Genomic DNA, 72,089 nt, shown 5'->3' on the forward strand with positions numbered 1-72,089 from the left:
GGAAAAAAAGTGATGAAAGGCAGGAAGTTGTTTGAGGAAATAAAAACTATTTTGTGAGACTAAAATAAATATTTATTAACATAAGAATATACTAATAAAATGGTAATAAAACAATAATTATTTAAAAAATAAATATTTTAACAGAATTTAGAAATAGGAAGATAAAATTAGGTATAAGAAAAAAGTTGAAAATGCTGAAAAGATATGATAAATGTCAATATTGTATTTTAACTAGTCTCTTCCAAAGTAAAAGGACAAATTAAGTGAAATAAAACAACCAAGATAAAATGGGAGGAGGGGGAAACAACAGCTAAAGCAGAGAAGGGACTTCAGAAATATGAGAGGAAGCATATGACTATTTTTAAAAACTGGATAAGCAGCAGAAAAACTAAATAATCTTTCATTAAACAAATGTATATTGATTGCTTACTTTGTATCAGAAGCTGCAATGGGTCCTAGGGTTCTGTCAGTGAACCAGACTGACAGGTCTCAGTCATCAGGGAGCTTTGTTCTAGTGGCTGGATACGCAGTAAAAACATAAATCAATAAATTAAATTACCAAATGAGATTATTTTCAAAGGGGAATGAATTAACTGTGTTAGGATACATGGATACCTAGCACAAGAAAACCTTTCTGAGAAGGTGACGTTTATTCTGAGGCATGAAGGAAGAGAAGGATCCAGTCATAAAATGTGAGTTAAAGAGTGTCCAGGCAGGGCTTCCCTGGTGGTGCAGTGGTTGAGAGTCCGCCTGCCGATGCAGGGGACACGGGTTCGTGTCCCGGTCCGGGAGGATCCCACGTGCCGCGGAGCGGCTGGGCCCGTGAGCCATGGCCGCTGAGCCTGCGCGTCCGGAGCCTGTGTTCCGCAACAGGAGAGGTCACAACAGTGAGAGGCCTGCAAAAAAAAAGAATGTCCACGCAGAGGGAGTAGTAAGGGCAAAGGTGTGAGGAGGGAGAGTGCCGTGACTGGAGTGTGACTAGGGTAGAAGGGTGAACAGTAGAGTGGCAAGGACCAGGTTGAAAAGATCGTGCAATGGGAATGGTTTAAGCATGGTATTTTACTGTCTGATTTACACTTTTAAAAGACAACTCCAATTAATATTGGGAGAATGGATTGCAGCAGGGAAGGAATAGAACAAAGAAATGGTTAGGAGACTATGCAGTAATCTGGGTAAGAATGATAATGGTTTGAACAATCTTGTAATAAGATTGGCAGTGGAAGAGGGCAGATTCATTGTTTAATTTGAAAATGAAACCAACAAAAGCTACAGCTAGATTGGATATGAGAGGGGAAGGAAAGGACAAATGAAAGAAGAGCTCCTAGGTTTCTGGCTTTAGCAATAAGGCAGGTAAAAATTCATACCAAAGAATTTTTTTTAAAGGAAAGGAATGAGTTTCAAAAGTTTAAACAGATAAATATTAGCCAAATTATAGACTAGAGAAATAAAATAGCAAAACCAAAAGATGAGGGTTTCAAAAAGGAATATTGGAACTCATCAGACCCAATATTTAACACCCTCACACAAAGTGAAGCAAAGATCTTTGGCTAAAGCAGCTACCAGCACCCAATGGATATTCCACTTCCTACCTCCTCAAAGATAGGGCTCCCTATATTAAGACGCATGGGAGCCTAAGGTGCTTGGGTCATTTCAGAACCAAAAAGAAAAAACTGACTGGAGGGGACCCTTTTAAAAAATAATTATAAAGCCAAATACTGTTAGGTTGTTCTAGCTGCTTTTCCCTTCTACCCTCAAATGCATCAAAGCCCACTTACTCTGAAGAGTCCCACAGAGGAAAGCAAACTGGGAAAAAAGTCATGTTTTACTGGGAGCATTGAGCAAGACTCTCAGAGAGTAATGAAAGAATAAATTTAAAGAGTTGCTCACACTAGGGACTGGCACAAGGAGAAATGGACATGAAAACCAGAGTGATGACAAAAGAGAAAGAAAATCATCATTAAATCTCATTAAAACGATAGAAATTATTATAAAGGTATCACAGTGGAGTTTTAAAAATATCTTTTAGTTTATAAATTTCAAACCTCCTTTTAATATTCTTTTAGGGTCCTGAATATGAATCCATATGCTTTAAAACTTTTTGGAAACTTTTATCTAAATTTCATGGTCAACATAGCTTTAATTCCCAAGAGCTCCTTTATTTCCCATATATAATATTATATAACATATATATACTGTAGTAAAAAATAGTCTCAGGGAGATTATACACTCAGGCAACTTGGCCTTTCTCCATTACAGCTGAATCCTGTAATATAGAGATATAAAGTATCCAAAATTACCTTTGTTCCCCATAGAAAGCCAGTTAAGTTGACTTCATAAGCCATGTAGTAAGTTCGCCAGGAGGTGGTGATAAAGAGACAGGTGTTAATGGCAATCTTGGTAACCTTATACCATTGACGGGATGAAGAACTTTATTTCTTTTAGATGCTCTGGCAAATTCATTTGCTAAGAAACCTAATAAGCAGTACAGCATAAAGGACTTTGGTCTAAAAAGTCTCATATACATGTAGACAGCAGGAAAAAAAAATCCAGTCCAGGAATGGCTAGGACCCAAAAGAATTAACCTGTCATTTTAAAAGTCATTACTAACAACAGTAAATAGCAGGATAAGGCGGCCTTGATTGTGTGGGCTTCTATGACATTCAAATGTTATTGCATGCATTTTTAATAGTTGGAGGATGTATGAGATTGACTTCAGGGGCAGTAAAAGAAGGAAGGAGGTGGGGAGTCAGTATGGCACTGTCAGCGCCTGGAGGAAGGAAGGCAGTAGGGAAAAGGAACAGGCTGAAGAAAGGTGAGCACAGGTATTAAAAATCCAGCCGTAAGAAGTGGAACCTGCATACCCAGCTTAAGGCCAATCAACAAGGTGGAAAAGGGAAGCTAAATGGAATTCAAATAATATCCTACAAGCACGGTATAGCCGTGATGGTTGTAGGGGACATGGTGGTGAGACTCTTTTTTTAAAATATTTATTTATATATTTATGTATTTATTTATTTGGCTGCATCGGGTCTTAGTTGCGGCACGTGGGATCTTCAATGCCAACCTTCATTGTGGCATTCGGAATCTTTAGTTGGGAGCTCGGAGTCAGCCGCTGGACCACCAGGGAAGTCCCAGGTGGTGAGACTCTTGAAGAAACTGAGAGGCAAGCATATTAAATATAATTGATTTCTCTGGTAAATTACAAGAAAGAGGGTGCAGAAGAGAACTAGAGTGTGATGGAAATGCCTTACTATGGATAACTGAGACAATTAGAAATTAGAAGTAAGTAATGATTGCTGTTATTACATTTTTGTCTAAGAAAAAGTGTGTTATGATGGGGTATGATTAAATTCTTGTCAACAATACTGAAAGTTTACAACTATTGCCATAGTCCTTTTTCTTCAGCCCACCCTTCCCAGACTGCCCCTTCCACAGAGGCCTGCACGGGTTGCTGCCGGTACAATACTCATGTCAGCAGTCACGTGATGCCTTCTTGATCGGCCTTTATTTTGGGGATACTCTAAGCGTGGGCAAGGAAAAATTTCAGTGTCCTCGTTTACTCCAATAGGTATGTCTGCTCACCTTTACCTGTAGGCTTCAACCAACCCACCTTTACAGATTACGGTCTGAGCAGATTGGCCCAAAAAGAGTCCAGTTAACCAGCTGTTAGTTCTGCAAGGGACACAATACAATAGAGATACCAAGCAATTTCTCCCTAGCTATCTTAATTTTGCAGAATCAAGTAGGCTATATATCTTACTTCTTCAGCCCTGCCCGTTCCCCATTCCCACTGAAATTTATATATTCCTTCTTCTAACACATATACCCCACCCATACGGGCTGTAACTCAAAGTAATTATGAACTGAAAAGAACTCTAAGCAGGAATATTAGCTTCACCGTTTATTAGCTCTATGGCTTGGGGAGGTCCTTTAACTTCTTTGGATCCTGACGAATATCTCCATCTGTAAAACTCATGATGGTTGGACAAGGTCATTATTTTCTGGAAGGTAGTTCAAGAACCCCTAGCTGTTCCAAATTGTGTTCCAGGGCATTCCGGTCAATATAAATTGCAATGCTATTTGTTTCAATTTATACTTTCAAGTGATAAAAATTATTTTAAATTTCCCATTAAAATGGAAATATTTGAGAGCCTCCAATAGCACAGCAGGTGACTATGTGCTGTGGTTAGTGAAGGTCAGATGATTTGGGAACAGTTCATTACACATATACAGAGAAAGCCTCAACCATTTTGACTGTTATTCAGTATAGTTTTTTAATTTTGGAAGGGATATTAACATTTATACAGCATATTGACATTTATACAGTTAAGATACAGAACACTTCCATTACCGTAAGGATCTCTCATATTGCCTTTTTATAGCTACTTCCAATTCCCTCTCATTCACTCCCCCTTTAACTGTTGGCAACCATTAATCTGTTCTCCATTTCATTTCTATAAATGAAATCATACAGTATGTGATCATTTGGAATTCACTTTTTTCACCCAGCATAATCCTCTGAAGATTCATCCAGATCATTCGTGTATCAGTAGTTCATTCCTTTTTATTGCTGAGTAATATTCCATGCTATGGATATAATACAGTTTGTTTAACCATTTACCTGTCAAAGAACATCCAGGTTGTCTCCACTTTTTGGCCATTACAAACAAAGCTTCTATGAACATTCATATTCAGATTTTTTTAGTCAGTGTAAGTTTTCATCGCTCTGGCATAAATGTTCAGAAGTGCAATTGCTGGGCCGTATGGTAGCTTTATATTTAAGTTTTTAAGAAACTGTCAATCTGTTTTCCAGAGTGACTATATCATTCTACATTTCTACCAGCCATGCATGAATGATCCAGTTTTCCACATTTTTGCCAGTATTTGGTGTTGTCACTGGTTCTTTTTTTTTTTTAATTTTAGTCATTCTGACAGATGTGTAGTTATGTCTCATTGTGGTTGTAATTTGCATTTCCCTAATGGCTTATTGATGTTGAACATCTTTTCATGTATTTATTTATCATTTATATAGGCTCTTCTCACCAAAAAATGTGGTAACTATGTGAGGTGATGGGTGATGGATGTGTTAACTTGATTATGACAGTCATTTTACAATATATACATACATCAAATCATCACATTGTACACTTTAAATATATACCATTTTGTCAATTATACCTCAATAAAGCAAACAAAAAACATTACCAGCACACCACTAACTTTAGCTCATCCATTTCTCTGATTTCCTATGTACTCTAAGTTAGTACTACATGGCTTAGAAACAGTTTGGTTTCTGTTTCCTCTTTGCTAATTTTGAGAGCAGAAAACATGATTTTTACTTCTTGTACTTTCCCATGGCACTTTCTACAGAGCTAGTCAGAAAGTAGGTGTACCTAACAAATATACCGAAGTCAACTGATAGATTGTTAAAGCTTTGAGGGAATCATCAGTGCTTATAAGTGGTGGAAGAAACTTGGATTTGAGAACCATAAAACTTTTTCTTCTTTTACCACCAGTATTTTGTTTTTACTTTCAGCATTTCAGACTTAAAAATCGCTGAAGGGAAATATTCAACCAGGCTCTGAAGAAGTGCTCCAGAGCTTGGGCATAAGCTATTCTCTATTCTTCACATGCGTATTTTTGGCCTGAGGCTGCACTATTTAATTTTTATTTATTTATTTTTTAGTAATCTCTATTTACTGTAGCAATTCATTCAGACAGCTAGACAATTTATTCCTTAACCTACTGTGTTTTGTTCAAAAGATCTTGTACCAATATTGTTTATTGAAGGATGGATTCATTTCTTAGCCAGTAACAGGATCAATGTCAAATTGATCCTTTTCCTTAATCAATGGTAAGCTCTTTTACATTTACTGATGACAGATATATTTGCTCTGGTTTTTGTAGTTTTTAAACATATCTTTTCCTAGGCAACCTGTTTTTATTTTTTATTTAGTTCTTCAGATATTTAGAAAGGCTTTATTTTTTGTTTCATGATTATATTTATAACATTACATACCTCTCTTGGTTTCCAGTTTTCCTAGACAGTACCTGTTAGTTTCCTACTAGGAAAAATTGATAAATTATAATGTTCCTTTTTTGTCTCTCCCTGCTCTGCATTTCCTCTCTCACCTAATTTTAGTAAAAAATATTACTTTTCTTAGTGTTCACCTTCATATGTTAAATATTTTTATACTCCCATGATTTAGTACGTCAGATTTACTTTTTTTTTTTGCGGTACGCGGGCCTTTCACTGTTGTGGCCTCTCCCATGGCGGAGCACAGGCTCTGGACGCGCAGGCGCAGCGGCCATGGCTCACGGGCCCAGCCGCTCCGCGGCATGTGGGATCTTCCCAGATCGGGGCACGAACCTGTGTCCCCTGCCTCGGCAGGCGGACTCCCAACCACTGCGCCACCAGAGAAGCCCCGGATTTATTTTTAGTCATTTCACTCCCAGCTACACCAGATGAAGCAATAAATGCCACTACCTTCTTTTCCTTTTTGTCCCAAATTTATGTTAATTATCTCATATCTGTGTTGTCAGGGCATATAACATCAACACTCTGTTCTGTAACCTTAATTCTTACATTTCTTTTATTATTAGTTCTACAGTAAATATATTTTTTCAATATTCTCTGCTGTCGAGGATGGGAAATTTTTCCCCTACCCCTCTTGGTTATTTTGGCTGGTCTAGTAATTAAATTGACACAAGGCAGATTAACAGGGGAAAACAATTAATTTTGCATGCACAGGACTTCATAGAAATATGAGACTCAAAGAAGTGACCGGAGCAGGCAGCTTTTATACCTTTTAGACAAAGAAACAATACATTTGTGAAGAATTGACAAGACAAAGAAGTTTGGGCTTGAGGTAGTAAATTGGTAAAGAAGTACACGTTTTGTTTATACACCCTTCTTGGCCCTGCACTTCATATCTCTGGAGATAAGGATGTCTCTTTGCCTTCTGGTACAGGGAAGGTGCCTTTCACATGAGAGATTTATTTCCTCCTTTCAGGGGAGCAAGAAAGGGTCAGAGTGTCCTTCTCAGGCCAGCCGTTTCTTACATAACTTTAATTCAAAATAATTAATATGCCAAAGTGGCATATTTTGGGGCATCCTGCCCTGACCTCCATCACTGTTAATGATGTCCATACATCATAGTTACCCGTCATTTATTGTTTGGCTGAATTAATCCCTTAGCCGTTTGTTTATTTTTTCCTACAGGTGATGATCGAATCTCATCTGAATTTATGCTGGTTTGTTATACATGTCAGCAATTTCTGATTACAGCAAAGTGATTCAGTTATATATACGCCAAGCATAGTACCTTGCACATAGAAATTACTTTTAAAATATTTTGTTTGTTTGTTTGTTTTTGTTTTTTGTTTTTTGCGGTACACGGGCCTCTCACTGCTGTGGTATCTCCCGTTGCGGAGCACAGGCTCCGGACGCGCAGGCTCAGCGGCCATGGCTCACGGGCCCAGCCGCTCTGCGGCATGTGGTATCTTCCCGGACCAGGGCACGAACCCGTGTCCCCTGCATCGGCAGGCGGACTCTCAACCACTGCGCCACCAGGGAAGCCCAAAAGAACTGATTTTTATATTAATGGCCCTTTTTCATAAAATGAGATAAAAATGAGCTGAGAGATTTTTTTCAGAGAGAAAAGGAGTAGGAAAAGGAAGTAACGTTCCTAAATTTAGGGGCATTGTATGTGCGTCTTATGAGCCCCTAAACGTAAGAACACTGTGTCTTTCTTCTTCATACTGAGAAGCAGGGCAGAGGGGGAGAAAGATGGGAAATCTCTGAAACGAAGCCTGGACAGTTAGTGAGATGATTCTGGAGCAGAAGACAAACCAAAATATTGCTAAGTCCCGTGGTCAGTTCTTAGTCTTCATCTTACTTAACCTAGCAGCAGAACTTGATACAGTTGATTGCTCTCTCCTGCTGCAAATGTGTTTCTTTCCTTAGCTTGCATTCTGTCTTGTGGCTTTGGTTAGCCACAGGGCTCATCCCTTGAATGCCTTTATTTTTATGTCTTTGTGTATTCATTTGGTGAGCTCATCTAGCCTCATGGCTTCATGTATCACTAATTTGTTTTTCCAGCTCAGACTCCCCCCACAAATGTGGACTCATGTTCACCTGCCTCGTTAACCTTTCCTCTTGGACTTTAACAGTATTTCAAGCTTTACATGATCCAAGCTGAGGTCCCATTCCTCCCCTCTAAACCTGCTCCTTCTGGGACCTTTTTGATCTCAGTTTACGGCAACTCTATCCTTCCAGTTGCTTAGACTCGATCCTGGTCTCCCCTCTCACAAACCCAACATCAAATCTAAGACAAATTCTGTTAATTTTACCTTCAAACAGGGCAAAATACCTGCATGTTAGATGGTGAAATGTTGTGCTCATTACTGTATCCTGAGTGCCCAGAAAAGAAAGCCCCCTTGAAAGTACTCATTTACACTGACACTGGGTGGTCCAGACCTTCAGGATTGTAGCCAGACTTTCTAAGCTGCATCAAAACACTTTAAAAAAACCTCAAAACTCAACTTGATTTTAGTATTTTTGAATTATAGTATTCGAATTCAATATTTTTGAATTAATACTTTGAACTATTTAATATTTTTGAATTATAGGAAATGTGAAAAATTGTCTTATTTGTACGGTAATTGCATATTAAATCCTCAAATCAAGCTACAACTAAGCTGCATATAATGTATGATAGTAGAAATTCCATTTTGGAAAAATCAGAGTGTTTTGTCCCAGGACTGACACTATTTACTAGAGGTAAATCTAAGTCTAGCAGAAATAATTACATTTTTCTAGTTTCCTGACAGAATCACTAAGCTTAACTTTTATACTGGAATTGTTTGAACAAAATGGTGAATCAATTTTGAAATGTAAAAAATAAAGATCTGAATGCAAGTGGGGGGCAATACCAGGATCTCTTAATGGTAATGAATTTACACTGAAATTTAAAAATTTTAGCATGGTAAGTTTTCCTCATCAAATTCATAAAATTTTTCTGAAACAGGAAAGGTCAAAATGCTCTTTTTCATAATTAACTACTAATTGATGGAATGTCATGCATGAGCAACTTCAAAAAATCAAAAGGTAACGACAGGTGCACATGAAAAGATCAATTCTTTTCAGAAAGAACAGAAGAGAATACTGGATTTTCAGTAATTCAAATTTTACTTTGGTTGTCAATATAAAGCTCTATTATACAGTGTTGATTATGATGATGTTTAGTTTATATAAAACAAGATACTAAGAGTAGTGAGAGTCCCCTTGCCTTAGCACTATCAATTTAGGATATGTAAGAGGTCAGAATTAGGAAAGACTAGAAGAAAAAGACTCAAAATACTTTGAGTATCCATTAATGTAAAACCAATCTCTCTCTCTTTAAAACTCAAATGTGTGTGCGTGTGTGTCTTTTATTCTCTGACCCTCTCCTCCATAGCCTACTTATGTCTTATCTCTCTTACCAAATTTGGGCTTCTTTTCAACTTATTCTCTCTGCACAAATGGTAAACTTCTTCAGGACTAGAATAGTGTGTCCCACTGTCCCACCCCATCTTGGCATGCATGCCTTGAGCGGTCTAGCACCACATTCTGCATATACTAAAATGTCTGCATGTATAGAATAGACAACTGAATGCGATAGTTGCTTTAATGTCCATTTTATGTCCCAGGAGTATGATACTGTTAGTAAGCCCTGTGTCTGTAGAGTGATTACTATTTTTTCAAAGAACTTCTGTAATTATGCTCTTATTTTATTCTCATAATGATATGAAGTAATGAGAGCAGTATTATTACACAGGTGGAAACTAAGGCCCAGGCATTTCAACGGTTTGCCTTAATTCACAAAGACATGGACAAATCTGAGACTAAAATACAGATTCCCTGCTTTCTTTTAATTCAGGGTCTTTTCTCTTGATGCCCTTGAAATGTCTCTCACAGTACTGAAAATTAAGAGCTTTGTTCTAAAAAAAGAAAAAAAGAAAGGTCGACCTGCTTTCTTAAAATTCACTTTGCGTCAGTTTTAATTGAATCAACCTTTAGCTAAGTTAGACAGGATATAACTGCTAACCTACATGAACAAGTCACCAGTGTTCGGCAAACCATTTAGCACATATTTGATGCGTGCTTTCTCTGTGGCAAGGTCTTTACCAGACACTGGTGATGAAATGGGAAATGTAACTGGGGGCCAGTACAGAATACTCCCCACTTTTTGCCCATTATTGGTTTAGTGTGCTTCTACAGCACTACCTTACTAAAAACTACCCTCGCATCACTTGCCTTTGTGCTGCTGTGTGGAAACAAAATGACGGAGTGATGTCAGCAATGCAGTTTCTCCCAGGGGCCTGTGACGTCAGCGCTCCTGATGGAAGGCGGTGCTAATACATTTGACTCACGGTTTCGGTTGTGTTCCAGTCTGAAAAAAACAAAAACAAACAAAACAAAACAGTAGAAAGCACAGCAAGAACAAACAACCAATTATCAAAGTACTGGTAAGCATACTAAAATAAACGATTGCTTTTCTCACGATTTTCTACTCTGTTTTATACACAGCTGAAATAAAATATGCCTTTTTAAAAAAATAACAGCCCCCAAGACCAAAATAATGAACAAGTGCAGAAAGGAAGGAAGGAGGAGGAGAAAATCTGAAATATACCAAAGTATAAAAATGAAGCCAAGTGAGACATACACAGTACTGCTCCCTAAACTACAAAATAATAGGGCAGAACAAAGTAGGGTTCTCCAACATGTGTGAATGACACCGTTTTGCCCAAGAGGCAAGATAAAGCTGCAGTCTGATAAGGCTTTTATGGAGAATGGGCTGTATCAGAAGGGAATATGGGGTGCCAAATGGCTTTGTGGGGTGGATGGGATAGTAGTAACAAGAGCTGTATTTTAAATTCTCAGTCAAAGGCCTGCAAGCCCCATACCTGTTTTCAGGAACACAGAGTACCTGTGGGCAGGTGAGAAGTGTGGTGGCAGTGGGTGCCTTAAATGTGAAAACTGGGAAGCCGCATGGCTCCCTGGAAGTTCACGTACAGCGCTGCCTGCCCAAGTCTCCTGTTCCCAAAATAAAAGTGGGTGGTTCCAGGGACAGTCCCTTTAACACTTTGCTGCAACCGTTTCAACCTAAGGTTCCTCGTATCAGTTGCTAAAATTATCAACTTGACACAGGACATGCATTTCTTGCTATATATGTATATAGAAGGGACACCTATTTGGATGTCGGTAACGTTATATGTACCTTCCTCAGAACAGCGGTAGTATTCAGTAGTCGTTCACTGCTTGATCACATCCTCACTGAAACTCACCCTCACCTACAAACCACGGGTACACTGTTCAAAAATCCAATTCACTTTGTTTCCATTTGAGAAAACCAGCAGAAAAAGCCAATTTCCAAAACAGGCAAATGTGGAAGTGATTATTAGCATTACGAATAGGTCATTCTCTTAAATGTTTGAATTACTCAAAGCCTGCTTTACTGTGTGTGTATAGATGATTAGCTAGTTGAGGAATAGATCTCATTAAAATGGTGAGTGCCATGGTTATTGTATTATTATTATTTTTATTACGGTTATTATATTATTACTCCCATATTACAGATGAATAAACTGAGTCTCAGAAATTTTAAATAGCAAATCTAAGATGACAGAGAGAGTAAGTGATGAGGCAAGACTTTTTCATAGGTCTATGTCATCAGTAGCATATTTTCATTTATTTACCACACCGTTTCTCTTTTTTGTTCTTTCTATTATTTTAAATATTGTACAATATAAGTAGATCTATAATAACTATTATATAAATGGATAAAACAGGCATAACTTTATTCACATAAGAGCAGAAATGTACCAAACTACATTTTTAAATGTCAGGTATAGGTTTTTTTCATAAATTGAATTATACTCTAAACCTTCATACGAATTTTTAATAAGTTACAAAGCTATAAAAATTAGTTTCACAATGTTGCTTGCTTTTTATAAGAATTCTTTATTGAGAAATTCTGAATCAGATTAATAATTATAAAATGTGCACAATGTTCTAGCCTTCAACCTTAACTATTTCAAGACACAGTTAATGGTGGTATAAATACAAAATATTTCTTGGGGTTTGCTCCAAGGATGACAGAAATACAGCCTCTTTTATCACAAAGAGGAGGTAGAACCTCTGAATTCACATTTATGGTTTCCACATTTTGAAATAAAACTGGTAAATTCACTACAATCCATGTGTTTATTCATTAACACTAAGTACAGAGAATGAATCAGAGAGATAAGAAGAAAAATAAAAAAAAACAAAAATAAAAGCACACACGAAGCCTAGGGAGTAGAGAGTTCCAGGAAAAAAGGGAGGGATCAATGGCAGCAAATCCAACAGAGGGCCTGAAAAATAAGAAATGAAAAGTGTCCATCAACCTTAGACACTAGGAGGTCAGTGAGACCCTTGAGAAGAGTTATTTTAAGGGAGCGGTGGGGATGGAAGCCAGATGGCTTTGTGAATGCTGACAGTGGCCGAGTTAATCCAGGGATACCCATGTCAAAACAAACTTAAGGCAGATTATTTTCATTAGAAAATCAGTAAGACACTAAACTTTATTTTTTAAAAGAAAACAAACAACCCTTCCCAATTAAAATACTAATTTTCTGCTTGCTTTATCTCTGCTGCTCACTGTAGACTCTATGTTTTATAACTTGAGCTAAAAAGTCTTGATCAGATTAGATATCACTGAATGTCATATCCCCATCTGTGTATCAGACTGGCAGGTATGAAATGCAAATCAAATGAAAAACAGTAAATTCCTACAACAAGAAGATCATATTTAATGAGATTTGACATGAGTCTAAAAGACAAAGAATGAGAAAGAGTGTGTGTTAAAATTGACTAAAAGTGGATTTGGATCTGCAGATCCAGAGACTCACAGATTTGTCTCTTGAACAACTGATTTTAAAATATTTTTAAATTCTACTTAAGTGATTTTGCTTTGTTCCTTCAGCAAGGACCCTCATAGCAGCTGGGTTGGCAGATCATTTGTTTTCATGAGAGCTCTTTGAACCAATCAGGACCCAGATAATCTTATTATACCTCTGTGGCCATGTGTTTCTTGTGATGAGGGTCCAGAGAAATCTCACTTTACTATGTGCCAGGAATCGTTCATATTTCAGTTGTACAAGGTCAGATCTTAATTTAGCCACCAACTGGGTACTTAATTTTAGATACACAGAGGAATACATTGGCTCTAAGACACTTCCTCTTATTTAGGAAGGCAAGGTCCTGGATAAGAATGACAAGATGATAATTCCAAAAGGTGAGAGATTATGAAATATTTTACCTGTTCCTCACCAACTAGCTTCAGTAGTCTAGTATTGGGGATATTTTGAAGAGATGGAAACACGTATTGTGATAGCTTCTCATTACTTTCTTTACCATTGATCACCTGTCTAGGGCCTTTTTAATTACAGAATAAAGCCAGGGTTGTTTCATTCATTTACAGAATATTAACTCAATTGCATAGTTATTAAGCTTAATAAAAAATAGTGTCATGAGAAAAAGAGATCAAGAATGAATATGCTCATAGAAAGTGTCAGCATAGACACTGTGGAATGTCTTAGCTAGCCCTGGTTTCTGAGAAAAAAATTAAATGATTTTTGTGAATAATTAAATTTTTATCAAGATGTTTTAAAATCACTTATAACAAAAGATGGATGCTTAATATTCAGATTGAAAGGATTCCTTTAAATTCTTTTAAGTCAGATGGAAAAAAAAAGGATCTCAGTAGAATTGGGAATTCGCTTCTGGAAATTAAATCATAGAGTCTTGAAGTTGGAAAGTCCTTAGAATTTATTAGAGAACATCACCCATCTGGCTCTTACATGAATAGATAACTTCTAAGGAACATTCTACATCTGAAATGAAATGATTTCTATGAAATAGCAGTAATGTGGACAAGGAAATCCTAAAACCGCTTTGTGCTGAGAATGTTATATTATTGTCATATCATAATTCTACACTTTGTTGTTTTTATGGGAATACCTTGTTTTGAAATGAAAATCTACCTAAAATATTTGTATTTCCACTAGAGTTGTTTGATAGGTTTGCTAGTTATTTGCTTAAACTCTTTTTAAAAAATGTTTCTGAGGCTTATGAATATTTGGATTATAAAATGAGACACTTTTGTATTAATTCCATCAGAGTAGCTGAGTCATGAGTTACAGTACAGTGGTCAAGCTGTGTGACCTCTAATGTCAAATGACTGGGTATGTATCTACATCTCTGCCACTCACTAGATGTACAGGCTTGGACAAATTACCTAACCGTTGTGTTCCTCAGTTTCCTCATCTGTAAAATGGGGGGGGAAGTGTGTCATAGAGATTGCATGACATAAAATATTTAACATACTTAGCATAATGCATGTCACAGGTAGGCACTTAATAGGTATTGCTTATAATAAGTATTAAATTCAATAAGACAAATATTTATTGAGGACCTGCTGTGTGCTTGACTCTCTGCTAAACCTTTGAAGGGAGGGGAGTTATTGGTGTTGTTTCTTGGGAAAAGTCTAGAATGCATTATTTAAAGACAGTAAACTCCTTGGTGCATGGATCCTATTGCCTTGTGTCTAGCAATGTGCCTGGAATATAGCAGACACTGAATACATATTTTTGAGTGAATGAATAGGATGGTCTGAAAATCCTCAGGAAAAATAATAATGATTACTGAGAACTGGTGAGTCAACTCTCCTCCTTTGTCTTTTTGACTTAGTAGAGAAGAGGAATGTAGTAGATACTATGTGTCTGTATTTCAACAAGATATTTGACAGTATCTCTTGATGACGGTCTTGTTATCATAAAGGAGACATTAATAGTAGATGGTGGTGTCTTTGGGAGGATTTGTAACTGGATAAACAGCTTTTCTTGAAGGGTGCTAAATAATAGATCAATGTCAACCTGAAGGCCTCTTTCCTGCGCCAATTTCTCTTCAACATTTGCATTATTAATGGAGCAGGTAGACATATAGAAGACATGCAAATAGAACAATATTTGGAGGGATAGAAAATGCATTATCTCTTAGCAGACTGAAATAAAATTCAAATCTAAAAGAAAGAAAGAAACAATAGGATTAAATAAAGAGTCCTACCCAGAATTGTACAGCAATAATGTGGGGGGGAAATATGACTTGTAGAATTCAGGGCAACAGAGGTCCAAATCAAGTCTGTAAATATAATAGCCCCAAATTCATCTGAACTTGGGCTAAATTAACAGATCTTCAGTTTCTAGCAAAAGAGAGGTGGTCACACCTGCTTACTGTTGTGTTGGTCTGACTACAGCTGTCGTACTGCCATCAGAGCCCATGGTCCAGAGCCACTTTTAGAAAGAGATGGATAAATGAGTGTGTTTACAAGAAAGCAATCGACATGGTGGAGGAAGGTGAACCCACATCATAGGAAGAACAGTTGTCGAGGTCTGGGCGGAGAAGCCTCAGTGGAGACCTGACAGCCTTCCTGAGAGATGTTTTTTTTTTTTTTTTGCGGTAGGCGGACCTCTCACTGTTGTGGCCTCTCCCGTTGCGGAGCACAGGCTCCGGACGCGCAGGTTCAGCGGCCATGGCTCACGGGCCCAGCCGCTCCGCGGCATGTGGGATCCTCCCGGACCGGGGCACGAACCCGTGTCCCCTGCATTGGCAGGCGGACTCTCAACTACTGCGCCACCAGGGAAGCCCGTGAAAGATGTTTAAAGGGCTCTCATGTGGCAGAGGAGCACATTTTCTCAACATGGTCCTGAGAACTAGAACTAGGATTATAGAATACTTATTCAAGGAGATGGATTCAACTTAAATGTATTTCCTAATTGTTAAAGCTGGCCAAAGATGAAGGGCTGTGTGGGATATAGTAAACTTCCTGTCACTTTGCTGTTCAAGCTGAGGCTGGATAATTACTTGTTGGGCATCTTGGAAATGGAATTTACAAGTGGGGCTACCTAATGCTCTTCAGCTCTGAAATCAGGTGATTCTAGAGAAAAGGAAGGAGAAGGAAATAAGGAGTGTGTTAGCGTACCTGTTCAAGAGCGAGGACTAGAGCTGAAACCACCAGACAACCCCTAGACTTCTACTTCCCCGTTCAGAGGGGTTCAGTCACAGAAAAATAACAGGTAATGTTTGTTGACTACTTGCGACACGTCAGACACAGCTAATAAGGCAGCTAAGCTGGGAGGGCAAATTCAACTACTGTCTCCAGCAGAAAAAAATCACTGGCCTGTATATAATTTCAGAATAATGTATGAAGAGATGCAATGGCTCATTATTGAGTTTTTAATGGAAAAAGATTTGACAAGCGCCGAACAGGAACTTCTGACCTGTTCAGATGAAACAAATATTTCAGGAACAAATATTTTTAGAGGGAGAATATATGTATATGTATATATGTATATGTATATATGTATTTCTATATGTATATATGTACAGATACACATAAACATATGTATACGAACAATACTTTTTATTAAGGTCTAGAGATATTTAATTTTTATTGTTATTGTAACTAATTAATGTAGTCAGAACCTTTTTACTCACCCTACAATTCAACTGTGTAAATAAAAGGCAGCTATTTTATAATCTATAACGGGCTTCATCTTCCTCAGGAGCTGCCACTCATTAATTAGTGGAAAATAAGTTTGGTCTCATGCAGACAGACACAATAACTTAGGTAAGGAAGCCTTTGCTTGGATCAGGTAAACAGATCAGTCTTTCATATTTCTGCTCCTCCTCAAGCCAAGACACTCTCTCCACCAGGGTTCACCTGCTTTACTATAAATGTGGGTACTTTCCTCTCTTCTCAATGTCACCAATGTCTGGCCTGCCAGGAAGTGACCTATCTCACCACCTGTAAGGCTCAGTCTGTGAACCAGATACCAGGCCAGTTTTCTGGAAGACTTTGTAACCTTTGGCTCTATAAAATCAACCTTAGTTCCCTCAAAGTGTCTGGTCATATCTGATTAAATGAACCTCATTCTCGTATATAACACTTATCTATGGCATTATTCTTCAAGGATATGAATTTTAATAACTATATAGTTTTCCATAGCTTGGGTGCACAATAATATCTTCTACAAATTCCCTCTTGTTGGACATTTGATAGTGTTTCTAATGTTTTGGCAGTTTACATATGGCAGAGGTGAACATTTTCACATACAAATCTTTTTCCACATCTCTGAATTTCTATATGATAGATTCCTACATTTAGAATTACAGACAAAAGGATAAGTCTTTAAAAGAATCATGGCATCATACCAGCTTGTGATAAGGGCATGTCTGTGAATAATTTGCCTTTTCACGGGCCATGTCTGCTCTATTCTTTTCCATTCTTTTGTTTATATTCCTCTAGAAATCCACATAATTGTGAACCTAAAGCTCCTTCCTATTCTATGTGAGTGTCATTTTCAAAAACTAGCATACATCTTCAGCCATCTCTGTCACAATTGAAATTGCCTTGGAAATCAATAGGAGGGAGTAAAAATGTCTAGTTTTGTAATATGAAACTAGAGATAAGCAAAACTAGTATGACAGGTTTTATCACTAATGTTTTTACTTAGAAATTAAGCCTCAGTTAGTGCAGCCCCAAAATTGGATGTGAACTTGGCAAAAACATACATATGACGTGGAGGAAAAATACAAGGTTAACCTATTCTTTTGCTAATTTTAAGAGTAGAATATATTTGATCATTCAATTATTTATTTATTCAGCAAATACTTAGTGAATTCTTATTACATACCAGATATCATACTTAGTGTCTAGAGAACAATATGTCCACTTCACCTTTTTATATCCTTTCTAAAATGTTGAGTTGTAACTTTTTGAGGCAACATAAAAGTAGCATTCATTTTCTGGACTAACATTGTGTGTGTGTGTGTGTGTGTGTGTGTGTGTGTGTGTGTGTGTGTGTGTGGTTTATCAGAACTAGTTGTGCCGTTAAGGAAGATGCTATTTCAACTGGTCTAGTTCTCCTTGTCATTCATAGGATTTCTCTCTAATAGAAAAGGCAAATACCACGAAGAGGGAATTGCTGTAACTTATTACTTGTAAATAGAAGTTACCTTTGTCTGTGCGTTGGAACCCAATTCTGACAGTTTCGCGTCCCTCTGAAATCTCCTGGGGACTAGTTGACTCTGTTGCTGAAATCAGCCTAAAAAAGCCATTTATCTGATTTGCCACTTTGTGCTACAGGATTCTGAAAAAGCAAAAGTGTGTAGCCACCGAATAAAAAACAAAGTTGTAACAACATTTTATTTATTTTGATTTCCATATGTCTTCAATATTACATAGATGAAGGTCAAAATGAAGAAAAATGAGAATGAATATTGTTTTGTGTATGAAAACTGTCTTTTTCTAATAAAATCAAAATGTGAAAATGCCTTTTAACTAAAGCTACTCCTCTCATGGGACAAATCCTGATGATTCCCTCTGGGACCTCTAATAGATAAGCTCCTTGCTCCAGAACCATTGCACTTTCAAGGTAAAAGAAAATTTCCTCAGAATATCAGTGTCCCCAGTTCCACACAGCAGAACCTGCACCTCTTTCAGAACCTCAAGAGTGTTTATTTTGGGGCTGACCCTGTATAAGGAACACCAAATTTTACTGTATTGCCCTTTTCTTATCCCCTCCTGTCACCTTCCACTAGATTCAGTCTTAGACCCTCTACCGTCTTCCCCACCCCATGTCACCCTCAGCAAATAATCCAAGAGATCCTGGTCCTCCATGGGGGGCCAGTATGGTGTTACTGGCATTTTAAAAGGGACACTGGAAGATGGAACAATAAGCCCCAAGGGACAGACTCTCTCACTGATGTAACAGAATTACACTGATGTGACAGGTGCTGAGGTAGGGTGATATTTATGAACACAAAGTCCTTCCTTGCATCATGGAAGCATCTGTCCACTCCGGGAACTCTTAAGACCAGCCCCGTTTAGAACCCACAGACACGGTTTCAATTTTTTATGCCTAAGACAGAGCATGTGAGTGAGTGATGTAAGCAGACTTGGATGTAATTGGAAGCAAGCCAACCAAGCAATTCATGGGGAACAAAGTTATGCTGGGCCCGGTCCAGGGGGAAGGAGGACCTTGGTCCCACGCTTTAGGAGCTCACAGGTTTCAAGGGAAGGTCTGAGGGGCCTCACAAACTCATCAACAGCATTGTGGCAGCCTGGATTGTGGATTGAGGGGAGTTTAGAGAATTCAGTGCTGAGAGGCATCATATACCCGTGTTCACCCCTGCATCATACCCGCAACATCGTCCCAACCCCTTGACCACTTCAGTCAGGCACAAACTGGAATGTTGATCCAATTTTTTAGGCAGTAATGTTTAGATTCCAAGACAAAAAGTATAGAATAAAAGCAAGTTTACAATACCTCAGACCACCGTAAGCAACACAAATCTCTATTGCACAGAGCTGACGATAAAGATTGATGTGTCCCTGGAAGCTATTTTTTAATTTTGGAAGTTATTGTCATCAAGAGCTGACTGTTAAGAGCAAGATCAGAATGTTTTCTTTTAAGTACAGCAGACTGTGGGTTGTTTTCCTGCAGCTTTGGAAAGACATTAAAAATGAAGTTACCGTACTCTATCCAGACGCTACTTAGCAGCTCTGTGACATTGGGTGGGTCTCTCAACCTCTCGAAGCCTAAGTTTCCACTTATGTACAATAAACCTCTAATACCTACAAAGTAGAATTGGGGGATTTAAAGCAAGGCAGTGTACGCAAAGTGCTTTGCATGGTGCTTGAAACAAAGCAAGCACTCAATAACTTACGGCTATTATCATAATCACCATTTTTATTATTACCAAAGTTATTCTAAAACTTACAGGATAACCAAATCCTTTTCCCACCATCTTACTCTAGGATTTTACTCAGCCCATCTGACAGTAAACTAAAAATTCTTGATATCTGAATAATACATTTAGCATTTGGAAATCCTTAATTTAGTGGTTCTTTTCCTGGGGTACATGAAAGGGCTTCAGAGGATCCATGAATTCCCTAAAATTTTATGCAGAATTTTGAGTGGGCATGCATCCCTCCAGAGAGAGAATCCATTGCTTTCATCAAACGTGTTCCTGACTCTAAACAAGGTTAACCAGTGCCTGAACTGAAAAGGCTAACTTTCCAATGATAGTCCCAATTATTTTGTAAATCAGCTACTTATGGAGAATAAATAAATCTCACTAATGGGCTTATCCAGAAAAAGATTGACAAATGATTATCTAGAAAAGGTCAATTAATTATCTAGACTGAGAAGTGGGGTTTTTGTGAATAGGTCTTAAATGATGTCAAAATATTATTTGGCCTTTCCTCAGACTCCTGGTTGGTGCTTTATTTAAATAATTTTAAATAAAGGCTGGCAGTAGACAGATATATCTCCTTTTGCTCTTCTCATTGCATCTTGATGTCTCTGGTTCTGTTCCAATGATGCTCCCTTGATTGTCTGTCTGACACCTTAGAGTACCTGTGCACAGGTCTTCAGTTCATCCCAAGCTTTCAGGAAAATGTTGGAGACAGTTTATTTTAGATGGGAGATGTTCCATGTAGTAGCAAGACTTTCCTCACCATTTAGATCCTGCTGTTGTTAGGGATACAAAATAGTTAAGAGTCTTAGATAACATCCTTCTGGATGGTAGTTAAAAGGACATTAAAAAAAAATAAAAAACTTTCCACAGAGCAACTCAGTTCTCTAAGGAGTCTGTGGTGTCTCACATACTGGAAGCCCAAATTTCAAACAGGTTTAGAGTTAAGCTGGTGATTTAAATAGGCGAAAGTCTCTGGATCCCATTACTAATCCCAGAGCCATGCAATCTCCTCATCTCCACAGTGACATTAGTGAGACAGGCGACGGGTGATGCCACACTGCTAACTTCATCGTCTAATCATGCTGCCAGAAGGGACTCAGGACTTGTCTGCCAGTAATGAGTCAACAACTTTTTCCCAGTGATCACTGAGAATGGCACTTTCCTATAGTTGATTAGGAGTGGAATTAGAGAGAAAAGACATAAAGGACAAAGAAAGTAAGGTGTTTTTTTTTCCCCTCAGAAAACTAATAGTCCAAGAGAGAATATAAAACATGAAAATGTGAAGAACTTGCAAAGCTAATACAAAATGAGTGTAAATCCAGATGTTGGAAAAATACTATATAAGAGGAGATATTCATGGATGAAGAGGTCCAGAGAGGAGCTGAAGAATTTCAGCAAGGGCTTCCTTCCAAAGGAGGAATGGCTGGAGCCGGGCTTGAGGCCATGGGGACCATGAGTTGGAACAGCTGGGAGGGCCTTGTGAATAAAGAGGAATAAGATGTAAAAGCACAGATGAGAGAACAATGAAGCCAGACACAGGGTGGGCAATCAGATTCATTTAGTTAGAAGATTCCGTACTTGAGGAAAATGGTCAACTCTAAGAATAAAGCAGAACCTAGATTATGTTAGGTTCACTTATTAGCTCATTCATTCATTCATTCAACACCCATTTATAGTCCACATACCTTAAGATGGTACTTCTCTTGGCTTTGAAAGTAGACTAATTCTCTGCTCTTACTGGGTCACGTTCTCGGAGAAGGTAGACAATGAACAGAGAAACAATAGATTTTTTTAAATACCACTTGAGTCTACTTGGTGAATAAGGTCCCTCGGGTACGTGTCAGACTTTTGAACTTGCTGAGATACCATGGCTTTCTTTCTGAAGGAGAGTAACCAAATCCTGAGGCCCTTCCACTTTGGGAAAAGATTGGAAGACTGGATGGTAAAAGGTGTCATGTCTATCTCTCCTCATTTATTATCCAAAACACTAAATAATCTGGCCTCTTTTTGTTTAACTTTCTGGTGCTAAAAAATTTTCAGCTGAGTTCAGGAATCCCACAGCTATAAGCGCTTTGGTGCAGATGAAGAAAAGATGCTGCTTCCTCGGGGAAGCACCCTGCCAGCGTGCACAACTCGAGTAGGGGAGATTTGGCTGGATTTCGTCAACCAGGAACACTTGTGTAGCGCACATCCTGCACAACCGTTCATGGTGGCTCTGATTTGGTTGAAACAAGTGGATTAGGGAGAACTGAACTAGCCATCAATAAATGACGTAAGTCAGTCCAGAAGCCTCTCTGTTTTTGACTCTTTTTCAAAAGCAGGAGTCCATTTTAACCCTGCTTATTGTTTAACAGTTCCCACAATTAAGCCTCACTTAATAAAGCTGGTCCTTACCACACCTGTCCTTATATTAGCAGTTCCATCCTCCCTAACTGCATTAAGGATGCCCTTCCATCAAGGTGTGAGAAAGGATCTTTCCATGGCCAGGAATGCATGTAGCACAAGTCCATAAAGGTGGATTTCCTAAAGCACCCAGAGAGCCATGTGGTCTATCAAACCCATCTAAACTGGTCAGTAAAGAAGTCCTCCAAGTGCCTAAGGCTGTTTTTGTCAGGTTAATGCTCTCTGCGCCACCAGGGAAGTCCTAGACAGTCTTTTCTTAAGAAGAACAGTGCTTAAAAGTTCTCATTTCCTTCTATTTGAAGTTTCCTTCGTGTCTTCTCCACTTGCTCTATCAAATTTCCTGATGGCAGGGCTAAGTCACTACATTTGTGACGTCCTGTTCTCTCCAACTTTAATTCAACAGTTGTTCATTGGGAAGCTTCCCTATGCCAGGCACCTTTTAGAGTTGCAGGCAATGCAGAGATAAGTGAGGTAGAGCCCTTCACCTCAAAGAACATAGATTTTGGTAGAAGGAGTTGAACACAAATACAGAAATAACTGCAATTCAAGGCAGCCAACTCAAACCATGGGTGTGAAGAAAGGACTAAATCAGCAAAAAAAAAAACAAACAACACACACATGGCTTCCCTGGTGGCACAGTGGTTGGGAGTCCGCCTGCCAATGCAGGGGACACGGGTTCGTGCCCCGGTCCGGGAAGATCCCACATGCCGCAGAGCGGCTGGGCCCGTGAGCCATGGCCGCTGAGCCTGCGTGTCTGGAGCCTGTGCTCCGCAACGGGAGAGGCCACAGCAGTGAGAGGCCCGCGTACTGCAAAAAAACAAACAAAAAAAACCACACACAACAGACAGAGAATAAAGAAAAAGTAAAGAATGTGAAAGGCTCACCGTTCTTTATTCCTACCCCGTCTTTCTTCTCAGAGTTTTGAACTTCTAATGTGCTGTGTAGAACAATGTCTTGAGAAGAAACATGGGACAAATTAGTATGTCAGAAGTGTGGAAAAAGTAATTCTTGTAAGCCCAACTATAGTCATTACTCAAAAGAAAGTCAAAAATTAGAAAATGTAGACACCCAAAGGGCAGGTAATTAAGGTTTCAAAAGTTAGAATGGGTGTTATATATACAATATGGATTAAAATATTAACTGCATTGTGTTTGTTAAATGAGGAAAAGTGAATGCATTTTCATTTTGCGTCTTTCAGGTAAACTCTATATGCGGTTCTGTGGCATTTGCTGATAATAAGAATTTGCCTCTTTCAAAATTATATTCAGTCATGGACGCTAATGATGACCCCGATGAAGATCATCTTACAAGTTATGATGTTCAGCTCAGTATTCAAGAATCCATTGAAGCCAGCAAGACTGTGTTTTATCCTGAAAGGTAACATTCAAATTGACTATCCTCACCCAAACTTTTTCATGGCCTTCATTTTGTTGTAAAATGAAATGAATGACATTTCCTGAGCCCTCCTCCAGGAAAATGCTTCCCTTTCTTTTCTGGCAAGGAATTAAATACCGTACAGGAGCTACTGTGCACAAGTTTGGCTATTTGATCTTCTACAAATCCCCATCTCCTGTGGAATATGGAGATTACCTAGATGGGAAATTCCCAGTTGAATTTGGTTGTATATGATTGCCTATTTCCTAAATTCCTATGGAATCAAACAGGACAATAAATAATGTGAACCAATTTGCAAGCACTGTTTATACGACTAACGTATAGCTAAGTATACAGAATCGGTTCTGCTACTGACTCAGGCAGCCTTTATAAGAAATGGATTCCATGTTGCACCTTTAAAATACGAAGAATAATGCTAATTCACCTAGCTTGTAAGTTTAATGAATGGGAAAAGAGTTGAACGATTTTATTATGTATGACAAAGTAATATATAAACCAGAGCCTATTTAATTATCTACTATTCAAGTGACAGCAGTTAACAAATTTCACATAAAATTGGTGCTTTGTGTTGGCAAGAGTTATAGAGTCTAAAACTGCCAAAGTAAATTTTTGTCTTGAATAGCATACATTATACTTCTGACAAAAACAAACTTTAGTTTACCTTTACATTCTATTATAGTATTTAGAATCCTGTATTCTGAAATTCTGAAGTGCTTTTGAAAAGGTTCAGTGCTATAAAATTATTGCTTTTGAGCTTTTAAAAAATGGACATATTACATTTAAATTTCTGATCTCGTTAATTTTTCCCTCATCTGCAACAGATTTTAAAACTTAAGAGTTCCCAGGAAGGCATTCACAGTCCTAGAATACCAGTGGATGCTTCTGCTTTAATAGAATTAAATCAATTTCTTACGAAATACCTTGTTGCCTCTGAATAAACACACACACCAGAGAACTTCCTTGAGAGCTGACAATGACCTGCTGGGCCAGTGATTGAGAGTTTGTTCGGTAAATGCTCAGCCTATTTTTCACTTGTGGATCAGTTGCTTAAAGACTCTAACATGCAGTGTAGAGCATACACTCCCAAGTAAGCAATCATTAATTAGCAATTATTAAGTTCAAAGCAACAAACCTTTATTGAGCATAGTGTCTTTAAATTTGGGAGAAGCCTTAGAGATGTTCCTATTTAATCCCCTCATTCTACCAATGTAGGAACCACCATCCAGAGAGGTTACTGGCCTCCCCAGGATCACAAAACCACAAAACCTGAACCCAGCTCTTCTGACTCTGACTCCAGTTGTTTACCCCTTTCTCATTGCCTACAACTAATTTCAGAGACGATGTTATAATCTTGTTTCTCCATCGTCACTAGTGTTCTTAGGTCCAATGTATCATAAATACACTCTGTATCTGACTTTTAGACATTTATGTTTTTAAAGTAGATAAAATCAGTTGTGTGCATTTCTTTTAGATCTTGATTATTAAAAGTATGTGCAAAAACTAAATAAATGTTTTGGTTCCTTGAAGTATACCATGAATACAAATATGGCTTGTTTTTCTTTCTCTGTAGATTTGTACCACTAAGTGATCAAAAGAGAAAGCTGGTGGAAGCCATAAAGCAAGGTAAATGGGTGTATCACCTACAGTAGGATGGATTGGAGATTCTACTTGGCCAAGAGATTTGTTATCAGCCCATGTGTTTATTTTAGGTCACATTCTTGAGCTCCAGGAGTATGTGAAATATAAATATGCATTGGATGAGGCTGATGAAAAAGGATGGTTTCCATTGCATGAAGCTGTTGTTCAACCCATTCGACAAATACTTGAGGTTGTCCTGGATGGTAAGAGAACATAAAATCCCCTTGACCAAACTGAAGCCATAATGTAGATGTTATGGAGTAATCCCAATGAACATAACAAGCAAAAAGAAAAATTAGAATAAAAGATGATTTGCAGTTTGGAAAAGGCAGTACTCATGCTTTAAACTGAGTACAAAGATCAGTACCTTTTGTGGGGTTCAGGGTTCACCCTTTGCATCCTCCTAAAAGTATGACACAGGTTGGTGGGAAGATGTTTGGTGATTATCACTTAAAAGTTTGTCTGCAGCATGAATTAATTTATTTAAAATAAAGCTTTTTGCTTTTAGAAGTCAGTTTTAAATTTTCGTCTTGAATTGTCACTTGAGTTAGTGGTATCCGAAAGAGTATTATTTAGTGCAAGTAGTACTTACAATATCTATCCTTATATTACATTAATTTTTTCATAATGCAAACAATAATTATTGCGGTAAGCTTACCTAGGGTTAAATATTAATAATAATTCTGATGTTCTAACATAGTATTTTTCACATCTCAGCATCTTATAAAACAATTTGAAAGTGTTCTACTTTTCAACCTTCAATGTTGCTCCCTGATTCTGCTGTAGGAGATAATGATAGCTACTGGATAATTAGTTATCCAGCTAGCCAGCCAGCTAAAAAAATGTTAAAAACAGATAATTAGACAGGTAGACAGGTAGACAGATAGTCAGACACACAGAAATAGATGATGTTAAGCATGGTATTTCTTTTCTGACATATTCTGACTGGATACATTCATTCAAATACTTCTCATTCCCACATTCACAGACTTCATTTGATAAAAAGCAATTTCAGATGCAGTTTAAATAATAATACAAAGGATTGGGGATTTGTTTTACAATTTATTAAGAAATGAGAATTCACAACCCTTTATCATTTTTTTAAAAAGTCACCTTGAGACATAGATGTTGGTTTGCTAGCTGTCAACTTGATTAGCAAGACCACGCTCATCTACTTCTACTCACTGTCATTTGCTAGACTTTAATCATATCTCCTTTTAGTCTCCCCTTTTTCATCAGTTGACTTTGTTCAATCTACTGTAGATAATATCGCATCATTCTGATCTATATGATATCCTTTAAGTAAAGATTTTTAACTTTACACAATGCTTTCATATCTCAGCATCCTATAAGACGCTCTGGGAGTTCAAGACCTCTGATGGAGAAACACCCTTAACTTTGGCAGTCAAAGCTGGTCTGGTGGAAAATGTAAGAACTTTACTAGAGAAAGGAGTGTGGCCAAACACCAAAAATGACAAAGGAGAGACACCTCTTCTGCTTGGTAAATGACCTTTCTTTCTAGAACTTTTATAATTTGAGATAAATAATATTTAATAAGTATTTATTGGAAACCACTGTGTATTGATTGGCTAAAGTTGTGTGACCTCATCTCCTTCCATTCCCTGAGGTCTTCCCCTAACCCCCATCTCACCTGTCCTATGATTTTGTTTTTCTATCCCACAAAGAGGTCAAATGTGAAAGCTCTTTCAGCAACAATTAATCAGGAGGGATCCGAATGAGGAGTTTTATGAGGCCAGGAGTGCCAATTCTAAAGGAATATTCTCTAACTGGGGTCCAGCTATAAGGAAGATTGCATGTGTGATCTGTAGCCTGAATAAAGAAGCAGAAAGGGAACTCCAAAGAGAGACGTCAGGTCCACAGCAGGACAAGGAAGAAGAACTGAAAGGCAGGAGATCCAGCAGATTCTGAGCACACAGGTGCAGCCCTGGGCACCACTAGGGGGTTGCCACTGTGACACAACACAGGAATGATTGTAAGCCTGAAGGTGTCGATTATCTATCAGCTTCTTCTCAGGCTTGTGTATCCTGCTGCTTGCTGACAGATAAGAATTAGCAGGTCTGTTTGTAGAAGTAGAGAGAGATGAGATTAACTACAAATGACCAAAGATAACCTTTCCTTCTCTTAGGGACATAGGTGTGGAGTAAGAGTTTCCTTCTCTTAGGGACATAGATGTGGAGTAGGAGTTTCGGCTTTGGCACCTGAGATCCTTGGATTTATTTTGCCCCCCATTTTATTGAGGTATAATTGACATATAACATGGTATTAGTTCAAGGTATACAACATGATTTGACATATGTCTATATCACGAAATGATTACTACAAAAAGCTTAGTTAACATACTTCACTTCACATAGTTACACATTGTTTTTTCTTGTGTTGAGAACTTTTTCTTTTTTAATTTATTTATTTTACTTATTTTATTTTTGGCTGCGTTGGGTCTTCGTTGCTGCTCACGGGCTTTCTCTAGTTGCAGCGAGCGGGGGCTGCTCTTCGTTGCGGTACGCAGGCTTCTCATTGCGGTGGCTTCTCTTGCTGTGGAGCACAGGCTCTAGGCGCGTGGGCTTCAGTAGATGTGGTGCTCGGGTTCAGAAGTTGTGGCTTGCAGGCTCTAGAGCACAGGCTCAGTAGTTGTGTTGCACGGGCTTAGTTGCTCCGTGACATGTGGGATCTTCCAGGACCAGGGCTCGAACCCGTGTCCCCAGCGTTGACAGGTGAATTCTTAACCACTGTGCCACCAGGGAAACCCCAAGAACTTTTAAGATCTACTCTCTTAGCAACTTTCCAATATACAATACAGTATTGTTATGTGAATGTTAATTCTAGCTGTGAGATTGTAGTCATGGACCGCAGTTTCCTCCAGTATAAAATGGAAATACAACACCACCATGCAGAATTGTTATAAAAAATTAGAGAAAAATATAAATATGTAAAACTCTTGCCACATGGTAGATGCTCAGGAGAAGAGAGACGTTATGAAATAGTGTAGGCGTGGCAGGAAGAGAGGGAGAAGCCTTGAGATTGTGCACCAGCAGTCACAGAGGAAGCAAATAAAGCATCACGAGCTGTGGGCACAGCGAGAAAACAATACCACAGCTCCTGTCCACACTAAAAATCACTAAAATTTTTATTTATTTATTTTTTTGCGGTACGCGGGCCTCTCACTGTTGTGGCCTCTCCCGTTGCGGAGCACAGGCTCCGGACGCGCAGGTTCAGCGGCCATGGCTCACGGGCCCAGCCGCTCCGCGGCATGTGGGATCCTCCCGGACCGGGGCATGAACCCGTGTCCCCTGCATCGGCAGGCGAACTCTCAACCACTGTGCAACAGGGAAGCCCTAAAAATCACTAAAATTTTTAAAACAACCTGAATATCAGTAACAACCCGAATATCAGTAACAGAAAACGTAGACAAGTTGAACATCAGTAAAGTATTTACATTTGACAACATTAATTCAACAACATCAGTGCAACCAACGTTTACTGAAAAGTCCCAGTAAGCCAGCATGTGCCGGACAGCATGGATAGAAAGATGAATGTTATGATCGTTTTCCTCTCAAACAGTTTAGCAGGAGAGCCTAGATATGATTGAAATAGAGTATTAGTGTTAATACATGCTATAACAAAGGTGTATATTCAACGTAAATTGGGGAAATAAGAAAGCAGTGAATCTGTGAAGCTTCTAAAGAGAAAGTTGCTCTTGAGTTGTGACTCGGGGGGATGTAAAGGGGATCGTCGGCAGACAGGGGAGGGAAAATCTCCTAGGCAAGCCTTCGCCCCTGGACAAGATTGTTACATGAACAGTGTCACCACAGCGTAGGCGCATTCTGATCTGACTCCTTACTTACTCTTGCCCTGTGTCAGAGCTTTCAGCCTTCCCAAATTCAGATTAAGTTGGACAAACTTATTATTACAGTTAGGGTAGAGGTAAAGCTTCCATAACAAAACAAACAAACACAGACACACAACACAAACAAACAGCAATGACTTCAAAAGGAAGAAGTTCATTCCTCTCTCACACAACATTTCAGAAGTGAGTGGCCTAGGGCTGGCAGGGTGGATATGCCTCCTTTACCTTTTCCAGCCAGCAGGGGGGAGGAAAGAGGCAGCCTTGGGAAAGCATGTTGGCCTCTAAGAAAATGACCTAGACATTGTACACAGCACTTCTGTTCATACCATGTTGTTCAGATTTTGTCACATAGCCACATTTAGGTGCCAGGGAAGCCGGGATATTTAGTCTCTACCTGGATAGACTGTGAACAGCTAAAACTTGGGAGCTTCTCTTGCTCGAGGAAAAGGGGAAACACAAGTACTGAGGAAGAGATGATTTTTCTCTGCATACATGTTACCAGCCTTTATGTCACAGTAACATGGTGCTTTTCATAAATGAACGGAACTGTTTTCCTGAGCAGGGACAGATACTAAATGGAATATCACCTCTGGTTGTTTCACCATTATTAGTGTGATCTATTTTTGTAAAGGCATATACCATGGAGTATTTGCATGTATTTGTTGGTGTTTCTATAGTCTTTGATTTCTGCAAAAAAGATACCCTTTTCCAGAGTTTGTATACTATCTCACTTTGCAAATATACAATTATTCTCTACTTCCTATTCTCAATCCACTCATGTTCTTAAGGGACAACTAAATCATGATTATCACTCATTTGTTTTCTTTTGGCTTCATTTAAATTTTTCTTTACTGCTTAATGCCCACAACAGAGCATTAAGTATTTATATGCATTTCAAAGTCTCCATTGTTGATCTCTCTACTCTAGCAATAACTAAAGTATGGGAAAGGAGCTTGATCGTTGAGTTATCAGAGTCAAAATAGAATTAACATTTGGAAATAATATTTTTAAAAACCAACTGGTAACATCAAAGATAAAATCAAAGTCTCATGAAGGAAATATTATGGAGGTGTTCACTTATGTCCCTATCATCCACATTTCTGGAGAATAGGGACTCTCCTTGGGTTACCTTCTTCAGGACATTCATTGTGGAATCTATGTCAAGTCTTTTTAAGTTCATAGGAAAATGGATCATCCATGGCACTTCCTCAGTTTTTTCTTGAATTTTGGGGCTACTTTTGGCTACTCACAGCCCATTAACATATAAAGGAGAGATAAGAGAAAAAAGTGCTCTTTTAAAAAATAAAATTTGATGCGCAATGCCATTTTTATTTGTCTTAACCTGTCACCATTATCTTTGTCTTTATGTATGGAATACTCCTTAGATGGAAAAAAAAAATCACTTTTGGTCCCTTCAGGGCCCTTTTTCCCCATCAGCCACCTGGCCCTTACTTATGGTACTTAGATGTATTACAGTCATGTTATACAGTTACTTGCTGAGTGTAGATATCTCATTTGTGATGATCTGACAGTTATTAAATGTTTTTTGCCCCCGGATTCCCTCTCTACCCATCCCTCTGAACCTGGTGTAGCCTTTCTCCAGTAGTTTAGCCGCAAGATTATCCTTGCGGTGGGTCCCAGGGTACAGAGGAAGCCGAGGGAACTGTCTGGCACAACATCTCAGTTCCACTGCCCTCCATTTTCCGAGAACATTATGCCATTTACAATTCAGTTAATTTTACTTCAGACATTTTCTTTCTCACAGATCAATACATATCCTCTCTACTCCATCTCCTCTTTCAATCTTTAAATCCTTGTCAAAATACTGCAAAAAAAAAAAATCTCTTCTCTATTGGTATGTTATATGAGTCAGAAGATAACTCACTGCCGAGATTAAGTAAATTATATGAGCAAAACACATATATCCAGAAAGAAAATGACAGAATTTTTTTTTTTTTTTTTTTTGCGGTACGCGGGCCTCTCACTGTTGTGGCCTCTCCCGCTGCGGAGCACAGGCTCCGGACGCGCAGGCTCAGCGGCCATGGCTCACGGGCCCAGCCGCTCCGCGGCATGTGGGATCTTCCCGGACCGGGGCACGAACCCGTGTCCCTTGCATCGGCAGGCGGACTCTCAACCACTGCGCCACCAGGGAAGCCCCGAAATTTTTTTTAAAAAAGAAAAGTGCCAGCAAACTATAAAGTGTTCAATACTGCCTATAACCAATGCAAAATTCTCTAATTCCCTAACTCTTCAACTGAGGCTTGTTTCCTCTAAGCATATAAAGATACATATATGTGAAATATATTTTTTACTTCATATATTATTTAATTTGTATTTTACTTAGCTACATTACACGAGTTCTGTACCTTGTTAGTTTTCATTATTTTAGCCAATTATTTGTTAAGAATGTCTTCATGGGTTAGCTTGGGAGGGGTTCCCCATGATTTTGATTATTATTTCTATGAGAAATAAAATGTATTCTTAGTCCCAAAACTTAAACTGCAAGCAAAGTTTTAATTATTTTAAGTTGAATATGGCTTATATGTGCTGTTATTTTCTTGACAAAAGACTAATATCTCTAATCAACATGTTCCCTGAGTCAGACAAAAGGAAAACAGATCATGAGGGAAGAGGTTCATTATTTTAATACATTTTTTCTAAGTAGAAAAAATGGAATAGGAGCAAGAAGATAAAAGAGGACACATTATCTCTTAGTTTGTTTAACTTATTGATGTTTGCAAGAGCACCAGCCAGGATGAGGTAATTCACTGTAATTAGAGCTGCCAGTGGCAGGTGGGTGATTCAGAGAAAGGCATTTGTCAGCAGACTCTGCTTCAGACAGTAAGCAGAAGAAAAACTGAAATCTCACTGCCTGATGGCTTGCCTGCCTCCAAATGAAATAGGCCAAGTTTGTCTTCATCCTCCTTTTATGCCTTTTGGAGCCCTTTCCCTTGCCTTGGCCTCAGAGCCTTTCTGGATTCTGCCTCCTAGCTGCCCGGGATGTTCTATGTGGCCCTACATGTCCTCCTGCCTTTCCCAGCAAAGGCCCAGACTCTGAGTCTCTCTTCAAACAGAAGACAGTGTAGGTTTCTTCCCCAGGCTGTAAATTCCACGAGGGAGAACTACGTCTGTCTTTTTCCTGTTGTCCACAGTGCCTAACTCAGTGCCTTTCATATAGCCAGTGCGTATTAACTGCATGAAAGGATGAATGAACGAATGAATGAGTGTTAGAGAGTGGCACTCGTCCTGCTCTGTTTCTTACTAAGAATTTACTTGACTGCTAAGAGGAAAATGCATTACCTCTTTGAGAAGTATTTATATCTAAACTGGGACAATCCATTAACAATCCGAAGGGGGGGAAAACTTTTAACAGTGTAATTTCAGCTATTAGAAAAAAACAGAGAGGGAGAGAGACATCTGATTTAGTGAACCTTGGAAAACGTAGTACATTAGCTGTCACTTACTTCACCTATAAAAAAGAACAACTGACCTATCTGGATTCTAAACATTCCTATTGCTAACCTCTCATAAGAGTATGGGAAAGAGAAGTTTATTTAATATTTACTGCTGGATTTGGTGGGGAAAAAACTCATTCTAGAGGGAGAAAAATTTGATAAACATTATTTACACATGTGGCTCCATGATCCTAGAAGTGATGAAATTATAGTAATAATAATGCTTATCATTTATTGAGCTCCTAGTATATACTAAGCATTTTACATACATACATTATTTAACTTATACAAAAGTTGATGTTATTTTCATTTTGTTGATGAAGCAACAGAAGTTTAGGAAGAGTACACACAGCTTCCTTAGTGATAGGCATCCTGTTTTCCATGAAACTCTTACCCATCCTCAGGTCTGTCTTAAAGAAAAGGCAGTATCATCTTGCACGCTAACACTTCACAATAGGAATTTGGTATGAGAAATAGAAGGGGTGTGAAAAATACAAGAAAAGAAATCACTAATATCTCTTTTGATATTAAACCTGGTCATTAGTTTAATGCCATGTAAGGTATTCATGTTATATGCCTACCATTGACTATTCTTTCTAAAATCATCTTCAAGCTGTGAAAATGGGCTCCTATGACATGGTATCTGCCCTGCTTAAACACCACACCAGCCTTGACCAGCCCTGTGTCAAGCAATGGTCAGCAATGCATGAAGCAGCCAAACAAGGCCACAAAGATATAATAGCTCTACTACTAAACCACAGAGGCAATGTCCACCTAAGAGACGGATTTGGAGTCACCCCGTTAGGTGTTGCGGCCGAGTATGGTCACTGTGATGTGTTGGAACACCTGATCCACAAAGGTATGTAGAAAAGGAATTGCATGTTGCTGACTTTTCTCCTGCCTCTTGGATCTCCTTTTCTCCACTTCTCACTGGCTCCTCTTCCTCTCCTGAATGTATCTGGGCATCAAGCTTTTGTCCCATCCCTCGATCGCCCCTTCAATAGACCCTTATTGTGCAACTCACTTGAACCCTATGCATGGGGACCTACAAATCTGAGTGCCTGGCCCTGACTGCTCCCAGTTTTCACATAGATGGCTCACCAAGGTCTCACACTCATCTTCTCCTAAATTGAATTCCTCTTCTTTCACACTTTTAATAATTTCTCTCAGCCAAGACTGAGAGCTTAGATTTATCTCTGATTCCCCCATCACCTTCTGTTTCAAATATGGTCAGTTGCCGTGTACTACAGCAACCCTCTCTCTCACCAGTTCTCACCTTGGCAGACCCTCTCATCTGCATCCTCCCATCTTCCCTGGACCAGTGTAATTGGTTCCTAACCACTTTCCTGGTTTCCAGTCTCTCCATCTGCGAATCCATACTGTATATTACAACTCAGCTCCTCTCCCTAAAGGTCAGCTACAGTAGAATAAACGATTCAGAAAATCCTCAGTGGCTCCCCACTGCCCACTGAATCATGCTCAGGTCCCCACTGCACCATCCTGAATTGTTTTTCCAGGTTTATCTCTCACTACTCCTAATATGTATCCTGTACTCCAGTTAAATAGCCTAGCAATATTCCCAAACGTACCTTGCATTCATTCTTTCTGGGTTTGGGTCAGGTCCTCGCCCTCATCTGGAATACTCTCCAACACAATTCAAAGTTAATGTCTTGAGACACCTCCTCCCTGAAGACTTTCCTAATTCTTCCCAACAGAGCGTGATGCTGTCCTCCTTTGAAACCTCCAAGTGCTTTATACAACAACGGAACCAGGAATTAAGATACCGACTTCTTAAACTGGTTTCTGCCACCTACCCGTTGTCTGACTCTCGCCTAGTTACTTAAGCACCTGGGTCTCAGTTTCCTCATCTGTAAATAAAGGCTAGGACAACATTATCCTCTGTGGGGAAAGGACTAACATTTTTGAGGCGCCCCCCAAATGCAACTTCATTTAATTATCAAACCAGCCCTATGAAATAAGCTGTATTACTCTAGTTCACAGATGAGGAGTTGGAAGTTCATAGAAGTAAATAGCTTGCCGCAAACTCTCACAGTCAGCAACAAAACCACAATGCAAACAGATCACTTTCCCCTACATCATGCCTTCTGGTCCTGACGTCACTTGAATATTATACAGTTTGTGCTCTTTGATGATATTTTGTCTCATTTCCCCTCAGAGCCACTTAAGAGAGTCAGATTTATTTATCTTAGCATCTTCTGCTGGGTCACACATGGTGTTTGCACACAGAAGACAGTTGATAAATATTTCTTGAAATCGAGTGTTAACTACTGTCTCTAAAAGTCTAACTGTACCTTTTTGGGGGAGCCTTTGTTTATCGTGGAAATTGACTTGATTTCTCAGATGTTCTTATGACAGAAAGATTTTCTAATAGAATGAAACACGCTGCATGACTGTTTGTTGAAAAGACTGAGAACACAGGTGTTCTTAATTCTATACTTTTAAGTCCTAACCAGAAAGGAAAACCACAGGCTATTTTTAAAGAGATTATCTTGACAGTCTGTCCAGCTATCACTATGCCGCATGTTTTATACTGCCAGGAGGGGATGTGTTTGCTTTGGCGGATGATGGGGCATCAGTGTTGCTTGAGGCAGCAGGAGGGGGCAATCCTGACTGCGTCTCCCTCCTGCTGGAATATGGAGGAAGTGGAAACATACCTAACAGAGCAGGGCATCTTCCTATACACCGAGCTGCCTACGAGGGACATTATCTGTGAGTAATAAATCATAGCATGATCATTTCAAGTGGAAAAACACAAGCTTGTATATATGGTATAATCCCAAATCTATCTATACACCTCCCAAAATCCAAAAAGAAAAAGGAAGAATGTTCACAAGTTTTGTATATCTATATATTTGTTTGATTTTTCCCATTCTTTTTGTATTCTTTTACTTTAAAAAATTTCCACATCGAATTTATACTACTTTTAAAATGAAAAGATATTTTCTTTTAGAAGAAGGTAAGTTATAAGTGAGAATTCTGCACAAGCCGCCCAAATGTGCCTTTTTGTTTTTTGTTTTTCTTAATACGTTTAACAGATGGCTACAGGTTTCTAAAAATTTTGCCCTTGGCCAAGGGTTAAAATTTGTGTTACTCTAATCTTTATCAACACCAACAGATATTATAATATAATGTCAAATTTATTCTTGAATAGAAAAGTTCCATTATAAATTTAGGTTTCTTTATTCCCCCAAATAAAAAGGCCAGATATACTTTTTAATCACAAAAGTGTACCACAACCAACATATCAATAGAAATCTATAATCATGATATTAAACTACCCACCATGAAAGGATGGTTTTAGGTAATTAAGTATATTTCATAAGTTCAAAAACTTTGAAATCATTAGCCTTTATCACAATTTCAGTGGTGACATTGGCTAAGTTAAGTAGCCAATGACACGTAATTGACACTAAGTGACACATTGTTAAAGTTCATAAATTCACACATGGTAGCTCCGAATTAGGCACAAGAGATCAACTTATCCTTGCCTGTGGCTCTCATACTTCTCTAGTTCATCAGTCAAGTGTGAAATTCACAGCTATTTGTCACAGGTTCTTTGAAACATAAGCTGTGGTTAGTTGTCTCGGTTGAACTGATGTAAGGTTGGTGGAACAACAAAGACTCTTCTTGTTGCCAATAATTCAATTTCAAGTAAGCAGACAGGGTATACATGGCCGATATTAAAGCATACATTGCTCAGGAAGCAGTGAAAGGGGAGTAACAAATGAGAATTCAAGAGGCCTAAATTGTAGTCATTGCCCTACATCTATGTGACCTTGGACAAGTCATTTCACTTCTCAAGACTTCATATGGCTCTGCTGGTAATAAAGGGGTTGAACTCAGTGATGTTCAAGGTCACTTCCATCTCTAACTTCCTGTGACTCCATGTTATAATGGTCAAGAGTGTGAAGTATTCTTCTATGGCATCAAATGAACTTACTTTCCTATTATATTTTTTTCGTTACATAGCATTGGTTGATTATAGATATTATGCTGTTCAGAGAAGAACTGAAAGATGGGGAGGGTTCCTGAATAATTACAATTCTAGGACCAAATATATAAGATCCAGTATTTTCCCCAGGAATATTTAGCCTGGGAAGCTAAATCAAAACTAAACTAAATTACACTAAACTGAAAAGTAGTAAGTCAATGGACAAATACTAAATGTTTTTGTGTAAGGTTATCTACAGAAAATAAAGGAAACTAAGTAAATTGCATTCACTTGTCTAGTGAGGAAGTTGGTTTATTTAATTTCTTGATTTTCTTCATGCCATGTGGATATTTGATTTCTTTTAGTGCACTGAAATATCTTATTCCAGTAACATCCAAACATGCAATCCAGAAAAGTGGGCTAACGCCAATTCACTCAGCAGCAGATGGACAAAATGCACAGTGCCTAGAACTGCTTATTGAAAATGGCTTTGATGTCAATACCCTGCTTGCTGACCACATTTCCAAGAGCTATGATGATGAACGGAAGACTGCTCTCTATTTTGCCGTTTGCAATAATGATATCCACTGCACAGAAGTCCTCCTGGCTGCAGGTGCAGACCCAAACTTAGATCCCCTCAACTGTCTTCTTGTGGCAGTGAGGGCCCATAATCATGAAATTGTCAGGCTGCTTCTCGCCCATGGAGCTAATGTCAATTGTTATTTCATGCATGTGAATGACACTCATTTCCCCAGTGCCATTCAGTATGCCCTAAATGACGAGGTAATGCTCAGGCTGTTGCTGAATAACGGCTATCAAGTGGAGATGTGCTTTGACTGCATGCACGGGGACATCTTTGGAAATTCGTTTGTATGGTCAGAGATAGAGGAAGAGATACTGCCGGGATGGACGTCTTGTGTCGTAAAAGATAACCCGGTGAGTTACATCCTTCTCTTCTTCATATTGGGTCATCATCCTAATGTTTGCTCATCAGGGATGTTAGAAGAAAAGAAAAATCAACTCCAACTTTTATATTTTTCTTGTTCTTGAGTTTTTGTTTGCAATGATATGGGGAAATAAGCATAAAACTAGGCCAAAAAAAAAGTGTATTTTTCTTGAATTCGAAACCGAATGTTGAAGAATGTGGGAAAATATATCAATAATTTATGCTTATTTGGTGGAATGTTGGGGCTAGAAGCATGGAAAGAAGCATGATTCTTCCACATCGTGCTGAATACAATCGCATCAGAGCCACGCGTGCTTCAGGGCTCATAGTTTCACAGAAACAAGCAAACCGTTTATTTTTCTTTTTTTGTTCATTACAAGGAGGGAACTTTCACTTCCTGTAAAATGACAGATAATAATTTTTCAGAACAAAATTAAGTGTTTTTGTATATAGTGTATTAAAAGTACTACTAAATTAAATTTCATCACTTCTCTCAGTTCTGTGAGTTTATTACAGTTCCTTGGATGAAACACTTGGTAGGCAGTGTTATTCGTGTATTAATGGATTACATGGATTATATCCCTCTGTGTGCTAAACTGAAATCTGCACTAGAAGTACAGAGAGAATGGCCAGAAATCCGTCAAATACTAGGTAAAAGCAAAAGTTTTTCCTACAAAATTTTTTATGGAGAATGAATATAGGGGATATTTCTTTTTTTTTTTTAACATCTTTATTGGGGTATAATTGCTTTACAATGGTGTGTTAGTTTCTGCTTTATAAAAAAGTGAATCAGTTATACATATGGGGGATATTTCTTAATGTCATTTTTGATACTTTTTCATAGCTACTTTGTTTTCATAATTATCTGTTTTTTCAAATCATCTTTAATACTTCCTCTGATATAAGATACTAATTTTTTGCTTTCCTTGATAATTTCCAACTCTTTAATTGTATAATGAGTAATCCTATTACTATATTATATTCTGACTAGAACTCACTTTTTAAAAGTTAACTGCTATATATCATAAAGTATATAGACTGTAATCTCCATGTGGGCAGGGATCTGTTTTGTTTATTCTTGTATTCTCAAGGCTTAGCATAATGCCTAATAAGCAGTAAATACTCAATAAATATTGAGTAAATGAATGAATGGAATGAATTGGAATTATCCTTTTTGATATGCTCTCTTCTGGGTCTTTATTGACAAATTCCTACCATCAAAAGTATGTATTACAAGCAGGCCATTTTGTATTCTCTAGGTTAAAGTTTACTTATAATCATAAAAGTGCATCATATTGCAAAAGTTTCAATTAAAGTGCATCTAAAATTACTCCAAATTCAAATAGAAACTAGAAAAAAAATCATAAGCTGGAAAGGTTTTCTCTTTCAAAATATGAGTTTGGAAAAATGAACTTTCAAAAACTACATGGACATCACTTTATAGAGCCCGAAGAAGCATCATAGAACTTGGCATTACATTTAAATATTCTGGCACTCTTAATACACCTAAATCAAGTTTAAATGTGAAAAACCGTGACAGCCTAGCCTTTAGGATCAGCCAAATTTTATGCAAATTAGTAGATTATATTTTATAGGCAAGGAGATGAAACTGAAACGTTGAGCTGATTCACATACCATATTTGTTAGGTATAAAGTTCTAGAAAAAGAAACGGGCAATATAGTGGTTTTCATCTAAGCACTTTGTTTCCATCAGAGCCTCATACATTAAAGTATATAATCTGAATTTGGGCCATTTTGACTATGGTAGCAAGAGACGTAAATTGGAGGAAGGATGGAGACTTTGATGGGCTAGAAAGAGTGATAGTTCAACTGAATGCAGATTTGGAGGTAAGCTTGGATTTTCCTCACATGGCGCTTCCACTGGAATGAGTTGGACAGTACGAGAGACTTTGTGGCAACTGAAACAGGAACCTTAGAGAATCTGATGAATCATATAGTATCGTGAGCCTAGAAATCGACCTCTGGGGTCAGATAGACCTAGAATGGGATGGAACTCTGGCCTTGCCTAGGTGTAGGATGGCTGGGTCATATAGTGCATATGTCATTCAGGGCTGATATTTTCATGGAAATAAGCAATAATTTGTTGCATCATTTTTGTTTCATTGAGGGGAGGGGAATTTTTTATTTCCTGTAAAAAGACCAAAATAGTCATACTAGTTGTGTAACTTTGAGAAAGTTACTTATCCTTTTTATGAGGTTTTCCCACTGCAAAATGGGGCTAGCATAGTACTCATAAGGTTGTTGTGGGGATTTAAAGAGATGATGCACGTGAGATGTTTGGCATAAAGCCTACAGCATTAAAAACACTTATAAATTTAGCTATTTTAAAAACTAAATTATTAGCATTTTATGTTATTTTTATTATGGTAAGGTTACATGAAGTATCTGAAATGTATATGTAAAGTATGTCATGAATCCCCACAACTTGTAGAGTTAAGTGTTATCATTGCTAATTTTTATAAATAAAAAACTAAGGCTAGGGCTTCCCTGGTGGCGCAGTGGTTGAGAGTCCGCCTGCCGATGCAGGGGACATGGGTTCGTGCCCCGGTCCGGGAGGATCGCACATGCCGCGGAGCGGCTGGGCCCGTGAGCCATGGCCGCTAAGCCTGCACGTCCGGAGCCTGTGCTCCACAATGGGAGAGGCCACAACAGTGAGAGGCCCGCGTACAGCAAAAAAAAAAAAAAAAAAAATATTATAAGAAAAAATAGAAAGAGGAACAGAATAACATCCCCACAGACAACAAAAGCACACCAGAAAAACATGCCCTCAGAACAGATTAAAATTGAAACCCTCTGTTTCAAAACAAGCTAAAAAGCATAAGGAAAATGACACAAGACATGAAAGAACAACACAAGTCAGTATTAGAAAAATTCAGAAATGAGGTAACAGTACTGAGGAAGGAATTAGAAAGAAAAACAAAATATTAATTTCGAATATAAAGACTGAACTGGAATGAAAGCAAGAACTAATAATGCAATAGATAATGACTTAGGAGAAATAGAAGATGAAATTAAAGAAGATTTTAAAAATAAAGTGGAAATAAAGGGATATATAAAAGGCTTTGAAAGACAGGGACAGTTTTGAAGACAGCTAAAGAAAAAGAAAACCAAACAAAGGAACAGAACAAATACAAAAATGTGTACTGTGAAAAACTTTCTGTAATAAAAAAAGATTTGAAGCCGAAAATTACAAATTACTATACCCTTTGGTCATGTAGGTAAAAAGAACCAGTGAGTTATAAGGGAAAAATTCAGATTATCTTAAACAATATTACTCTTCTGATCACGTTCTCAAGAATCTCCTAAAAAATAAGCTTCAGACAAACCAAAATAACTAAAGAGATAATGACATAGGACCAGTAACGAGCATTAAACAGAAAACCAAGACTAAGTGCCAGTTAAAAGGGAGAAGATATGTAATGGTTATACTGTCAGATAATGTAGATATGACACAACTGTTTTTAATGGGAGAGAAATGGAAAGAGCACACACAAAGACATTTTTAACAGAGCTCAGAAATTATACTGGTTGGTAGCATGATATTGTTATGCTGAGAATGAGAGATGTAGTCAGTACCTAGGATATTCTAATTCTATTATTCTTTGTGTCCTTGAGAACCGGGATTGCCAGTGTGGAAGAAAGGGAATACAGACGTAATATGGAAGAGTTTAAAGAAAAATTCTGTAGCTCTGAATTTGAATTGGTACTACTAGTATGAACTCATAAACTATTTTACCTTGAAAGCGTGTGTGTGTGTCTATCTGTCTACAGAAGAGTCTTAGAAATAACGACAAGCCCAGTAGCAGTGCATATCCCTAGCACCCAGACTGTGGCTTTGAAATAGCATTTCCTAGAAAAATAAACCAAAGTTTCTTGGAGAAATGGATGATTTCAGGTTTGGGGAAGGAAATATGCAAGATGACTCAGTTATATCTGGTCATGCCAGATAAACTCTCACAGACTCATGTCCAAAGAATTCAGGAGCCAGCTTGAGGCTCCCACTGGCCAAATATGGGACAATTTAAGCTTCAAAAGGATAATTATTTCAATGAATTGAAATATTTAAATATAATATTTAAAAATTGGTCAGCTCCAAAGGATAAGGAAATCAATTCATCATCTTGAAAATTAATGAAGGAAAAGATGCAAGCATTTATTCCACCATACCTGTATGATTTGTGCCACCAGTAACCAAAGAATACATGAGCAAACGTATCCTTTTATAAAAGTATTCCAAATAATAAATTAAAAAGAAATGATATAATTAGATATCACCATCTTGCAGCCCTCAGTAAGCTGCTAATACCCTGTAATGTGGTTCTTGGTGCAAGAACACAGCACCAGCTATAGTTTTGCCAAAGAGGTCAAACCTGAGTCTGATCAAGCCTCTGGATCCAGCTAATAATCTGCAAGAAATAGAGAAGGCAGTAGGACACAGAAGTGCACCATGAAAATGCAGTCTCAAAGTTCAGGCTGTGGGAAATACGGCATTTTGGATATTCAAAGATTAATTGAAAGGAAGAAGGGGATAGAGAGAAGACCTTGCAGATTAAAAAAGCCTTAAAGAACACATCAAATTCAAAAATATATTGTCAATACTATAGGGTAGGGATAGCACACTGAGATGATGAAGCTCTAAAGGAAATGATTACTATAAAAATCAGAACAGTAGTTCCTTATAGGGGAGGAAGGAATGAAGTTTGGGATGGATTGTGGAGAGAATTCTGTTATGGCTGGGGAAGTTCTTCTGTTCGTGACCTGGAAAATGATTAAAGATGTTCACCCGATAATGACTTATAATAACTTAAGAAACTGTATGTTTGTGCGGTGGCTTTATCTATATTTTATTTTACAGTAGACGAGTTAAAATATTTTGGAGATTGTAAAGGAAAAAACCCTAAAGCTTAGATAAATTCATTTCCCAAAGTTATAGACAGAAAATAATAAAGCAAGGATTTGAACTCTTAGGTCTGTCTCACGTCAAAACAAAGGCTCTTTCTCCAATACTACTGTGCTTCCTGTTATAGAACAGATTCTGCTTCTAATTGGTAATTCATTGTCCATGTGTTTGTGTTGCAAAAGAATGACCAATTCTTATTTTAGAAAAGCAATCCAAGTAAGAATAAGACCAGGAAGTTTTTTTATTGTTTCAGTCACACATCATTGCAACTAGGGCTTAAGTCAGTTGATTGCTATGAGTATGGTTAACCACTGGATGTCAGGATTCCTCCAGGTATACGTAGGGCAGAGGCTTTGTTAGGGAAAAAAATAAAATGGTAATTTTTTAAAAAAAGATGGGTTTATTCTGCCTATTTTGGTAACAATAACTTTGCCTCAATGGTTTTTCAAAAACACTGTTTTAATTTTTTCAAGATAATTTGAATGTTTATAATCTCAAATAGAGCAGAAATGTGATCTCTTTGATTATTGAATTGAGTGATCGTTCACATTATTGAATGATTACAATGTACCAAGCACTTTTCTAATACTTTACATGAATTAATTTGTTCGATCTTTAAACAACCCTGTAAGGTAGGGTTATCCACATTTCCCAGGTGAGAATACTGAGACCACAGAGGTTAAATAACTTGTCCAAGATCACACAAATACGAAGTGGCAGAGCCAGGATTTTAATCCAAGCCGACTGAGTCCAGAGCCCACAACTAAGTCCATGTGCAATGCTGCCTTTTCACTAGCTCATGTTGCTGGGATAATATATCGGTACTGTAATTATACTATAGATAAAGGTACTAAGAGATAAAGTAAGAGTTGAAAATAAAGGTTAACATCAGCTATTTGAATAACATTAGTAGATTTTTTGGAAAATATAAAATGTTTAGGTATCAGACACTGAAACAAACCTAAGATTGAATAATGGATATATGGAATCATTTGTATCAGATGTTTCACAGATAAATATTCATCAGAAAGATTGGTAGGAGAGAGCGGAAGTAAAGAAATATATCTTTCAAATACTCAATTCTAAAAAATAAATAGAAGGAGATGTGAGCCTTTGCTTTCTTTAATCGAGTCCATTCATTCATTTAACATATTGTAGTTGAACACCCTGTAGGAGCCAGACTCTTTCTGACACAGAGGCAGACTAAACGTCTGCCTTCATAGAGCTTACATTCTAGAGGAATGGTCTGGAAGGCTTAATTGCAATTTGAATTTTACTTAAAGTCAGCAACTGCTAATGTGTGCATGTCTGTTTTTTAGAATGACACTATTAATATTATTCTAAAACAGCCTGTATCTTACAGGTTAATCCATTTATATTGTTTTTATTTTTCCCTTGTTTTTCCCATTCACTTTAGAGAATCCCTGCTCCTTAAAGCATTTATGTAGGTTAAGAATTCGAAGACTTATGGGACTCCAGCGACTCTGCCAGCCAGCCTTAATGGAGAAGCTCTCTCTGCCACCAACTATTCAAAGATATATATTATTTAAAGAGTATGATCTCTATGGACAAGAGCTAAAATTGCCATAATTTAAAATAATATTTTAAAATGTGATTTTAAAAATGTGTTTAAATGAGATTCCTTCAGAGAATTTCTTGGAACCATTTTATATCCTTATGTGTATTTAAATCCATTGACAATTTTATAACTGGATCCTGGGTTCTTTTGGGAGCACCATATTTTACATCTCTAAGGACCTTTTACATTGTGATTTTTTAAAGCTAGTCAATATTTTGCATTTGAATTTCTATTGATTGTCTTCACTTGCAATAAGTCTTCAAACTCTCCTTATCAAGTGACTCCTACAATATCCATGAGCAAGTCTCTCCTATGTTTATAAAACAAAGAACCACTTTCTCAAACCCACATCTCCAGCCAGTTGCTGCCCCATTCTCTCCTTTCTTTTATCGCCACACGGCGTAAAAGGGCTCTTTCCTGTCCGCAGATTCACTCACTGTAATCTGGCTTCTGCTCCTTCCACGGCCCTTCCCAAGGTCCTTAACAACTTGCTTGTTGCTGCTTTCAACGAGCATCCTTCAGTCCTTTCAACTGATTCCTGCAGCAACTGACTGATTGCCTGCTCCCTCCAGGAAACAGTTCTCCGGATACCTTGCTCTCTTGGCTCTCTTCCCACCTCTCTGGCCTCCTTGTCTCTGGCTTCTTTCTGCATTGCTTATCTCCTGCCAACTCTTTAGTAATACGTCTTAAGTCCCCTTTTTTTTTATGCTAAGTTCTCTGGGAAATTTCATCCATGTCCATGGTTTCGTTTACTATCTACATGCTGTAAAATGTAAAATTAATATCCGAAGTTCAGCTTTCTCTCACGTGCTTGAGACCTGTGTAGACAATTGGCCTAAAGGACCTTGGAATACAAAGATACCTCAAATGCAGCATGTCCCCAAATGAACTCACTGTCTTCCTCCACAAAAAGGCTCCTTTTCTTACCATCTCTAGCTCAATAGTTAACCCAATTATCAATTCAGTTTCCCAAGTCAAAAGCCTGGACATCAACCTTGACCATCTCATTTTCTTTACCCAATAGAACAAATCACCAAGTCCTGGTAAGTTTATTTCATGAAGTCATCTTCTACTCAGTCTCACTAATTCAGCCCAAATACCAGCTATTATCTCCTTTCTTCCTGGGACACTGTAGTGCTACCCAGCTGGTCCTTTTCCCTGCTATCTTGCCTCATCTAACACACATTCTACACATAACATCCCAGAGTAATCTTTTACAAATGTAAGCAAGTTTCACTCCCCTGCTTAAAATCATTCCCATTGCTCTTAGGTAAAGTCCAAAATTCTTCCATGGCCCTTCATGATCTAACTGCCTGCCTTAGCCTTATCTCCTGATCTCCCTTACCCGTCCTCTTTAACCATGTTAAACACCTGTTAGAAGTTTATTCTTTGAACAGTGATTCCCAGATTTTTCGATTTCATATGTTAGTAGTTTTTAGTAATTTTAAAAATAGGGCCATCTATTTATCACTGTCATTTCATAAAAGAGGGGCCATTTTAATGCCAGAAAATGGGGCTGCCTTAAACTCAGTTATTAAAATCGAATGACTTTAGGGGAATTCCCTGGCAATCCAGTGGTTAGGACTCCGAGCTTCCACTGCAGGGGTCACGGGTTCATTCCCTGGCTGGGGAACTAAGAACAGCACAGCCAATAAATAAATACATAAATAAATAAAATGTTTTAAAAATCTAAAAAAAAATAATTGAAGGACTTTAGCTTTGAAAAGACTTAAAGTTTGGTCTTCATTTCCTCATTGATGAGTGAAAATTTCATTCTGTCCCGACAAGTCTCTGAGGTCTTTTATTTGGGAACCACTGTTATAGAAGAAACCATACTCTCTTGCACCTCAGGGCTTTTGCATGTTCTACTTCTTCTGCCTGGAATCCTCTTTCCATCTCCTTCTTCCCCCTCCATCCTTTATCCTACAGGTCTCAGTTTAAATGTTCTTTCCTCTAGGATGGGAGGCCCCAGAACTGCCCTTCTCATGCTGTATTACAGGCGCCTATGTTCCCCATCTGTCTGCCCCACTAGACTGTAAGCTCTATGAGGGCAGATTTGTTTTGCAGTGTTTTCTTAGGGCCAAACACATTCCCTAAGAGCATAGAGAAAGTGCAAAAATTACTTGTTGAATATACTGAAGGAGCGAATGTCATATGAGAGCCAGACAAAAGTAATCAGTGATCTCATGGTAAAATGATAGTTTTGAGTCTCTGAATTGGTTATATAGCTTTATAATGTAATTACTTAGACTCATTCTTCTTAGATTTTTCTTATTTTATCTTAAGGGTTATTGTATTCTTTCAATAGTAATACCTCACTGGTTTATGAACTTTTCAAATTGTATTTAGCTCTAGTTATAGGTATGAAAAAACTATATAATTAGAGCTATAGTTTGAACAGCTTTTATTCCCTAAAGAATATATTTTCCTATAGATTAAGCTCTAATGTATTTAAATAGAACTATAATGTTTTGTGTATGGGATTTCGTGATTCCTCTGTTGCTCTCCTACTTGTGGCTAAAATACATTGTTACCTATAAATATTGCTCTAAATAAATTTTAAAAATAAGGATGTAAGTGTGCCATAAGATACTTCAGATATTAAATAAACTAAAACTTTGATATTTAACGTATTATTGTATAAATACATTCAGGATACTTCAGATATTAAATAAACTCTAGTACACAAAAGTTTGACATTGGCTTTAATGTGTTTTATGTAAATATATTCAAGAAACACTTGAAGGTAAGGATATGAATTCACTGCACAGGCTATGGGTTGAAAGTGGCTCTTTTGGTATTTGTGAAGCAGGAGAAAAATATATCCTATGAAACAGAGGCAATCACTATATCCAAAATGGATTGGGTTTTTTTCTTATCACATTTTGAAATTTTCTAGCAGTGTTTTTGTTTTGGGGTGGGCTGGATGGTAAGAGAAGTAATTTACAGCTAATTAGGACTCTGTTTCTCCTAGAATATGTCACTTTATCTGGGAGAGGGCAACAGCTGCTCCCTCCCAGTGAGCCTCAGGAGAAGCCAAACATTCTACAGTGGTGCCTGTTTAACCACTATCATGTTTAATCAACATGATAGAGTTTTGATGACATCTTCCCAGGCTGCCAAGATGATCATGGCTGTTTTGGTGACTGTGGATTTTGTTTGTATCATACAGAGTCTCTGGTTGGAAAGAAGCAGATACGGCTTCTCATTTGTGTGTGTTTTGTTTAGTTTTTCAGTAGGCGATCTTTAAATACTATTTCAATTACTGACTCACAGTAATTTCATAAGCACATTGAAAACAAGTGCCCCCTGAAGAATACGGTTTAATCATTTTAGATAATCACAGGACGTGTTTCCATGCACAAGATGGCAACGCAGAAGATGTGAAAACAGTTGTGTAAATGTGGTACAGCAAATATTCATAGGTAACCCTCCCTTTGATGCAGGTTTTAGAAAAGTCAGTACGTAGGGGTGAGACAGCATGGAAACTACCCAAGAAAGGTGGAGTCTTTTATGACGTAGAGAACACACTTAAACCTTGACATTTTATTAGACGTTCCTACCGAAATTTTAGGTTCAAGTCATATTACTCTTGTGTATATACGCACCTTCCAATCAGAAATTATTTAGAATGCAAAAAAACCCTAATCTGCTTCAAGTTATTTACGAGACAAAATCAAACACCACATGCATATATCCATAGTTTCAGACACACATGTATGCACATATGTATATGACATATCCGCATCTAGTATACATACATACATGCATGCATTATAGTGTGGTGTATTCCTACAGTCGTATATAATGTAGTAGGTAAGAACATATTTTGTAGTCAAACAGACCTTTTTGGCCTTAGTTTGAACCAGGCTCCACTAATTATTGGCTGCTTGATTTTGAACGAGACATGATAAGTGTAAAAACACCAAATCTAACACAGAGTAAGTGCATGTGAAACTCAAGCTCTCATTATTATTGTTACATAGTGGCCATGCCAGTGTCAGAGTTGCAAGCCTCAAGAACCTTGGTCTTATGGCACAAGTCTGAAGATTGTCATGCTTAGATGGGAAAATATGAAAAAAAAATAATGTTAGAGATATAGATGGCATCTCACTATCATATGTAAATACCTTGAGAAAATGCACAGAATGAAAGCAGCACAGAGAATTGCCCCTAGAGCATAAAACCCCACATCTGCTGTTGCTTAGTAAAGCTCCAATCATCAATCGTTAAAAGGGAAGAGAGGGCTTCTCGGGGGAGAAGATGTGTAGAAGGAACAGGCTTATTTGACCTCAATGGCCTGTGTTGTGTAATCTCAGGGAATGCTAAAAATGTCTGGGGATTTGCTGTTTTTGGAAGGAGACAGTCTAGTAATCTGAATCTGGGCACTGGGAACGCCTGAGTTCTAATGTCGTATTGACCAAGGAATTCCACCAGAGGCACTGGATGGGTGCTCATGTTCTGTGCTTTCAAATTCTAGTAAATGACGGACAGCCATTTCTCTTGCCTTGGAAGTCTTTCATCCCAGGATGCCCCAATGAGATTTAAGATAAAACTTCTTGGAAGCAGCCCATAGTGTTGGATAAGGTAGAAAGTGTGGAGGGTGATAGATGTGATACTTACTTGGGGATTGAGTGGGTGTGAGATACCAGTATCTGGTTCTTTCTGTTTGAAGCAAAGTCTGAATTGGCTTCTCAGAGAAACTCTTTTTCATGCTTTGTGGAAGTCAAATAACTAGACATGACATTTAGTAGTCAACAGTCTATGTTCCTGAATGTTTGAATAGCCCTCACGATCTAGGTACCAATATTTAATATAGTTTCAATGAAGTGACAATTTTAATCACCTTTGACTGGAGGATGGAAACATTTGCTTAGACTTTAACTCATTGGAAGCCCCTCAACTGGACTCAACTCTGTCCCCAACTCCCTTATTGGGGGCCTGACCTTCACAATCACCTGAGGTACCCAAGAGGCAAAATTGAATCTACGGGTTGGAGGTTGACCTGATTAAATTTGAACTGCAACTGTACAGAGTCCAACTTCCTATAGTGATTCTAGGAAATCTGAAGATCCTCTCTTCAACAGGAAAAAAAGACTTTTATTTGACAATCAAAAATAGAGTTTAAAATACAAGTAAATTTAAGAGAGGTAGAATAATTTAAAAACCTTTCTAAATGACAGGGTTTGGTAAGGGAAAGATGGTGAGAACCCCAAGTCTATAGAAGGAAAAGGGTAGTTTTTCCTACAGATCATTTGTTCTATGAATGTGGAAAGAATCTTGAGAGAAATCTAGTTCATTTTAATACGTTCTAGCAAGAGTACTTCAATAAACAATGCCTTTCATATGTCCTGTGTTTTACAGCTCACAAAGCATTTCACATACATCATCCCACTTGATTCTTACAATTGCTGTAGGAGAGGACAGGAAAGGAGTTCATGAACTCCACTCTATAGATAAGGAAATCATTTTTTTACAGTTAACCAAGGTAGTAAATGCCAGAGCTAGGATGCAGTCTGGGACTTCTGACTCCAAACCCCAAGTCTTTTCCACCCCATCATTTTTAGTACAGATTAGGAGAGCATTGTTCAGAATAGTCAAAAAGTGGAAACAACGCAAACGCCCATCAACTGTGAATGGCTAAACACAGTATGGCCAATCTACACAATGGATTACTATTCAGCAACACGCTACAACATGGACAAATCTCAAAAGCATTAGGTTGAGTGAAAGAAGCCAGACACAAAAGAACACTATTTCGAGATTCCATTTATATAAAATGTCCAGCCAAGGCAAGTACATAGAGACAGAAAACAGATGAGCGGTTGCCTGGTGCTCGGGGGGTAGGAACAAAGGGTGACTGCAAGTGGGCACAGGGATATTTGGGGGTACTGGAAATGTTCTAAAATTCTATTGTGGCGATGGTTGCATAACTTGGTAAATGTACTGAAAATAATCATTGAACTTTACACTTAAAGTTGAGTGAATTTTATAATATGTGAACTACATCTGAATACATCACTTAAAGAAAACAAAAACAAAATAAGAAGAGCATGCCTCTCACTGACAGGTGGTACCATGTTTACAACCTCGCTGAGGTCGCCCAGCTAAACAATGGAATCATCTGGCTCATGGGAAAGCACTTGGTTCTTGTGCTGGCAGCACATCGGCTGATAAGACCATTAAAAGCAGATGAGGGCACAGCATTCAAGGGCAGCACCGTGCTTGCCGCGCGCATCAATCTCACTGGCTCTCAAACACAAACAGACGCAGGCTGCTCTGCCGACCTCTGACATTTCAATGCTGGTTGTAATATGACTTCCCCACCTTTTACTATTACCATTACTATTATTATTGTTTACAAAACACACAAAAACATACAGGTTGGAGAGCTAAAAATGAAGCTTTCCTGTCCCACTGACGGCATACCTTGACAAGGAATCATGTTATCGTGGGATGGGTCCCTTTGTAACACTCTTGAAAACTAGCTCTGATTCCCTGGGCGTTCAGTGGAAAGGAAAACAAGCAGAAATGGGGGGAGGGACGGCATTCCAGGGGAAATCAGAGAAGGTAAACTTTCAAAAGGCTGTGGATCTCAAGAACACAGGGGAACTGTGGAAGGAAAGGTCAGTGAGGAACTGTGAGTCTGTGCGAAAAGACAGTGCCTTTGATTTTCTGGATAAATTTGCCAATGAAAAAGCTCAGTAACCAGACACCAGCTCTCAAGCACTGACTGTCCCAACACTGGGCGCACCGAGTCCCCATATTCCTGGACTTTGACACTGAATTTACCTTCCTAGCCCCTTTTCACAGTGGGATCTCAGCTGTTCTGCCCTTTCAGTTACCACTTCCCTTCAGGACTGGAGTGGTCGTTATTTACGAGACAAAATCAAACACCACATGCATATATCCATACTTTCAGACACACATGTATGCACATATATATATATGACATATCCGCATCTAGTATACATACATACATGCATGCATTATAGTGTGGCGTATTCCTACAGTCGTATATAATGTAGTAGGTAAGAACATATACTTTGTAGTCAAACAGACCTTTCTGGCCTTAGTTTGAACCAGGCTCCACTAATTATTGGCTGCTTGATTTTGAACGAGACATGATAAGTGTGAAAACACCAAATCTAACACAGAGTAAGTGCATGTGAAACTCAAGCTCTCATTATTATTGTTACATAGTGGCCATGCCAGTGCCAGAGTTGCAGGCCTCAAGAACCTTGGTCTTATGGCACAAGTCTGAAGATTGTCATGCTTAGATGGGAAAATGTCATGCATAGAGGAGGGAGCCCTCCCGGGGCACAGATCCAAGTCTTGGGTGGTCTTGGGTGCCGACCCTCCACATCATTCTTCCTAATACACAGTGAGCAAACCTTCTAAAACTGTCATATCAACACCTAGGGTTACAACTAAACTAGTTGATGAAATGAATGAAAGCCTCAGAACTTCCAGCATGCCCCAAGTAAAATTCCCTTTATTAGGACATCATATAATATATATCAAATCTGCTCCCGGTTCCATAAGTGGAATTCCATTTTTATGACCTGTGTTATAAGCTGGAAAACCTGATTGAGGAAATTCAGCTTTTCTTTCCTCACTATTGTATTTTTCTGCAAACCATTTTTTTGTCTTTACAATTTTAACATTATCAGTTTACCTTTCCATTTACTGGCATGGGGCTCATTTTCACATGTTTGAATTAGTTCAGCAAAAGATACTTGAACCTGCTCCACACGAGGGAAAGCATTATCTGTGCTGTTAAAAAATTTCTGTCTTTCATCCCATCTGTCTTCCATTATGGTACATTTGGAAATGACAAGCTAGCAAATCTCAGTATGAGAAGCAGCTTGGACTTACAGAACATAACACTAATTATCACTTCCTAGCTGGGTATGCTTAAAGGGACTTTTTAACCTCTCAGAACTTCAGAACCCATTTTCACCCTTTGTAAAATGAAAGGCATAGTATCTCTTTCATCAAGTGTTGCCTCGCACGCAGTAAGTGTCAGCTACACACAATTTTTTAAAAGGAGATCAGATTGCTATGTTAGACTACCTGGCACATTGAATTTTGTAAACTATAAATTATACAGTTGCAAGATATTATTGTTATAAATAGCTCTAATAATTTTAAATTTGACTCACGCTCATGACCACAGGCTGGCATCGCTGGGAGACTGGCTTGGCGGCCAAGCCCGAGAGAGAAGACTTGATAAGGGTATTGCCAGCTCTCATCTGATCCCCGTGGCCTGCCTTGTTGTTGTCTGTGCTGAGGCTGACCTTTGCCTGACATTCCCCCGGGAGCCTGTCTCCAGCTAATCTGAGAAGCTCCCAGCAGACAGACTGAGTGAAGTCGGAAGCTTAACTTCCTTAGGGGTCATTGCATTGGTTCAGCAGCTTTAGGACCAACCATCTGCAGGAAATGTTGAAAACCCAAATGCTTCTGCGTAAGGGAGAAACAGGTTAGATCTGGTTCAGGAAACAACATGGCACCTGTACAATGAGAGAGACGAGCTAAGCCTTAAAGAAAGAAAGAAAGAAAGAAAAAGCTAGGAATGACTGTTAAGAGTAGATAGACAGTTGACATTTGTGAAAATAAGAGAGTTTCCAGTTTCCCAATCTTGCAAGTGACCCTGTGGCATAGATTTTTGTGCTTCCTCGTCAGCCAGTTGAGGCCAATTTAAATAAGAAAGGCATCCGTGAAATGAACAAAAATGGCTTCATGAGGTATGAACACATAGTGACCAGTTGGGCTAATTTGTCAGTTTGGGGGCCACACTCAGAGGCAGACTGATCATGAAGCAGGAGCTTCTGGGCCCTTGTGGCTGTTGGTGGTCCCAGGAGTAGTGGAGTGTTGGGAGCAGGGTGGGACAGCCGAGAAGCCAGGTTATAATTAGGTAGCATTTCTCCATAAGCACTTCATGAGCTGCTTCAGAAGAAGAAAGCTCGAATCACCTAAGATCTAGTAGTTTATCGTGATTCTATCAGTGTGTTATATACAGCCTCATAACTAATCTTGTATTTAAATTTTTTTATTATTATTCTTAAAGAGGCCTCCAACACTGTAAAATCTCCAGGCTCTATAAGACCCGGATCTACCCCTGCCTACACTGCAAACCCTCTGGGCTTTGTATTTTTTTAAACGTACTTCCTGAACACCTGAGAACTATGCTAGGCCTTCGGGACGGTGAATGCGCAGACATGGTTCCTTTCTTGGGAGAAAACGCCTTTCCTGTGAAGACGAATTCATATGAAGCAATCCCAAGTGGGATGCTGCATGGAATGGAGTTTTTTTTGTTTTATTTTGTTTTTATAAGAATGGCTAACTTTTTTTTTTAGATGTTGGGGGTAGGAGTTTATTAATTAGTTTATTTATTTTTGCTGTGTTGGGTCTTCGTTTCTGTGCGAGGGCTTTCTCTAGTTGCGGTGAGCGGGGGCCACTCTTCATCGCGGTGCGCGGGCCTCTCACTGTCGTGGCCTCTCTTGTTGCGGAGCACAGGCTCCAGATGCGCAGGCTCAGTAGTTGTGGCTCACGGGCCTAGATACTCCGCAGCATGTGGGATCTTCCCAGAACAGGGCTCGAACCCATGTCCCCTGCATTAGCAGGCAGATTCTCAACCACTGCGCCACCAGGGGAGCCCCTGGAATAGAGTTTTGTGGCAGTTGGGAGAACTAAGCTGGCCTCGGGCATCAGGAGAGGCCTCCTCTCGGGAGTGTTACTTAAGAGCAAGGAGGAAGACGCGTCGGCCTTGCAGGAGAGGGGAGGGCATGCGCAGTGGCTTGGAGAAGGAGCCAGCCTGGAGTTCAGAAGCCCAGCTTGGCTGAGGGTGAGGGGTGGAGAAAGCAACCCAAGTTGAGGCTGGAGAGGTGAGCAGGGCCTGATCCTGGAGCGGCCAGAGGGCACCGTGAAAGATTCTCTCTGAAGGACAATGGAAGCCATTCGAGGGTCTTAGGCCGAGAATGACCTGTTGAGATTTGTGTTTTCAAAAAATTACTCTGGCTATATTGTGGCAAAGGGAAAACTTTCAGTCATCAGAGAAAATGAGGACAGGAGCTTAGACTCAAGTTGGGACCAGGGGAGTGGTCACTCATGAAGTAGGATTCAACAGCTTGGGACCGAAAATGACAATGTTGGTGAGAGAAGGTGACACACAGGCTCCACAACTGGGTGGATGAGGATACCATTTTCAGAAATGTGAAAGCCTTTGGGGTGGGGGGGGAAGGTGGAAAGAGAGAAATCAAATTTGGAGCAAGTCGAGTTTTTGGTGCTGGTGACACCCCCAGATGAAGTTTATCTTGGTAGTTTCATAAATCATTCTTGAACTTGAGGACACAGATTTTAGCTCAGTAAAATTACATGTCATTATAAATCTTGGCCCTTTGGGATACTTTCAAATCATTGAAACTACATATATTAAATCTGTGAGTGACAAGTGCCTACGGCAGAACAAAGCCGAGGACCAGGGGAAATGAAACTTTTATAAATGTGCTCCTGCAGTACATTCATTTAACTCTGCTTTGTGGTTATAGATAAGAAACGCCTACACATTTTTTTTTCTTTTCCATTATGCTTTATTATAGGACATTGAATATAGTTCCCTGTGCTATACAGTAAGACTTTGTTGTTTATCCATCCTATATATACTAGTTTGCGCAAAACATTTTGAAATATGAACAATTCCTGAAATTACCAAATTCTTCCTGAAATGTGGGGATTATTAAAGAAAACGTATTGATAGGACCTTTCAGCATTTCTGAACATTAAGAGCCAAAAGTACAAGCCAAGAAACTCACCTTTAGGGAGAGGGTCTCCCGCCTTGCCGAGCATTAGGCTGAAGTAGTTATTACTTACAAGTGGACTTAGGAGGTCTCTGATCGCTGCCTAAAAATAGTATTTATTGAAATACCAGATGTGCTGGCAGGGCTGGCAGTGCTGATTTCTGGAGATGCTGTTGTTGAGTCTTCATTAACACGAAGACACTTGCTGATTAACAGCTGCCTGTATTTAAGAAGGGAAATTCTGGCTATGGGATAATGTTAGAGATTTTTTCCACTTAACTTTAGACGATAATAAAGTCCCGAACTCCTTGACCTGGCCCTTCAAACAAAATACATTCAACATCGATATGCATCTACCAGGTGCCAGGCATGACGGTGGTGGCTACAAAAAAAAAAAAAAAAAAAAGAGTTGCAGGGGAGGCGAGTTTCTGCCTAGCTCTACCTCCTCCCCACCTGTATACCAAAGAATGCCCTGCTTTTGTTACGTTTTTGTTTTCATACCCCTGTGCATTTGCTCCGGAGGCTGCTCTCTCTGCCAGGAAATCTCTTTAGGGCTCCAGTGCCTTCTCTGACTGCACCCACGTGGGCTGCCCTGCTTCTCCATCTGTATTTATTCCACGGCTCTTGTCTTGCTGGCACCTTGGCGAAGCTGTCACTGCACTGTGTTACTGTCAGCTGTCTGCCTCTCTCCCGGGAGTATGAGCTCCTGAGGGCAGGGACTAGATCAATTTCTATTTTTCTGTTTATAATCCTAGCTTCCAGCACAGTACCTAGCCACACAGCAGGTATTTGGTAAATGGGTGTTGACTAAAGAAACAAATAATAGCATTTTCGAGAGGAAACTAAAGGGAAAAAAGGGTTGAAAGAAAAAAAAAAAACTGTTTTCACCAAAAAGGGAATTGCTGATGTCCTGGGAAATAGTGTGTATCAGATTGACAATCAAGAAGCGTGAAAATAATTCTCTCCAAGATAGAGAATTTTTTAAAGAGAAAATGCAAATCTTCAGATGGCTTATAGTATTGTGGACTCTAAAAAGCAATTCTACTCAAAAACACAGTGTGATCAGGTAAAAATCCCAAAACAGAAAATGCTGATGCTAGGAACACATATGACTGGGAATTTTTTCCCTCAGTGTAGACAAGGTTGCAAAGAAATCTAAATTATTCATCATACTTAGGTCTGGCCAGGGTTAGGCAGTGATGTTTAATTACTCAGCAGAATTTTATCCAATGGATTTAAAGTTTCTGGAGAAAACGTAAAGAGGGATCCAGTGAACTAAGCTCATCCAGGAGTTGTGATTATTATCGTGATCAGAGTGATTTGTAACATATATATTAGAATATCTGAATGACCATTGTTCTTAAGGTAGTGTCTTGAGAGGCCATAATTTTTTTCAGTGATGCTGGCACAGAGAAGAACACTTTAATGTCTCCTCTTCCAGAGCTATTTTCAGAGTCATTCATGGGCCACCCAAGATTTGGAAGAAGAAACTCACATGAGACCATATTTATTCGGGGTTGTTCCAATGAGAAAACTAAAATATATGTGTAGTGATTTTTCAAGAGATCAGTTTCGACACAATAGAAAAAAGAATTTTCTAATGATTTGAGCCATCCTACAATGGAGTGGATTTTTGGTAATGTACAATTTTCACTGAAAGTGTTCAAGCAAACACTAGATGACCATTTATAGAAGTGATAGGGGATTAATGTGTTTCAAAGTCCCTTAAAAAGCTGAGAATCTGTGATTCCAAGAATATCTGAGTCATTAGTTTATAGTCACGTTAGTTGTGTATAATCTGCATCAAGCCCTCACTTCTCCAGGTCTGTGCTCGAACGTCACCGTATTAAAACAGAGATCTTTCCTACATGAAATATTACTCTCACAATCTTCTTCCTTCCCATTTACCCCGATTTATTTCTCTCCATTGAGCTTCTGTCTGATATGTTCTGTATTTACTTGTTTATTTACATATTGTCTGTCTCCCCCAACAAGACTATGAACTCCACAAAGGAAGGGACTTTGCTGGTTTTCTTCAGTGCTCTAACTCCAGCTCTTAAACTGGAATCTGACACACAGTGTATGTTCAATAAGTTGTCGAATAAAAATAATACTGGAATATTACAGAAGAGTTACAAACAAGAGAGAAAGAATAAAACACAATTTCATTTTTTCGTACATAATTGCATCTCTCTAAATTTGTATACTGGTCAACATAGCATATGTGCCTAATACAAAATTGTTGAAGAAATGAACCTGTACTATTATTTTAATGTATTTTTTCATCTTTTTTTCCAAAAAACACATAGGTTTTTACATAGTTGTAATCATCATTTTTTAACCTAAAATGTCATTATTCAGCCGAATAGCTCATCTTATTCACCAGATTTGGATATAATAATTTGATGTCATTTCCAAAAATCAAACCCATTTTCACATTAAAAAGATGTGTCACCACTAAGGCTACACAAAGGTATATGCTAGAAGCCACAAAAAAAACAATGAACTCATCATTTCTAATATCATAAGCATCTCTCTCACTAGTATCACTGAAAAGAGTCATAGTTATTTTGGGAGGCAGACTACCACAATGAGTTAAGGTCATAAATAGTTAGCCAAAACATTCTTGCAAAAAAAAAAAAAAAAGTTGGAGGACTTCTACTTTCTGGTTTCAATACATACTACAAAGCTATAGTAATTATGCCTAGGTGGTATTGTCATAAGAAAATAGACTTACAGATCTATAGAACATAATTGACCAGAAATAAACCCTTACGTTTGTGGCCAGTTAATTTTCCACAAAGGCACCAGTGCAATTCAATAGGAGAAGGCCTAGTCCTCAAAAAACAAAAAAAAAAAAACGAAGACAATTGGACATCTGTATACACAAAGATGAATTTAGACCATCACCTTACACATATGCAAATATTAAGTCAAAATGAGTAATAGACTTAAATATAAAAATCAAAAACTATAAAACTTAGAAGAAAACATAAGAGTAAGTCTCTCAGACCTTGTGTTAGGAAAAGATTCCTTAGTTATAATACCAAAAGCTCAAGCAATAGAAGAAGAAATTGAGAAACTAGACTTCCTCAAAATTAAAAACATTTGCTTTTCAAAAGACACCAACAGACAATTCACAGAATGGGAGACAAAATCTGCAAATCATATATGTGATAAAGTACAGAATATACAAAGAACCCTTATAACTCAGTAATAAGAAGATAACCCAATTTAAAACTGAGCATAAGATTTGAATGAATATTTTACCAAAGTAGATATAAGATGACCAATAAACACATGAAATGGTGCTCAGTGCCATTAGTTATTTGAGGAAAGAAATTTAAAACTATAATGAGCTACCATTTCACAGGCACTAAAATAGCTATAATCAGAAAGAAGAGCAATGACAAATTAGAATGTGGAGAAACTGGAACTTTCGTCATTGCTGGTGGGAAAGTAAATTGGTGCAGCGGTTTTGGAAAATAATTAGTTTCATGAAAAGTTAAACGTAAATTTACCGTATAACTCAGCAGCTCCACTACTGCATACCTACCCAAGAGAAATGAAAACACATGGCTACACAAAGACTTTCACATTAGGTGTTCATAGCAACATTATTTATAACTACCCAAACCTGGAAACAACCCAAATATTCACCGACTGCTGAATGCATAAACAAAATAACATAATTATACTTGTGTTGATAAATGTATATTTCTGTGCATATACATTTTAACCGATGTTTATATATCTCTATGCTAAAATGATATATTTATGAAGCCCTGTAAACTATGTATATATTTCATCACATTCATAAGAATATGGGCACATATATAATTTCAAATTAGCATCTCTTCATTTTTCAACCCAGATGCAAATCTAGTTGCAAATTTCTAGCTCCACCACTTCTTAGCTCTGTGGTCATGGGCTAGTTACTTAACCTCTCTGAATCTGTACTAGTAAAATATGGGTAATAGTGTACACCTTCCAGGACTGTGGGATTAAATGAGATAAAATGTATAAAATGCTTAGCACTAGGCTGGCACGGTGTCAGTCCTTAATAAATCACACCCAGTATTATTATTTGTCTTTTTGGAGTTTTAGTTGCAAATCTAGTTGTTTACTAATATTCAGGGGTGAGAAGAAGGAAGCCATTTTGTGCAGAGGAGAGAGCTACATCTCCCCTTCTAGCTGTCCGACTTTTTCACTTAATTTCTCAGAGGCTCAGTTGCCAAAATCTGTAAAGGAGGATAATGTAAGTCATCTCACAGGACTTATGATCAGGAAAATTACATTCAAGTGCTTTGCAAACTGCAAAATGCAAGGTAAATAGGAAAGTGCTATATTATTATAGCCTTCTGTTCCCATCAACGCCACCCACAATATGTTTTTAGGAGAACCAGAATAACTAGAGGGATGTGCAGTCATTTCTTATCCTGGGAGATTATAAGGAAAGAATCTTTTTATGACAGTGGTGGTGGTAGCGAGGCATTTTCAAAATAAATGTTACCCCCTTGTTGTCTGAATACAAAGCAAGAACTGGGCTACTCCCTATCTGAAGCACTGTCTGCCTGTCCTCATGAGCTATCAGGCTCAGCTAAATATGTCCCTGGCCAGTATGTGAATAATCCCCACTGGTTCCGAGACCTCCATCCACCACCGATGTGACATTCTTTGTGTTCAAATGTCTAGCTGACGTCTGATGCTTAAAACAGCCTATGTCTTCACCCCTCTCTGCATTGTCACAGCCTGTACCACCACTCTTAAAAGGCTATCGCAGGCACTCCCGGAACCAGTTGCTAACCAGCCTACCCACTTGTTTCCCCTGCCTGCTGCTGGCTGCCTTAAATGCCTCGTGCTCTGAGCTCCTTGTGGGTCTGACAGAGCAGGGACCATGTCTACCTTCGGCTACAGGAGAGGACTTAGCAAATACGAATCCATCGATGAGGATGAACTCCTGGCTTCCCTGTCAGCCGAGGAGTTGAAGGAGCTAGAGAGGGAGCTGGAAGATATTGAACCTGATCGCAGCCTTCCCGTGGGGATGAGGCAAAAGAGCCTGACCGAGAAAACACCCACAGGGACGTTCAGCAGAGAGGCACTGATGGCCTACTGGGAAAAGGAGTCCCAGAAACTCTTGGAGCAGGAGAGGCTGGGGGAGTGTGGAAAGGTAGGCTCTTGGATTTTTTTTCTTTAGCTGCTCCCACAGCCCTACCCCGAACCCAGGAAGCTGTTTTTTCTAACTTTTCAGCCCTCCTCACTTTTCTTTTCTTATAACCCACTTGTAGCTGCTATTGAAAATCTTCTCAGGCTGAAATAGTCATCTAACTTTTATGGCCACCCAATGGATTGTATGTAAAATTCTTAGTTGGGGTCCCATGATTGACAAGGATGGGATCTTCAAGAAGAAAATAATTCACAAGCAAAGCATGGGTTTAAATATTTTGTCAAACGTAAGTCTAATTTGAGTTATAAGTTGGGAATGCAGCATAATAGAAATGTAGATGTATTTATATATGTGTATAGATATGTGTGTGTGTATATAGATAGTGGTTAACTAAATTTATTTTCTTCTATAAAGACGAAAGGGTGTACTCTGGTTCCTTGGACTGTGATGGTGACTATAGTAAAAATAATTCTTTTTTTTCCAACAGCAGGAAGTGTGGGGTGGTGAGAAGTATAATGGGGCAGAGAGTCAGGCGACCTTATTTCTACTCCCTGCTCTGTGCCTAACTTGTAAGATCTTAAACAAGATAGTCGCTTCTGCAGGGTTCTCTTTCCCATCTGTCGATGGAGGACATTGGATCCAGTGTTTCTTTTGTGAATCAAACACCCTTTTGAGATTTTGATAACTTATGGACCTTCTAAAGAAAATGAACGTGTGCTTGCGTAAACATACACAAATTTTACATAGAATTTCAAAATGATGACACACATTCTGAAACCCACCTAAGGACCCAAGTTAAGCATGCCTGCGTAGATGATCTCTAAGATTCTGTTCTATTTTATAATGGTGATTCTAAGGCCAGGAAATGTGCTTATATTAGAGGTCAGACTTATTAAGCTCTTGTTCTCTGACCTGTAAACAGTTACTTTGAATTTGCCAAATGAATCATTCACAGAAGGAAGTTCAACAAACTAGGCTCTGGGAAAATATTATAGTAATGACAATAAGAATGTCAAAATATCAAATTCCTGAATTTGTGGAAGAACACTGGTCAGGAGCGACAGTTTAATACCTCTGTGCTCCACTGGAATCATCTCAAATCAAAATGGCCCAAAGCCAATGGCGAGACTTCCATGGTACTAATCTAGGCGCTGTTAGATGATCTTGGTGATAGGGTGTGTTGGCCACATTTTTAGCAAGATATGTGTGAGTCTTGTCCATGTCAATCATCGCAGGAAGGGCCACTGGGATCAGGCCAGGAGCTGCCAAGGCCACGGTGGCCGCCTGCAATGAGGGGCTGAAGGAGTGGGGTGGTGGTGAGAAGGAAGGATACACATGATGGGCCAGGATTTGGGTTGGTCAGTTCCTCCACAACCATGATTTTCGGAGGTCTTTTTTTTCTTTTTCTGATGTGGAAATGTGTGTCCAAAATCTGATCAAATATAAGTATGACATTTTCCTAACAGTTCTTAAAGATGTTCCTTAATAAAAAGATTAAAATTGCCTCATAATGTCCAGGACAGATAGCCATTGGAGCAATAACCAAGCAAAGGCATTTTAATGGCATAGTGTCTTGAGATCAGTGGAAAACAAAGGGCAAAGCCTGTTGTCAGCTGTTGATGAAACCCACTAGCTCCTGCCAAAGGTTTTGCTGATCCCTGATCCCTGCCAATAGCTTATCAGCTCAATTAGAGAGGCTTTATGTTGATGAACTTTGATTCCTTTCTCAGCTAGTTAACTTTTCTCCTGCTACCCTTTCCCTGCTGGCTAGTTGTCTCTGGAGTCACAAGGAGTGCTGAGCAGAAGCTTGCCAGTGGAGGGTGTCAATCCATTTCCACTCCAGGAAAAGGCTCAAAGCAGCTGACTGGTGGGTAGGAGGGGGAGGGGGACGGCAGCGTAAGTGAAGAGCAGCCCAGTACGGACCATGAGAAGGAGACAATTATTAGGCTCCTCCTGGTTCTGTAAACGCTTATGAAAATCCTGTTCAACCCCTAGGGAATGACAGCCTCTGCCCAGCTGGACTCACACAAACTTATCCTGCATTAAACAGCTCCAAGGGGCCATGCCGACCCAAAGATGCAGCTCCCCTAGCTTGAGTGTCTGCCGGGCTTCAGGCATAGGTGCCAATGAGTACATTCATTTTATTTCACTGAATTCTTACCTTCTGGACATGAGAACTGAGACTAGGAGAGGTGAAGAAACTCATTTGAGATAAACAGCTTCTAGCTGAAATTCAAACCAAGTTCTGTTGGCACAAAGACAGTGATTCTCAGAATGTGGGTATATCAGCATCACCTGGGATCTTCTCAGAACTACTAATTCTAGGGCTCCCCCAGACCTGCTGAATGAGCAACTCTGGGAATGGGGCCCAGCACTGTGTGGCCTCACAAGCCCTCTGGGTGGTTATGACACACACTGGTTTGAGAACCACTCAACTCTACTGCAGTTTCTTTGAGACTCCTCTCCACAGAGGTTTAGTGATTTGTCTAAGATCAACCCGCTCTTTATGCATAGAACCAGAACCAGAACGGAGCCAAGCCTCCTTTTTCATGTAATGGTTCCAGGGAGGTAATGAGGAGAAATGGTTAGACACCCTCTTCTTTTTGCCTAATTTATGCCCTAAGGGTACCAACATCGCCCCCCCCCCAGCACCTCATGCCCCCCCTCCACCTTCCCACCCCTATATTCCTGCAAGGATCTGGGTTAACTACAGAGCAGTGGCAGATAGGTGATCTGGAACAGTGCAGTCATTACAAATGCCAGAATAATTTTGAAAGTAGAAAATGATTGTTTTTATATCCTCCTTCCTCCCCCTCTAGACACCTTTCTCCCCTCTGCTGTTCTTCTCTTAGATGTCCCCCACCTAGGGTGACTAACCATCTCAGATTGTCTGGGACTATCTAGATTTTAGAACTAAAAATGCTGCTTCCTGGGATACCTTTCAGTCCTGGGCAAACCAGGACGGTTGGTCACCTTCCCCCGACCCCAGCCCCATCAGTACTTTTCTCCTAGGACTTGTCCCGACTCTCAGCGGCTGTTAAAACCAATGTCAATTTAGAGCCATTCCGTTAACAAATGTTATTGAGTCCCTACTACGTGCTGAGCGCTGTGCAAGGTGAACAAAACAGACATGATCCTTCTCCTTACCCCACAAGCAGTCTTTTGAGAAAAATGGCAAATCATTAAATAGGTACTTTATTGGAGGAAGTACAACACTGTGGGAACATGTCACAAGGATAATTTAAGGAGGTGTCAAAGACATTTCTGGAGGAAATGTCATTTAGATGTTACAGGACAACTCATTGCTGGATAACAGTTTCGCATATGACCTCTCCAGATACATTTAAGGGGAAAACATCTCTTGCAGATAAAGCCTAAAGTTCTTTTAAAAACTAGAGGTTACAATTTAATGGTGGTATGACAGGCAGTATACCTTGAATTTTGTGACAGGTCCCTTTCTTCCAAATACTGAAACAGCTAAAAACATATACTTACAACACACACACACACACACACACACACACACACACACACTGTATCACTCTCTCCTCCTCCTGAATAAGTGAGTAAAAAATTAAGACTGGAGGAGGCAACCGAGGAGCAGCTGACCCCTTCCCCAGGCCATCATGTGGTGCCTGCCACTCCAAGCAAGTGGATAACTGGAGGCTATTTTGTGATAGCAACTGGGCAAGCAAACCTGGAGACCAGCACAGTGTTTTCCAAAGCTCATTCCATATGCCTCGGCCTGGGGTCAAATACATTTCCAGTGTGGAGGGAAGAATCAAGGCTTTGGGGACAGGAAAGCGTCTCAGGACTTTAGAGAAAATAACGGACTAAAAAGATCGCATTAGAGAAAATCGGACTCTGTCAGCAAGTTCGAGATTTTTATTTTATCAGAAAAGGTAGCAAGAAAAAGAGAGATGGGGTCACCTGAGCTTCTCAGTACAAAGAGTCTTGTAAACAGGAAAGACAAAGATGGAATGAAATTGTGCTTGCTGAAAGTCTCTCAGAATTGACACCTGGTAACTAATTTAAGGCCATCAGGCTGAGGCAGTGGCTTGCTTCAAGATTTTCTACTGTCCTCTGCTGTTCCACATTACGGTTGGAATCTAGCTGGTGCCAAGGGCGATTATCTTTCCCATCTCGTGTCTCCTGCAGTCCTGTCTCATTTAACCCTGTGATAACGCGAGATTTCAAGCTGATTTGCTGAAAAGGGTGACCTGATTGAGTTTCTGCAGAGAGCTGGGTTTTGACCTGCTGCTCCCCTGAACAAGCAGCCCTGCCCCCTCGGCTTCTTTCCCCAGAGAAAGGACAGAGACAGCCTCAGCTTTCAGGTGCTGTGGGATCTCCGAGACCCTGTGCCAGGCTCTACCCCAGAGGGACATGCCCCGCCTCTGTCTACACTGAGACATGACAGGGCAGAGGGCTCTGGGCTCCTGTCACATAGGCTATAGGAGGCAAATAGGGGGAAGAATTTTTGAACATTAAGAAAGGGAACCCATGCACCTGTTGTATATTTTCGTTGTCACTCGTATGTTTGGGATGGAGGAATAAGGAAGGACGGAGGGGTGATTCCCTAAGGGATAGTTGAATTTGCTAAACTGTAATGGACTAGGAGTCAAGTAGTTCAGAAGAGGTAGTCAAGAGAATAAAAATTTTATCAAGGGCTTTCCAGAGCAGAAGTTCTGACATATCTGTTCAAACTGGTAAGATGATAGCAAACTTTTATTCAATAAACTGAATTCTGCATATTTATTTTACAGAAAACAAAAGAAACGTTTGTAGAAAAAGCTATTGGGCTATGCAAGGAAATACTAACCTTGGTCACCCAAACTAGAGAGCTCAGAAGGTGGAGATGAACTTTTTTGTCTTATATACTTCCGTATTACTTGCTGTGTGTTACTTTTTAAAAAGTTTATTGAGATGTAACTGACATATCACATTGTATGAGTTTTAGACAGACAACATGATGATTTGATCCATGTATGTATTGCAAAACCATGTGTTACTTTCGTAAATTTTAAAAATGTGCTTAGAAATGACAAACTTAATGAGGATACCATGCTCTTTAGGTTGCAGAAGAAGACAAAGAGGAGAGTGAGGAAGAGCTTATCTTTACTGAAAGTAACAGTGAGGTTTCTGAAGAGGTGTATACGGAAGAGGAGGCCGAGGACGAGGACGAGGACGAGGACGAGGAGGAAGAGGACCGCGAAGGAGAGGAAAGAACAATTGAAAATGAGAAAGGGATGAATGGATCTGTACATTACGGTAGTGTCAATTCTGACAACTCGAGGCCAGAGACATTTAAAAGCCAAATTGAAAACATACATCTGACCAACGGCCACAGCGGAAGGAACACAGAGTCCCCGGCTGCCATCCACCCCTGTGGAAACCCTACAGTGATCGAGGATGCTCTGGAAAAGATGAAAAACAACGACCCTGACACCACGGAAGTCAATCTGAACAATATCGAGAACATCACGTCGCAGACCCTCATCCGCTTCGCGGAGGCCCTCAAGGCCAACACGGTGGTGAAGACCTTCAGTCTGGCCAACACGCGCGCCGACGACAGCGTGGCCACCGCCATTGCGGAAATGTTGCGAGTCAATTGCCACATCACCAGCGTCAACATCGAGTCCAACTTCATCACGGGCAAGGGCATCCTGGCCATCATGAGGGCTCTGCAGCACAACACCGTGCTCACCGAGCTGCGCTTCCACAACCAAAGGCACATCATGGGCAGCCAGGTGGAGATGGAGATCGTCAAGCTGCTGAGGGAGAACACCACGCTGCTGAGGCTGGGTTACCATTTCGAGCTCCCAGGACCAAGAATGAGCATGACCAGCCTCTTGACCAGAAACATGGATAAACAGCGGCAGAAGCGGATGCAGGAGCAAAAGCAGCAGGAGGGGTACGATGGGGGAGCCAACCTTAGGACCAAAGTCTGGCGAAGAGGGACGCCCGGCTCTTCACCTCACGCATCCCCCAGGCACTCCCCCCGCTCATCCCCCAAACTCCCCAGGCAAGTCCAAAGCGTGAGGAGCCGTCCTCCATCGCCGGTGGCCCCGCCCCCTCCACCGCCCCCTCTTCCTCCCCAAAGGCTGCCGCCCCCCCCTCCTCCACCGCCACCCCCTCCGCCCCCAGAGAAGAAGCTCATCACGCGGAACATCGCAGAAGTCATCAAACAGCAGGAGAGTGCCCAGCGGGCCTTACAAAATGGACAGAAAAAGAAAAAAGGCAAAAAGGCAAAGAAACAGCCAAACAGTAGCCTAAAGGAAATTAGAAATTCCCTGAGGTCAGTGCAGGAGAAGAAAATGGAAGACACTTCCCGACCTTCTACCCCACAGAGATCAGCTCATGATAATCTCATGGAAGCTATTCGGGGCAGCAGCATGAGACAGCTAAGGCGCGTAAGTAACCCGAGGGCAGACCCTGGGGCGCAGACCTCGTAAAGGAGCCGGCCTCCATCGCACAAGGGTACCAAAGTCGCCTCACAAATACTTAATCAATATTTTAAATGTTTTAGTATGCCAGAGCAGGCTACCAAATTTGGAGCTTCAGAAGCAGGTCACCAGATAGCACATTTCCATCTGAGAGATGTGCCTGGTCCACCTTCTTGGCATCTCAGTCTTTTAAGGGCCAGGCTCATCTTAAGATACTTCAATCTAAAAAAAATCCCGATTTCCTTAATAAGAAAATCAGGGCATTATCATCTACATTCCAGAACAGATTCATCACTTGTCAAAAATTTTACCACAGAGTTGCAAGTGATTTAAAACCTACTTTATAATATAAAATTTGAGTACCAACGGGCAATAATCTATATCTGAGTTCTTCCTGGAGAATACTGCTAAAGACATATTCTACAGATATTTTTTTCACTTTATCATTTGTACTGTTTTTATTGAAAGAAAATCCCCTATTTTTGTAGGTGGAAGTTCCAGAAGCTCTGCGATAAAAACCCGATCTTTAGAAGAGGATGCAGAATTATTCAGTGGTATTAGATAAAATGCATTGTGAGATGTTTCTAAAATACCTTCTTTAATTTGAAATGTTCTCTGACTTTAAAAGTAGCCTCACCCATTAATTCCAAAGAGAATTTGAAGAAACTATCACCATGTTTCTTCTGTAAATATGAAAATAAACTTCTTTTTTATGTCATGAGATTTGTATTGGCAAGAAGCAGTTTATTTAAACATGCTCTGGCTGTGTTGGTAATTCTGAGCTGTAATGAGTTAATGAAATGTGCTGTTATTTTTGTAATCCCAATAAATTTGGATTGAAGTTTTTCGTTTTTTTTTTAAACAAACTAATTTTTTTTTGTAAATTGATATTCACATCTGTCAGGTGTGTTTGTAACCTTGCTAAATATTAAAAATATTACATTCTCAGCCCCCCCAAAAGGTTTGGGTCCTTAGCATTTGCCTTTGTTTTCTCATGTCTAAGAAAATCTGATCAGAGCTCTCTCTAAAGGTCTGGAATCAAGAACCTTCTTAAAAGTCTTTTTGGTAGTGAGATAACAGCTTGGGAAATGACCCCAAAGTGACCATTATCATCTTAGATGCATGGATGTTGGACCCAGGATGGCAGCTGACACTCCCATATTTCCATAAGGCTGATAGGTACCCAGAAGTCATTCAATCATTTATAATTAAAACCAACTATTTCTGGAAGAAAAAAAAAAAAAACAGTTGAAAGTTAGAAATCTCTTGGTAGGGCTTCCCTGCTGGCACAGTGGTTGAGAGTCCGCCTGCCGATGCAGGGGACACGGGTTCATGCCCCGGTCCGGGAAGATCCCACATGCCGCAGAGCGACTGGGCCCTTGAGCCATGGCCGCTGAGCCTGCGCGTCTGGAGCCTGTGCTCCACAACGGGAGAGGCCACAGCAGTGAGAGGCCCGCGTACCTAAAAAAAAAAAAAAAAAAGAAAGGAAAAAAAAAAAAAAAAGAAATCTCTTGGTAGAGAGGAACTAAGTGCTAAGGGAACGTCTGGAAGATAGGGGCTCCCCTGAATTCAGAGCTATCTTGAGGCTGATGCTAAAGGTTCACCGTTCAAGTCTCCTTTAAGCTCTCCCTGGATGAGCTTTAGTTTAATGAGTCTCAGCTTTTTTGTGCTCTGAATACATAGTGATGATGTCAGAGTCCACCACACACATCCAGGGACAAGGGTACATGTATCTGCAATCATTCTACCCCAACTCACTCAAGAAAGATCTGAATTCAGATAAGAGAAAGACCTATCAGAGATTCCCTTCATTCCACCCTAGTGTTCCTCTCCAATTTATGAAAGCTATAAATCTCCTCTGAAGTCCTTTGTATTATCTATGATTAGCAATGTTTCCCTTGTGTCCTACAGAGTATGTCAGTGGTCCTGGCGAGCTCCCTGGGCCACCCGTTTAATAACTGTTTCCTGACTTTGTGTAGGGAGTGACTGACATTTTCAGAACTAAGTTGTGTAGTTTTCACAGCAACATTAAAAGGTGCTCTCCCCAGTTAGTCCATGAGGAAACCCAGGCTCAGGGGGGCTGGGGTTGCCTGGGAGCCTGGGTGTTTCAGAAGCCTGTGCTCCTTCTGCATCGTTGCCCGTCTCTGCTTGCATCGGGGCTCAAACGCCCCACCCCACGAAGGCTCCCTGTTCTTAGAATAACAGTGGGGATTTCAGTTTCCCTTAGTAGTGACTTCACTACTTTACCCCTTTCCACTAGTGTTTGCAATCATGTTCCTTATTGTTGCACAAAGAAATAAAAGCTAAAATGTAGGTTTTTAAAAGGTGTGCATGGGTGTGTATGGTGTGTGTGTGTGTGTGTGTGTGTGTGTGTGTGTAGTGAATTTAGGACAGAAAGCCAAGACTGACCTTCCTTTCCCCTGACCTTTGTGTGTGCATGAGGACGGGGCTCTTCTGAATGCCAACAGCTTTCAGCTCCATCATGATGAGGCAGAGGGGCAAAGGGTTGCTGATAAAAGGGTCCTTTGATAAAACCATGTATGAATCCCAGAAAAAGAGGGTGTGCAGAACCGGGAGGGAGAGGCGAGTTCCTGGGCTGCCGGGAGCCGCTAGGGCTGTGGAAACCTGCCAGGCCTTCACCAGAAGTGAGTGATTGGGAGACAAACATTCTCTCCTTCACATTTTTTTTTTTTTTTTGCGGTACGCGGGCCTCTCACTGTTGAGGCCTCTCCCGTTGCGGAGCACAGGCTCCGGACGCGCAGGCTCAGCGGCCATGGCTCACGGGCCCAGCCGCTCCGCGGCATGTGGGATCTTCCCAGACCGGGGCGCGAACCCGTGTCCCTTGCATCGGCAGGCGGACTCTCAACCACTGCGCCACCAGGGAAGCCCATCTCCTTCACATTTTGAAAGACTGCTTTGCTGGAAATTTTTGGGCTTCGGGAGAGAGCAGCGTGCACTTACGAGGCACTTCACAAAATGTAAATAAAGATATCCTTACAGTCAACCCACAAAACAAAATATGATAAAGCCCCTAATAAGACAAGTATGATATGGTCAGGCACTAAGTTGGCACGTTTTTCATTCAGGAAAAGCATTTCTCGAATGTGATTTCAGAATACAGCACTGTAAACAGGCAAGGTGTCATGACTCCTCAGCACAGAACAGGGATCCTTAGTTCATCCTTCTTGCAAACTCACAGAGCTGGTATGAAGGCCAGTTAGTTCATCGTCTCTAAAGAGCGTTCAGCTCACTGGGAGAGAGGCTGTCCAAGACCAGATGAAGCGTTTAGACCATGATTTATATCTGCACATTAATCTCTTAAAGTACGCCTCATCCTGATTGAAACAGGGCCAGGATGCCGAGTCTCACCCTGCTTCTTGAGCCCTGCTGCCAGAGGTATTCAATAACTCAGTGATTTAATCCCTGCCCTGATGTAGTTGCTCCAAGTGGGTGAGAGGGAAGAGGTCATAACAGACTGCAGTGGCCAGTATTGAGAGGCATGGAAGACTGGGGTAAATCGATACATTCTTGAAAAGACCTCTTAACTACTTCATTTCCAGACAAGTTCACACTGTCTTTTCTTTGTTTCTCTGAGGTTTGGAAGGTGGGGGTTTGTCTCCATCAGTCATCAAATAGCGGATGTAAAAGACAAAGAACTGAGGTAAGAATTACAAAACTCAGAAATATGGTACCAATACGGACGCACCCAACTTCCACAACTATTTTCTGAGTGCCTGCCGTGTTCCAGATACTTCTGGATACTGAGGATACACAGTGAATGAAGGAGATAAGACGCCTGTCCTCGTGTCACTTACAGTCTAGGAGAGGGAGCTGACACCATTCTTTCACGCATCGTGCGTCTGTGTATCAGGTGCCTCCCGTGGATGAGGCACTCTCCTCGATGCTGGCGAGACCAAGTTGAATTAGAAAGTGTCCTCCAGTGCCAAGCAGTGAGGATCCTCATTCCTTCCAGAATACGCAGTAAGAACTGAGCTAGAGGCTGGTGTAGGGTCCTATATGAGCACTGAGGCAGCTTAATTACCTCAAGCTGGGCTTAGCATACTTTTTCTGTAAAGAGCCAGAGATATTTAAAATAGCATATAAAATATTTAAATATTTTAGACTTTGTGGGCCATTTGGTGTTTGTCACAGCTATTCAGGTCTGCCGTTGTAGGGTGAAAACAGCCATAGACAATACGTAAGTGAATGAGTGTGTTGGTGTTCTAATACAACTTTATTTATGGACACTAAAATTTAAATTCTATATAATTTTCATGTGTTGTTAATTTTCTTCTTTGATTTTTTTTCAGCCATTAAAACATGTTAAAACTCTCCTTAGTCTGCAGACTGGACAAAAACAAATGTTGAATGCATCTGACTTGTGAGCCACAGTTTACCACAGACCCTTGACCGAAAGCAGATAAGGGGTCAAGAGAAGCTTCTCAGGGAAGGTGACACTTGTTTTGGATTTTTAAAGAATAGAGAAGATGCCAGGCTAAAAAAGGAATCAAATGGTAGGGGTGATGAATGAAGAGAGACATTTAAGTTTGAGAAAACAGGGTATTATAGAAAATGGTAGAAAATCATAGGGTTAATGTAATTCTAAAAACAAGAATTTGGCAGGTTTGATATTTTAGTTTTTTTTTTCTGGTATTGATAATTTTGGTGGATTAAGAATAGTACTAGTATGTAGTTTCAGTATGGTCTTTTCTTTTTACAAAAATAGTATGTGATCATTAAGAAAAACTAGAATATATAGATAAGGCAAAAAACATAAAGAATCCCCAAAATCTCACCCACACAGAACTACTGATAACCTTTTAGTGTATATCCTTTTAGATCCTTCTTAATGCATACTTAAACACACATATAACTTTTTTTCTACAAAAAGGGGAAAATAACACACATGCCATTACGTAGCCTAGCATATTTTATTTAAGCAATTTCAATAGCTTGAATATTCAGCTTATTCTGATTAGACCGCTGATGTTGGAATTTAGTTTGTTCCAACTTATCTTTTTGAGTTATTCTAACTTTTAACTTTTCCAAAAAGCCCTTAGAAGAAAGGATTGACTGACAAATCACAGCTAAGAAGCCATCTCCCAGTTAGACAAGAGTTGCGAGTACCTCATCATTGTGGTATACCAAAACTGGAAATTAGGTTTCAACCAAATTGTCATGTTTACCAGTTTCCTCTCAGTCAAATTATACGCCTATCTGAACCACATAGGCATGCGTTGGTAAGACGCACTTCAAAAAGTCCATTCAACTTTCTATGTCTGAATAAAAAGCCTGGGAGGGGCTGAGAGTCACAAAAGTCCATCCTGAACAACTCAGTGTGGGCTAAGGAATGTGGATTCATTATGAGAGTCATGGAGAGCACAGAGGATTTCAAGAGGAGGAGTGACATGATGTTTATACAGCTTTACAAAAATATGGCTTGCGTAACCGAGAGAAGGATGGGCTCAGTGAGGCCCAGGCTGGCGACAGGAACACCAGTTAGGAGACCATTGCAATGATCTAGAAACAAAGTGATGCAGATGAACTGACCGCTGTGTAGGTATGAAAAGGTCAGAACAGACAGAGCAGAGACTGAGAAAGCTCACGCTCCACAGAATTTAGTTACTGGTTAGACGTAGGGGGCAGGAGGCAACAAAAGAGAGAAGTCTAGGTGGATCCG

The 72,089-nt window shown here is 39.5% G+C and overlaps 2 protein-coding genes across 3 annotated transcripts; both read left to right on the top strand.

Moving 5' to 3' along the window:
* The first annotated feature begins 18,445 nt into the window (after positions 1-18,445).
* Positions 18,446-44,011, top strand: ASB15 (ankyrin repeat and SOCS box containing 15). The gene is made up of 10 exons (XM_029234125.1): positions 18,446-18,519; positions 23,518-23,626; positions 25,215-25,267; positions 25,354-25,485; positions 26,625-26,783; positions 33,216-33,461; positions 35,161-35,332; positions 36,920-37,490; positions 37,998-38,151; positions 43,839-44,011. Exons 2-10 carry the CDS (start codon positions 23,520-23,522, stop codon positions 44,009-44,011), a joined length of 1,767 nt encoding a protein of 588 aa, XP_029089958.1. The 5' UTR covers positions 18,446-18,519; positions 23,518-23,519.
* Positions 44,012-59,596: 15,585 nt separating this feature from the next.
* On the top strand, positions 59,597-67,336 carry LMOD2 (leiomodin 2). 2 transcript variants are annotated; one of them, XM_029234315.1, is made up of 3 exons: positions 59,597-59,969; positions 65,039-66,376; positions 66,898-67,336. In XM_029234315.1, exons 1-3 carry the CDS (start codon positions 59,697-59,699, stop codon positions 66,922-66,924), a joined length of 1,638 nt encoding a protein of 545 aa, XP_029090148.1. In that variant the 5' UTR covers positions 59,597-59,696; the 3' UTR covers positions 66,925-67,336. The 2 variants fall into 2 exon arrangements, with proteins under 2 accessions (XP_029090148.1, XP_029090149.1); XM_029234316.1 differs by having other exon boundaries at positions 59,697-59,973; positions 65,046-66,376; positions 66,898-66,924.
* Positions 67,337-72,089: the final 4,753 nt, after the last annotated feature.

The sequence above is a fragment of the Monodon monoceros genome, unplaced genomic scaffold (genome assembly GCF_005190385.1).
Source record: "Monodon monoceros isolate NGI ecotype Baffin Bay Population unplaced genomic scaffold, NGI_Narwhal_1 Super_Scaffold_2, whole genome shotgun sequence".
In the NCBI taxonomy this organism is placed as follows: domain Eukaryota; kingdom Metazoa; phylum Chordata; class Mammalia; order Artiodactyla; family Monodontidae; genus Monodon; species Monodon monoceros.

Coding starts and splice junctions, on each gene's coding strand:
- ASB15 (XM_029234125.1), top strand. CDS start 23,520: ATGGACGCTAATGATGACCCCGATGAAGATCATCTTACAAGTTATGAT. Junction 23,627..25,214: donor ACTGTGTTTTATCCTGAAAG/GTAACATTCAAA, acceptor CTTTCTCTGTAG/ATTTGTACCACTAAGTGATC. Junction 26,784..33,215: donor AGAGACACCTCTTCTGCTTG/GTAAATGACCTT, acceptor ATCATCTTCAAG/CTGTGAAAATGGGCTCCTAT.
- LMOD2 (XM_029234315.1), top strand. CDS start 59,697: ATGTCTACCTTCGGCTACAGGAGAGGACTTAGCAAATACGAATCCATC. Junction 59,970..65,038: donor GGCTGGGGGAGTGTGGAAAG/GTAGGCTCTTGG, acceptor CATGCTCTTTAG/GTTGCAGAAGAAGACAAAGA. Junction 66,377..66,897: donor GCATGAGACAGCTAAGGCGC/GTAAGTAACCCG, acceptor CTATTTTTGTAG/GTGGAAGTTCCAGAAGCTCT.